The following is a 72089-nucleotide window of genomic DNA, read 5'->3' on the forward strand; positions in this document are numbered from 1 at the left end:
TATAAAATTTTAATTTTTTTTATTTTTATGACCTTTAGTGGTGTTTTTGGTGAAAGCGCCGTTAAATGTCATGTTTTTTAGCAGCGTTTGTGGGAAAAGTGTCGCTAAAGGTCATGTTCTTTAGCGGCATTGTTTATAGCAGCGCTTGTAAATGCATCGCAAATAGTGTTACCGGCGCTTATAAACGCCGCTAAAGGCCTAAAATAATGCCGCTAAAAGTCTGTTTTGCTATAGTGAGGAATAAAATGTTGGATCTGGTGCCCTAAGTGTAGTATATTTGTTTGTAAACTTTTAATTTTTTTGAATAAAATAGTTAATAAAACAGTTCATGGATTACATTATTATACTTTTTTATAATTGTCCTCATGTGGTTTTTGTATGCAAAGAAAAATAGGAGTAAACATTGACTCATTGGTTGTCTATTGATTAAACTAATACTAAGCGGTATTACATGGTCAGATCGTAATATGGAAATATAACTTATATTAGTAGACAAACCTAAACATATTCTTAGTCTAATTGGAAATGAGTAAAACGATTGAAATGTTAATATGTTGTCTATCAAGTCTAATTTCAAAAATGCATTGTCTTGGGCATCAGAGCGGATGACTCTTAAAAGATAGAGATATAGATGTGGTTAACTGGATTAACAGTAAATCAGACCGGATCCAAGAAAAATAGATCCTGATCTATTTATGGATTTATTCACTTGTAACATTCAAAGTGTGACATACATTAATCCCAAGTGGATAATGAATTATGTATGCATAACTTTTATACTTTGATATAAGTAAAAACTTAGTTCAAATAGATAAGGAATCGAGTATACGACTTCTGTAGTATGTAGCGTTATTCACAACAGTGGAATTCATAGCCCGAGATATGGGTAAATGATATCCGCTCATTGGCATTACATGGTTGATGAAAATTAAATGTGATCATGGGTCATTTGCCTTTGTGATGAATGGCTTGATTACTATTTGACGGCAATTGACTTTTCATGAAAGAAGATGTAATGGTTACCATGAGATGAAATATGATCATATTGGGAAGATTGATTTATCCTAAAGAGATTAAGGATACCCTATGAGTGTAACACACTTATGACAAGGTCATTGGACGAACACTGATCGATTTGCTTTCGTAACGGTATGTCATTAGGGAGAGGTTAGTCACGATACTATCGTGGAATGATTTTGTAACTAAATGAGTTTATAATTAATAGGCGAAAAGTTGAAATTTAATTATAAATCATTTGATCCCTTATTGATATGTCCAATTGATCCCTCCGCTAGCTCATTGAAACTAGAGATGAATTGCATGTTGAATCAAATGAACATAAATGAATAGAAATGATAGAGTTGGAGAAACGAGAAACATTTGAAAATGAATTTATGGTTTTCAAATTAAATGAAGTTTGAAAATGAAAATAAATTATTTGGTCATAGTAAATCCGTTAAATGTAGAAATATTAAATATATTTTCTCATAGATTCTTTTATGGTAAGACGTCATGATTTTAACGAAATTAGAAATGAACCGAAAAAATTATTTAATTGGAAAATTTAATTTATTTAAATTAATTTAAGATGTTTACTTTGGAAAATAGAAAAAAAATATCAAATTGGGTTGAATTATAAAATACTGGGTCAAAAGTCGAGGAAGTACTTGTAATTAGATATGATATGGGAGAGGCCCAAAAGAGGGACAAAAAACCCTAGCTTGTTTAACTAGGGTTGCCTCCCCATGAACTCCTAAGAGTTCGTTTTTTTTAAATAGATTTCTACAATTCAACAAGGGTTTTATCTCTTTTTTTTATAAATAGATGGCACTGATAGATTTAAAAATACAACTTTAGGATTTTATTATTTGACCACGAATTGACGTGCGAGCGTCGGGGCTTTATAAATATGCAAATAACTATATTAATTAAAGTGCAATATCTGTAAGTATACAAGTCAAATTGTAATATAGTTTTAGTTTTACAACGGAACATAAGGATGTATTCCGAGGATCGTACCCAAGAGAAGTTTGATTAAATTAAATTGCATTTACAAACTACTAAGTCTAAACAGTACTAACTTAATCATTATAGTACGATAGAAAAATAAATATTATATTTAAGAGCATAAAATATAAACTAAATAACAATCGAAATTCAATCAAATTATGCAAGTAGAAAATTAACTCACTTCCCTATTTGTAATTAACTTCAGATTTAGGTTTTATTGACTAAGCTAGCAATTAACTTAATTATTACCTTTCGGCATTAACTAAGTTAATTGGTCGACTTAATCTACTTATCTTTCGACCTTACAACTTAAATTGGGTGTAACGCCCCGATAGTTAAGAGTGACAGAAAGTGAGGTTCAGGACTCTATTTCCGTAAAACGAACCCGTAAATATTTTTATTAAATATTTATGAAGTTAGTTTAGTAGTGAATTAGATTTTGGTTAAATAATTTTCGTGAAATTAGGAGTTGTTTAGATACAAGGACTAAATCGCGTTAAAGTTACAAGTTGAATTATAGATTGATATAAACTAAAAAGACTAAAGTAGCAAATATGCATTTATTTATATGGTAGCATTAATGAGTGTACATTATATATATGTTATAATGATAATAATAAGATTAAATAAAATGAATCTAATATATATAAGTTATAATAATAGATAGTGCTTTGAAACAAAACCAAAACTATTTTCTTTTATTTTAACATGCAAACAAATTGAAAGAAAGAAAGAAAAGGATAGAAGAAGAGGTCGATAGAATTAAGTGCTTAAAACATTCAAACTTCAATTGGTTAGTTAATTTAATCATTTTTCTTATAATTTTTATATTTTTGGAATTTTGGTACTTATAGCTATCCGACCCATGTTATAATTTTTAGTATTGTTTAAGTTTGTAGATGTTGTCATTGTTGAATAGTTTAAGTATTAGGGATTAATTTGATAGATTCTAAAATTAAAAATGAAAAAAGGGCTAAATAGTGAAGTTAATTGTTGATTTTGAGTAATAGGGACTAAATTGTGAAAAATTTGTAATATAGGGGTAGAATTGAAAATAGGGAGCTAAATTTAGCTTAGTGTAAAATTAGTATAAAAATTTGAGGTTAAATATGGGTATTAAAATTAGTCTCAATTTAGGGACTAAATTGAAGATTAAGCAAAATATGGTGTAAAATTTAAAATTTAATGAAAATTGAGTTGTTTATTATTAATCTATCGTAGATATTTTATTTCGTAGCAAACGTCGTCCTAGAATCCTCGAGTAAGAAATGGAAGGACAAGGTTGACGTGGAGTAGCTCGGAATATACGATTTGTATTTCTATTATCCGAATTAAACTAAAAACTGTTGCATGTTGATATAATTGTCATGATAAGCATTAAGATGAGATTTGTTATTCGATTGAAATATTAGAATCGATGGTTGTTTATGAAAGCAAATGTTACATAATTGAAAAATATGTGTATTGAAAAATTATGGTTGCTATCAAATTTAATTTATGATGTATGTGTGTTAATGTACATATATGAAATCGGAACATTGGTTGCATTGAGAAGTGAAAGGAAACCTTATTAATTGTTTCGGGCTAAGTCGAATATAGATGGCATGCCATAGGATAGGAAGAGTTCAGAGAATTATTCGACCTTGAGTCGATGAGGAATTGGGTGCCAATTTACTTCTGTTTAACCAATGTGACACTGGATGTCAACTTGTATAGCGCTGGGCGCAATTATTACTTCAAATTTATTAGATGAGGCACTGGGTTCCAAACTAGTGTGTTGGTTGGATCCGTGTATCCGTCCGAGTCCGAGTCGTGTTAATAGGGGAAATTACATGATAAAATTTATGTGTTGATATTGAGATGACAAGGATGAGAAATGAAATGACTAAATAAGATATGAATATTGAAATGAATTCATGTATTGAACAAAAAGATGAACCATGCTATTGCATGAGTTGAAATTATAAAATGCTATATGAAATGCCATTGTCATGTACTTGAACATGTGAAATCTAGTGGATGTGAAAAAAGAATGAGCAAAATTATATTATTAAATTGAAACATACGTTCATAACATTACTTGTTGCATTCTTACATTTTAATTACTCATATCAAGTTTAAATTGTTCGGATTATAGAAATACCACTAAGTTATACTCATGTGCGGTTTTGTTTTCTATACGCAGGTTAATGGTTAGATACCTTCAGCTTATCGTTGACTCAACATCCAATGACGATTCCGAACTTAAGTGTAGTGATGTTTTATTTTGTAATGGCATGTACCTAGGGGGTCTTTTGTTGATGTTGTTTATGATGTGACGATATTTTTGTTTTCTAATGAAATGATGGTTAATTGTTTATATATATATGGTTATGGTTGAGGCAATATTGGTATGGTAGCTTAGCCTAATGTTTGGTACGTGTTTAGCTTAAAATTTCGTAATTTAAGTAGCTGAAAGTTAGTTCAATTATGGAAAATTTGGTATAGAAATTTTGAATGGTTGATGCTTTGTTAATATGTTTGAAGATATAAAATGTGGTAACAATGAAGGTATATTGGTTGGGCATATTAGATGATTAATTTGGCATATTTTGAGCATGTTTAATTGTGTTTTTAATAGGTTAAATGGTTGGTAATTGAGTTGTTTAGTGTCCAAGTAAGCATGAAATGATAAACTTGAGTTTTAAGGTACATTTCGTTAGAGTATGCCCAAAGATCAATCATGAGATGATTGTAATAACATACTTGATTTATCATGTTTATTAATATAAGGTGTTACCATTATTATTTCAGTTTCTTTTCTGTGTGTATAAATAAATTGTTTTATAATAATATCCTGAGAATAATATGATTATTCTTAAAAGATCCTTAGTCAAGTATTATTGTTGGCTAGGACAACAATAATGCGTTAAGACTAACATGTAGTTGATTGATGATAAAGAGTTGTTATTGATATGGAATGTCAAAATCGATGCATGAATATGTGTGTTAGAGAACAACCTATTGAACTAACCCGTTATGAGTAAGTTTCTTGGATTATTATGTAATTGCCACAACATTAATCATAGTGATTAAAATGTATATGATCCTCAGACTTGAGACTATCATAATCCCAACATCGTGAGTTGTATATTTTGATACAGTCAAACGTACACCGTAACTAGTTGTTCTATAAAGGCTGATGTTGGATATACCACGATCTGTATAGAGGGATATGGTTGATCGATATAGGATAAGTCCCTCCTACATAATGGGAGCAATATCTTAGGCCACTTGATTGAGTGAGACTAGAAATGCATGGTCATGCTCAAATAAGCTGATATAAGATGTCATACTTATTTGTATATCATAGTCTACTTAAGATATCAAGGAACATGGAATGGACTACGCAAGTGTGACTATTCCATGACTTGTGTCCAATCCAGAGGTAAAGGACTTAAGGATTATTGCATGAAAGGTTAATCATAAAAGGTTATGTCGAATCATGATTTCTCGTGACTTAGGTAGCAATGATGCATTGCTAGGTGCCATTCATTGTTTGTAACATTGAAATCGTTCTAATGTTACTGCTAACGTTACAAGAACCTACAGGGTCACACCCTATAGTTGAAATGAACGGAAGAAAACATAGTTGGTGTGTTTGGTTGTCGCTTGAATTAAATTAATTATAGAATTAATTTAATTGAGTAATCAAATATCGAATGCATTATATGTACAAGGTTGTTGTACGCATAATGAGAACATGAATTTGGTTCGTATATAAATTCAAATAAATATATAGTTTACCGAAATAATTATTATAATTAATGTAATTATAATTTTCGGTTTAAAAATATTGTTATATTTATTTAATTTCTAGAAACCCTAAAAATAGATATAAAAATCCCATTTTTCTTTGTTTGGGGTCTAACAACCATCAAAGCAAAGTCTTCTTCAAAAATAGTTTTAGGGATTCCTTCCGTTCATTGTCAACAAGGTGGACTATGTAGAGGCCGGAGTCATAATAGATTGTGGCTTGGTTCGATAGTAGATTAGATTGCTCGTTGCCGAGGCGTCGCTGTCTACTCAGAATAAAGATTCGGTAATTTCGAAACCTTTATTTCACTCTGATTCGTTCCTCACACATGGATTCATGGTTAGGATCGCCGGATGTTTTATTTTTCCGTAGTGCCGTAAGGGTGCCGGTGTTCTAACACATTTAGGTACACACGGCCTGGGATACGGTCTGTCACATGGTCGTGTGTCACACACGGGCAACACATACAGGCGTGTGTTCTGAATGTGTTGAAAAATAGTATAGGTGTAGTTTCCACACGGGCTGACACACGGTCGACGACATGGCTGTGTGAGATTAATTCGCGAGGTACACGGCCCAAGCTCCCGGACGTGTAGGATAGTCACACACCCATTTCAAAAGCCACACGGTCTGACACATGGATGTGTGACCCAAGTCAGTGAGTTATACGGGCAGAGACACGGGTTGAGACACAGCCGTGTATCTCAACTTCAAAAGTCACATGGTTTGGGGCGTTCCACACGGCCGTGTGACCTCTATTTCTAGAATTTTTGAAATTTTCTCTAAACTTTCAAAATTATTTCAAATTAGCCCCTTTCTGTTTATAGGCTATTTTAGGGTCTCGTAGACTCGTATTGAGGTCTGTAAGAGTATTTTTACTCTGATTTTGAATTAAATAGAAAACCTAAATTAGGTGTAGTAGGTCATTCTACTAATAACATCGAAGGTAGTAATAGTAGTAGTCGAAGTATGGTTCAATACTCTGATGCTAACAATTGAAATAGTCTTGTTATGTATCCAATCTCTAACTTTTAAGAGGGGATAAATAATGTTAAGAGTGTAGACAGTGGAAGACCAAGTTTAACATTGCATAGCATGATTCATTAATCGACTATATAAGACACTATTATGAAAGTATTAGGTTGGCATGATCCGCCCCTGTATAATATATTGTTGTTAATAGTTAGCTTACACCATTGCATGATGTTAATAAATGTTCTGATTGATTAATAATGCCCATGACCCTAATCCGATGATGAAGAGGGGTTAAGGGTGTTACATTGGGATAGTTAAGGGGTGTTCGGTAGACTATTCTTTTGACTTTATTTACTTAATTACTTTTTAGGGTTGTCAACCCTAGGGTTTAATCGCACTTAACCCAATTTTACTAATTCTGGGTAAACCCTAAACCTTTAGCTAATCACTCCTACTTTTGCTCGTAAATATCCCTAGGTTTTTAGTTCATGACCATTCTAGATGCACAATTCCCTAACTGTATTTCAAACATTCAATTGAAAGCGAAAATAGAAAGAGGGAAAAGAGAATATAAATCCATTGATGAATCGTTGAAGTGTGATCAGAAAACCCATGAAGAATATGTGGATGTTAAATTGATCAAAGCAAGAACAAAAATAAACGAGTAGAAATATTGAAGAACAGAAAGATAAACTAAAATTGAATTGAAATTAAAGTTGAAGAGAAAAATCCCTCAAATAAAACCCTAATTTAAGAACAAGAAAATTAACTAAAGAAGTGAAGTCCCCTAATCAGGTCCTGAGCACTAATATTTATAGTCTTCCTGTTAAAAGACCAAATTAGGTCAATTGAAGGCTACTAATCATGTTGATTTGTAGTGTACGGACGAAAAGCACTTTTAGCCGATAATTGAGTCTCGTCGGACTGGTGTCGCAATAATATTAAAATTTATAATTTGGAATTAATTAGACTTTTAATGGACTTAAAAAATTAAAATTGTTTATGAATAAAAAACTGATAAGAAAAGGAAGAAAATTTGTTATTAATGAAATAAAGAAGAGGCACTAATCCCATAATGGGGAGGAAATGAAGCATAAAACCAAAAAATGTATTAGAGCGAGCAGTAGAATACCAAATATCAACAATGAAATTCTTCCGACAATATGGACCGGTTATCTTGCGTCCCTTCATATTCTCATCAATTGGTCATTGCTTGACAATACATTTTCAAAAGAAAAGACGAAGAACTTCGGGTAAATTTTGGAAATTACCTTAAATACAATACCTAAACTAGTAAAGCAACAACACACGAGTGGCACCATAGCAAAAACCTCAAGTAAACAAATAGAAACTCCAAAAAGGAATCGAACCGCCCTTCTAAAATAATTTCACCAACTCCTCAGTTAACGAAAGGCCCCCAAGATTCATAGATTTAGGAGGCTTTTAGCCTTTGAACCTCCTCTAACTATTGGGTCTTCTGCAAACCAAACCATGTCTGACCTAGACAGGCAAATAGAGCAGCTAAAGAAGTGTGAACCCTTGAAAGAATCCGAAGTGAAAGCTCTTTGTCTCAAGGCCATGGAAATCCTTGTTGAAGAGAGTAATGTTCAAAGGGTCGATGCCCCTGTAACTGTAAGTTTTTTACATGTTCTTAAAGTTGGGTTATATATATTTATTGGTGGTTTGTTTTAGGCTATGGGTTTTTTTGGGGGGTGTTTTGGTTTAGTGAAAGTAATGGTTTCAGCTTTGTGTTAATTGGTTATAGGAGTTTATCCGATTGTTTTGGTTATTGGGATTTTTGCTTTTTCATTTTTATTCACATTTTAAGGCTTGGTGCTTATGGGTATGAATTATAATGTCTATTTGTATCCCGGTCAAGAAATGAGACGGGATTGACTAGGGTTTTGGAGGGGAGGAGAGTTGATTGAAGAAAATAGGCCTTTTTCTTTTACAGGACTAGAAGCTGGGAGGGGTTCTGTTAGAATGATTGGATTTGGTTAAAAGGAACCAAAGAAATAAAAAGTTTATCTATTAGAGAATTAAACAAGGGTGGAAGTCAAATGATGGAAGTAGGATTTAGGGTCCTTAAAGTTTGGCCAAGTTAGAAAATATATACGGTGGTGACGAGTTTTTATATCAATGGAACAGTACTTCTAGGGGCATTAGGTTGTTTTGACTCTCTTAAATGTAAATACTATCCTTTCCTTCCTCGTGAACTTTTGCAGGGTGTTTTGCTGGATTAATGTAAGTCTATGGTATACGATGTTTGTACATTTGTACAATGGAGGATTAGGTCACTGTTACTTCCGGTGAAAGCTTGGGCTGGGAATATAGCTACCTGGAAACAGTTTATAGAAATTGTGAATCTGTTTTTAATCTGGATGCTAACCTTATGCAATTCAGAAAACTTATATTACTTCTGATTTTTTGCATAGATATGTGGTGATATCCATGGGCAGTTTTATGATATGAAAGAGCTTTTTAAAGTAGGAGGTGATTGCCCTAAGACAAATTATTTGTTTCTTGGAGATTTTGTTGACAGAGGGTTTTACTCCGTGGAAACCTTTCTCCTTCTATTGGCCTTGAAGGTTAACTATAGATCACCATGTTCTTTCAGAAAGGCTTTTTGAAATTTTCTTCTTCATCTGATAATTTGAGTGTCATCAGGTCAGATATCCGGATCGCATAACACTCATTAGAGGGAACCATGAAAGCCGTCAGATCACACAGGTTAAACAATTTTATTTTGACCTCTGTGTTAGATTATTGTATTTTCAGAGTGTTCAATTACTGCTATTTCTTGACAGGTATATGGATTCTATGACGAATGCCTGCGTAAATATGGCTCGGTGAATGTTTGGAGATATTGCACTGAAATCTTTGATTACTTAAGGTTTGCCTGTTTTTCCATTATTTGAATGTATAAATTATCAAGGGCAGCTGCAGTTGCTAGGGGCAGTGATGTTTCAGTATTATCAAGTGGCAATATAGTTACTTTTTATAGGGTTGGTTTCATACTGTATCTTTGATGTTTTGTTATAAAATGATCAGTTTTGTGCCACTAAAGAATTATGGAGGGAGCTATTTAGTTGCTTATAAATAATCAGTTAAATCGAATTTGAAAAATATTACTGTTCCAGATTTGTTGTCTGGATTAAGTCCCGTTGGTTCTCAGCTTACAATGCCCTTTCTTTCGGTCCCTTTAAGTTACATGCTGCGCAACCTATATTATTTTTTGAATACGTATATTGTCTTTTTCTGATGATCTTTTATCTTGTCGATTATTGTATGCTAGTCTTTCAGCTCTTATCGAGAACAAAATCTTTAGCGTCCATGGTGGTCTCTCTCCTGCAATATCTACTTTGGATCAGGTCTAGGAAGCAATCTTGAATTATTTGGTAATTTTCTTCCAGAAGCTTTATGTTTGCAATACTAATACAATCTCTTACAGATTCGAACAATTGATCGGAAGCAAGAAGTACCACATGATGGTGCCATGTGTGACCTGTTGTGGTCTGACCCTGAGGATATTGTTGATGGATGGGGTTTGAGTCCCCGTGGTGCTGGTTTCCTGTTTGGCGGCAGTGTTGTCACTTCGTTCAACCACACAAACAGCATTGACTATATATGCCGTGCACATCAATTGGTTATGGAAGGATACAAATGGATGTTTAATAACCAGATAGTTACAGTCTGGTCAGCTCCCAATTACTGTTATAGGTAATTTATCAACTTGAGATTTCCATTTCCATTTCCATTATGCTGCAGCTTACAGGTTCTTTCATGTTGCATAGATGTGGTAATGTTGCTGCAATTCTCGAGCTGGATGAAAATCTTAACAAGCAGTTTCGCGTGTTTGATGCAGCACCTCAGGTTGGTACTAACTTGAAATTGATTCCAAATGCAAGAAAAAAGAAAAAAAGATAGCATAAAACTATTCAGAATTCTTTTTTTTTTTTTGTCATGAAAGATGTTACAATCTGTGCCATATTACCGACCGCTGTAATAAGTGGTGTCTATTCAAAGTTTTTCTTCTCACTATGCTTGCATTGTTGGATAAGTAGATTAGTAGTATGGCTTACTGAAGTTCATTATCAATGCAGGAATCAAGAGGTACTCCTGCCAAAAAGCCTGCTCCCGATTACTTTCTATGAAACAGATGTGAAGCTTTACCTTTTCTAGTTAATTACACTTAAATTGATCAACGAGAGGATTTCAGTCACTCGACGCATATGTTCCACCTATAGTAGCAGAACGATATTCAATGGATAGGCTGCTCGATGATTATCGAGAGTTGCACTTTCAGTTTGTAATTGTTGGGCTTGCCTTTGACGAATGTGCGCTTGTTGTAATTGTATTGTGTTAAGTAGCTGTTCTGTGCTACCGAGTCCACGGCATATTACGTTGTAATTTTAGTGCTGGAAGAGTAAGAGAGGGTAAGAGGGAGAAAGAGTAGAGACATTGATTCTGAAGCGAGAATTCGATTAGGAACAGTCGGAGAGTGAGCTGTTGCAACTATGATTCTTATATGAGAATTTCTCAATTTGGTTTTGTTTCATCAAATCTTTGGCCACATAAGCTTATTTGTTAAGCACTACCATGTTTCTTTGTTTCATATGTACAAGACCCTGGATGAATGTGCATCTTCTTTTTTCTCCATTTTTTGTACTTCACAGTCTGCCGATGATCAGTCGATTGGCATTTGAATTGCCATTCAGACTTGAGTGGAAGATCTAAAGAATATGTTGATGTTGTAGTTTCTGAATCTCTCCTAGAATTGGTGCAAGTTTTCAATGGACGGTCTACCAAGTAACAATGGAGTGCAGTGTCCCTTCAGAACAAGCAACAGGCAATCTATTAATTCTGCACTCATACGTAGACCTTATCACAATGGAAATATGAAATAACAAATTATCAAGAATGTTTGCTAGGAATAAATTGATAATTAGTTTAATATTGTAATTTGATTAAAAAACGTAATTGAAAAGGATTTTTTAAAAATAATTTTATGTTATTGCTTTCACTGTTTTGCGAAGAATAAAGAAGATATAAAATTTTATATTTGAACAATACCAATGGAAGGTTGGAGAGTTGATAAGAAAGTTTGGCGGCGGGATGATGATCCACTTGACGTCGGAGATGAGCCCTTTGATGCACCGGTGATCAAGATGCAAGAATATAACTTGTATTAGTAAGTAATCTAAATAGTCTGTAGTCTAAATAATTAAAATTAAGAAATTTGATTCAAGAGGTTATTATATTGTTTATCAAGTCTAATTGGGAGGATAGTTTATCTTAGGTATTGAAACGGATGACTCCTAGAAATATAGAGACTATATGTGGTTACCTAAACTGATAAAACATTATATAGGACCCAAATTGAATTTACCGTAGATCCGTTTATGAATTTATTTATTTGTGGCATTCATAGCGCGACTTACATTAATCCTAAGTAAGTAACTGACTATGTATGTGTAACTTGTATACTTTAATATATTGAAAGTCTGAGTTCAATTGGTAATAAAATCGAAAGTTGGTATGTTGAGTATACGATTTATGTATGACATAACTTTACTTACAATAGTGGAATTCATAGCTCGATGAAGGATAAATAATATACTTTCATTGGCATTGCATGATTGATGAAAAGAAACGGGGCCATGAGTCATTTGTTTAAGATGAATGATTTTATTACTATGTGTTTGTAATAGATTTTTTCACGAAAGGAAGATGTAATGGTTAACATTAGATAAAATAGGATCATATAAGATGAACTAATCTAACCCAAAGAGATAAGTATCCTATGAGGGCAACACAATTATGACGAAATCATTTGACAAACAAATCATAAATTGCTTTGTAATGGTATACAATAAAGGAGAGTTCAATTATGATGCTTTTAGTGAATTAACTTCATGATTAAATAACGTTGTAATTAAAAGACGAGGAATTGGAACTTAAATACAAATTATTTGAGTCCTAAAGCATATATGTCCAATCGGTTTTTCGACTAGCTCAACACAACCCTTTACAGATTGCATTTGAACTGATTTGTTGAATGAATGTGACGAATAAAGAATTAGGTTGCATGTATTACTATCCATAATGAATGCATGAACCAAGAGATGACTTAGTGATTGTAATTAAATAAATGAAATTCAAAGTGAAAATTAAATTAAGTAGTCATCGTAGTTTTACAGAATAAGATAATTAAATTTATTTTCCTTCGATTTTAATTATTGTTTTCTTTGCTAAGTTTTTAATTTAATTTAGTTTTTAGTTTTATGAGAACGTGGGATCAGATTTACTTTACTTATTTTTTTATTTAAGAAATGAAATTATAACCTATCCTTGTAAATATAACGCTATTGACTACAGTGATTCGCCTTCCTAAACTCAAATCATACCACATGCTAATCTTGATTAAAATGTCTAAAGAGAACAAACACCAGACAATAAGAAGACCACTTTGTTTCTTTGTGGGTTAATTATGATTCTTGGCGTCTAATTGGAGAGATCATGGTAATATGCCACAAACGTTGGAGAACTTTATAAAAGCTGCTTAGGAGAGGAACAAGGAGTTGAGTGGGAGTATTTTTGATCGGAAGAAAAAAATTATATCAAGCTAATGAGCCCTACACAATTTTAAATCTAGTAAATGAGAAGAGAAAATCAAGCTTAGAGAGGAACTCGAGGAGACTGAGTTATGAAGAATTGTGGCAATAAAAGGCTAGATGTGAATGGTTAATAAATTACAATACTAGATCTCATTATGGGTTGAGTCATTTGTTTAGATTTAACAGTTTGTTCGAAAAATGTGAAAGTTTGAGTAAAAATATAGGTTGAAAAAATAGGCTTAGACAAAAAAAAATAAGAGCTGTTTTCTTGTTGTTTTGCTACAATTTTGTTGCTATTTTGCTATTATTTTATTGTTATTGTTTGGATATTATATAACTTTTATTTTATTGTTAATTTTATTTCTATTTTAGAGGCATATGCTTGCTAAGTTGCAATTATTTTAGTGTTATTTAAGTATAAAGATTTTTTTAATGTATTTTCAATTTGTAGGGAAACATTTATTTTAATTTTTTTAGTGTATTTGATATATTATATTTTTAAATTTATTTTTATAAAAAAAATCTAAAAAGAATTAATACGGGCGGGCTGAGTTGGGCTCGAATTTAGCATTTTTAATATGAGTTGGGCTTGGATAGAATTTTAAGCCCATTTTTCGAGTCGAACATGAGAAAATGGGCCTAAAATTTCACATCGATTTGACCCTAACTCGACCCAGCTCATTATTAGGTTTGCACTAATGTTACCTTTGGTAGGAGTAATCATTTTTTACATATGCTTTAGTACATGAGTTGACAATAAACTAATTCAATTGATGATATTTAGCCACTCCCATAACTTATTTTAGTAAAGAGAAAGAAAAAAATTGGTTTATTTTTTATAAGAGTTTTTGCTTATCTTTCTAATTTCAAGTTTAAAATTGTACTAACTATTGTAACATATGTAATAAATAAACTTTTTCCTTATATTATTACACTAGTAACCAAACGAAGCATAAATATTATTGACTAGAATGAGAGATAATAGAATTGAGGTGTTGAATGAAAAATAGTGCTTTGGTAAGGAGTGACTCAAACAAGAACCTATGAACTCTTTTACCAAGCTATATATAGGTGAGGGGATAATTTATGGAAGTTTTCCTATAAAAGGTAAGTTCCCGAAACTATCCAATGAATTTGTCATTTTGCTATGTTCTAATATCATCAATGAGGAGATCTCCCTTCAAAGCTCTTAGAAAGGATAGAGTCTTTTAATAGTATTGTCACTATCTTAATCACAAAAGTTACTGATCCAAAATCTGTAGCACATGCATATATGTACATGAATAACTATTAAATTGGATCTCAAAAAAACCTATAACAAAATCCAATGAGATTTTGTTAAAAATTCTATCGAAGTGCAAGTATTTAGAAGAAAATGATTGACCTTATTATGCAATATGCATTCGACAATGCAAATTGTATGGAATGAAAGGGATGATTGGGGCCTTCAAACCGTCAAGAGCAATTTGACAAGATCCTTTTTCATTGTATTTGTTTGTTGTGGGTATGGAAAGGCTAGTTTATTGTATTAACCAAGACGTTGAGAACAAGAGATAGATCAAGCTTTCAAAGAGATCTCGCATATTTTCTTGCATAATCCTTTTCTCAAATTTTTTTAGAAAACATTAAGAATAGTGTCACATAGTTTATCAATGTAAAGTTAAGATTATAAACGCTACGATATCTTAGTTGATATATTGGAGTTCCTTTATTTTATAGAAGAGTTCAGAAGGAGATTTATCGATTTGTTATGATAAATTCACTTATATTTTAATGTGTGATTTCTTGAAAATTATCTATGATAGGAAGAGTGATAATACAAAATCATTTATAATTACTACACTCATTCTTGAATGTATATGTTTCAAAATTGAGAAGCTTGTCGGGGAGTCCTACGATTGAGAAGCAAAAGCCAGCTCTTAGCGGACGGAATCGAGGTTGCATGCTGATAGACAATGGTGGTCTCAAACTGAGACAAGTTGGGGACCAAAACTTATCATTGTTCAAACTGGGTTTCCAATTAATATCGAATCAATTTGCTTATTGGGTCAAGGTCATGAGATTGAAGTTCAAAGTTGATGATCTTAGTCGAGAAAGTATTGAACGATCAAATTGCTCCTATGGCTATAACGCTCAATCTCAAAAGTTCGGAAAGAATTAAAAACAAACATACGTTGGTCCTTAGGAGAGTGGCTCAGTTCGGTTTTGCTTGGACACATGGCTCCTTGACGTGGACTCACTATGGCAGCATCGAATTGATCATGATGGGGTACAGATGAAATGGGTAATTGGAAGTGGCTATATATTTGTTTGCTACCTACAACGATTGTATTAAAAATTGCTGGCACTTTCCCACCAATGTCTGACCGATCTATATAGCGATGGTCAAAATTTGGCCAACTTTCAGTCTCGGATGCTTATAGGCACTACACACAAGAAAAATGGAATCCAAAAGATGAAGCATGGAAAATCATTTGGAGATATAAAGGTATGCAACGAGTTCATCTATTCATTTGGCTCTTATTTAATGATTACGAATAACAAACGCTGTCGGAGGAGTGTAACAGATGAGGCAAATTGTTAGTCATGTGGGATGACCCAAGAAACAAGTCTACACTCTATTTTGGGATGACAACAAAAGGTACTTGAGTATGAGGGTAACGGGGCGGATTTTTGTCTGTCCTAATGTAAACTTGAAACTTGATCAATTCGTTTTGAACCTGACTTGACCTCAACTTTTTTTAAAAAAATTTGCCCGAATTCGAACTTGAAATTTAGTAGAAAACCCAACTCCACCTTGCTTCAGCTCGAATTTAATTTAATTGTTTTATTTTAAAGCAAATAAGTTTTTTTTTGAGTTTAGACTTAAAATTTAATATATTTATTTAAAGCAAAAACTTAATATATGTATATATATTAGGGACTTTTTATAAATATCATGAGGTGGAGCGAATTTACCTCAAACCTAACATGACTTGGACTCTATTTTCAGAAAAAAAAACCTTAATGGATTGGATCGAAACTTGTAAAATTTGGATTTTTTGTCATCACAATACTTAATCTTTACTTGATAGAGTGAAAAGAAAATTGAAGGGATAAAAAACCAGAAGATGAACAACATGAATTTTCTTTCCATAAGTGTGTTTTGTAGAATTGAAAAATAGAAAGAAAAAAATAATTTTTTTTAAAAATACATAATTTTGATCTATGATACAAATCTTTTTCATTTTCTTTCTTTTCCTTCTTTCCAATTTGGAAGGACATTCAATTTTTTTCCCATCAATTTACTTCTAAATTAACAACACTCAAAATTTAATTATTAGGTAAATTACACCAACAATCACTCAACTTTAGGGTAGTTAACAAAAGAGTCGCCTAAGTTTCATTTCAGTCACTCAACTTTAGAAAAATAACAAAACAGTCATTTTAACCATTTTCTGTTACAGACGTAATGGAAAAATAACATGGCATTTAATGGTGGGTTACCTGTCATTTTAACAGTCCCTTTTAACCATAAACCCATTTAAGAACCCTGAGCAGTAGAAGAAGAAGAGAAAAAGAAGAATAAGAGAAGAAATAGAAGAAGAGAAGAAGAAGAATAAGAGAAAAATGGAAGGAGCTTCGTATCAGCGATTCCCAATGGTCAAAATCTGAGAACTCAAAGACGACTATGCTTCCACGACATCGATACCTCCATGGCCAACGCCCTCCGCCGCACAAGTTGAGTGCATGTGCTAATGCACATACGCAGTTTGTGCATTGATTCTGAAGTTTTTTTCTTCTGATGATAGAATGGATTTGATACCAAGGTTGAAAAGTCTAGAAACAAATGAAAAAAAAGGAAAAACAGGGCTAAGAAAGTCAGAGGTGTAAAGAAGGTAATTGGGGTGTTTGTTTTTTCAACTGTTTTTTCTTAAATTTATTTTATCAATTATTTGTGACTTTGCCCACATTGCAGGCCAAGGCTGGAGAGGCTGCCAAGAAAAAGTTAGATCCCCGTAGATATGAACTAAGTTTCACGCAGCAATACGATCAAGCCCCTAATTATTTACCTCCATTTATATTGTTTGCCATTGAACTTCAAGTGTATAATATTGAGTTCATTCTTCTTTTGAATATCCATTTGGATTTTTGTATAATGGACATACTTTACCTGTTCCTATGGAAATTGAAATTTGAATCAGTACCATTTTATGTCATCTAATGCTTTGAAATTTGTATTTACCAATTATTCCATGGTGCTTGAGTGCTTGGTTTTTCAAGGATGCGGGTGGCTTGGGGTTGTTCAACAACTGTTATTGTGGCTTCTGATTTGTAGCAATTGTTCTATTGTGGGTTTGACCCTTTGGTTTTTGTCGAGCAACAACCCATTTAGATTGAAAGAAAAAGACCCAAATTCAGGAGATGGTAAAAGACGAGGTTGATGGAGAAAGAAGATGAAGAGAAATGAGACAAGAACAAGAAAAAAATAAAAGAAGCATAAAGAGAAAGAGGTTGAGGGAGAAGAAGATAAAGAGAAAGATGAGAAGAAAAAGAAGAAAGACACAAAGAATGACCAATCATCTTTTCTTTTCTTCTTTGACCCTTTGACTACTCGTCCAATGTGGCAAGTTAATTGGCCAAGTCAACTATTCCATTAAGCCTATGACGAAAAATATTAATGAGTGACTGATTTGTCACTTTTTAATAACGCTAGTGACTATTTTGTTATTTTTCAAAGTTGAGTGACTGAAATGAAACCTAAATGACTATTCTGTCAACTACGCCGGAGTTGAGTGGCTGTTGGTATAGTTTATCCTTAATTATTTTCTATATTTTCATTCCCTCCCTAGGAAAACAACCTTTTATCTCTAAAAAATAATAAGTCTTTTAACATGTAAGCAAAGTGCCGTGGGTTTGTTTCTTTAGGGAAAAAAGTGAAAATATTGTACTTGTAATTGATACGAATATTGGGGTTGGATGCTTGTATGATTATCTTAACAAGATGTAAGTGTCACGGGGCTAGACCTTTCGTCTCGCAAACCGTGCGGCCTTAGGTGATCCGTTTGCTCTAAACTCGCCTAAGTCAGCCTTTACGCCCAAAAGTGAAGATTCCTTAGAACTCCTCTAAAGCACCAATTTGTATAGCGGAAGCGATTGTGCCAAAAGAAGCTACAAAAGAACAATAGAAAGAGCGCTCGTAAAGTGTTTGAGTAAATGCTCTCAATTCTTATTCACAAAGAATAATGAAACAATTCAGGAGTGAGTACAAATGAGGGGGAGGCTCTCTATTTATAGTTAAGCTCCCCAAAAACTGACGGTCAAGATACATTTACATCGACGGATGAGATTTAACCATATCCTTTAATTTTAGGGATTTACAAGATAAGCCTTATCAAATCTAATCTAATATTTACAAGATAAGATTCCTTCTATCTTCTAAGATCAGTTACCATATTAGCCTAAGTTGCCATCTATTCATTATCAGGCCAACCAGACTTCAATTTGACAGGCTTGTCCAATATCTCTTTGAATCGGGCCAGTTCTTGTGGGCCAAATGATCCCCATCTGAGCAACAAACCTCCATTGGATGCATTTGGTGCGCTGGTCACGGGTTTTGAACTGCAGCCCGTGACATTCTCCCCCACCCATTTTCGTAACGTCCTCGTTGCGATTTCTGAATGGCACTGACTTGATTCGCCTCGGTCTCGTCTCGACGCCTTAGCCTTTCCCTTCCTTCGGGACTTTTACCTCGGCTTCCGTCACTTCTTAACTCGAACCATCCTACTCGTCGCATTTACTCTGGTTAACTGTCCCACATGCATCACTTCTTTTCCTTTGAAGTCTGATGCACCACCCACCTCTCCCATAGGTGGAAACCTTATCGATGACTCGGCCAACTCCGACGCTTCACTCAACTTGAGCCTCATTGGTCTTAGCTTCACTATTTTCATCGTAACTCTTTCCTCTAAGTCCGATGACAAACTCACCTCTTCCTTGGGTGGAAGCCCCTCCGATGACTCACCAAGCTCAGACGTTGCCTTTCTTTTGACTCCGACTTGCTTTGGACAGTTCCGCAACTCATGCGGACCACGACACAAGAAGCACTTTACTCGCTTCTTTTTGCTCCTCTTTGCCCTCTTGGCCTCGACTTTTCCCTTGCTCGAACCAAGCTTCTTGGGCTCCTTGTCTGCTCCATCGTTCCCCTCGATGACAGACTTCCTCGGACACTTCCGCAACCTATGCGGACCATGACACAAGAAGCACTCAACTGGCTTCTTCTCGCTTTCGGCCTCCTTGGCTTCGACACCCCTTGCGCTCGAACTAAGTACCAAGGCCTTATCCACCGGCTTCTCCTTAAGCGCGGATTTCTTCGGACATTTCTTCAACATATGTGGACCGTCGTAGAGAATGCATTTTAGCTTGTCCCTTTTTCTCTTGGGTTTCTTCTTCCCAACTCGTGGTTTCCCATTACCACCATTGTCGCCGTTGCCATTGCCATTAACACTATCTTCATTGTGATCCATTTCACATAAGCCCCTTCCATCGGACTTGGAAGACCCAAGCTTGTCTTTTTCTAGACCAAGCTTCACCACGGACTCAACTACCGTCATGGCTTCCGACAGCTTTTGGACAGTTCTTTGTTCCACCTCCTGTCTAACCCACGGCTTCAATCCATTCTGAAAAGCAAGCAATGCCTCTCTTTCAGTCACCTCTGAAACTTGGAGCAGGGTTCCTTGAACTCTCGAACATACTCCCCCACTGTGCCCCATTGCATTATCCCTTGCAACTTTGCCCGAGCTTCTTCCTCGGTAAACTCTGGGTAAAACTGTCCCTTCAATTCGCATTGAAGCCACGTCTCAATCTCACCATGCCTTTTATTTGTGGTCCTACCTCGCCACCATAAAAGCGCAATGTCAGTAAGAAACGTTGAAGCAGTGTTTACCTTAACCGCATCATCCACGATGCCTTTGGCACGGAAGTAGTTTTCATCCTCCACAAGAAATTGTCCACATCACATGCAGACCTTATCCCCACAAACTCTTTCGGCTTTGGGATATCCTCGTTACTGAGTGTTGCATTTGCCACTCCTTTCCCTACAGCTGCTTGATACAAGGCCAGCTCTCCCTCGAGCTATTCTATTCTTGTGCTCAAAGCCCTCGTCGTGGCCATTGTTTCCTCCTTCAAAGCCATCATCATGGCCTCGAGAGCATCGTTCCTGTCCGACAGCTTATCCCTGTGTAAATTAACCAATTCGTTTACCTTATCCATGGTGGAACCAAGAGACATCTTTACATAGTCCCTAGATTACTCCTTCCAGTTTGCTATGCGATCCTCGACCTCATCGAGTGCCTCCTTTACATCCTCCATGGATCCCTCGAGTTTTCTACACGTTCCTCTACTGCCGTTAATATCTCCCTCAAAGACTTCCTCGCCCACCTTTGTTCAAACTCTTCTCTTGACATCCCAACGGTGCCTTCGAACCAACTCGAATATCACTTGGTTCAAAACTTTGGCTCTGATACCACTTGTCACGGGGCTAGACCTTTATGTCATCTAATGCTTTGAAATTTGTATTTACCAATTATTCCATGGTGCTTGAGTGCTTGGTTTTTCAAGGATGCGGGTGGCTTGGGGTTGTTCAACAACTGTTATTGTGGCTTCTGATTTGTAGCAATTATTCTATTGTGGGTTTGACCCTTTGGTTTTTGTCTAGCAACAACCCGTTTGGATTGAAAGAAAAAGACCCAAATTCAGAAGATGGTAAAAGACGAGGTTGATGGAGAAAGAAGATGAAGAGAAATGAGACAAGAACAAGAAAAAAAATAAAAGAAGCATAAAGAGAAAGAGGTTGAGGGAGAAGAAGATGAAGAGAAAGATGAGAAGAAAAAGAAGAAAGACACAAAGAATGACCAATCATCTTTTCTTTTCTTCTTTGACCCTTTGACTACTCGTCCAATGTGGCAAGTTAATTGGCCAAGTCAACTATTCCATTAAGCCTATGACGAAAAATATTAATGAGTGACTGATTTGTCATTTTTTAATAACGCTAGTGACTATTTTGTTATTTTTCAAAGTTGAGTGACTGAAATGAAACCTAAATGACTATTCTATCAACTACCCCGGAGTTGAGTGGCTGTTGGTATAGTTTATCCTTAATTATTTTTTATATTTTCATTCCCTCCCTAGGAAAACAACCTTTTATCTCTAAAAAATAATAAGTCTTTTAACATGTAAGCAAAGTGCCGTGGGTTTGTTTCTTTAGGGAAAAAAGTGAAAATATTGTACTTGTAATTGATACGAATATTGGGGTTGGATGCTTGTATGATTATCTTAACAAGATGTAAGTGTCACGGGGCTAGACCTTTCGTCTCGCAAACCGTGCGGCCTTAGGTGATCCGTTTGCTCCAAACTCGCCTAAGTCAGCTTTTACGCCCAAAAGTGAGGATTCCTTAGAACTCCTCCAAGGCACCAATTTGTATAGCGGAAGCGATTGTGCCAAAAGAAGCTACAAAAGAACAATAGAAAGAGCGCTCGTAAAGTGTTTGAGTAAATGCTCTCAATTCTTATTCACAAAGAATAATGAAACAATTCATGAGTGAGTACAAATGAGGGGGAGGCTCTCTATTTATAGTTAAGCTCCCCAAAAACCGACGGTCAAGATACATTTACATCGACGGATGAGATTTAACCATATCCCTTAATTTTAGGGATTTACAAGATAAGCCTTATCAAATCTAATCTAATATTTACAAGATAAGATTCCCTCTATCTTCTAAGATCAGTTACCATATCAACCTAAGTTGTTATCTATTCATTATCAGGCCAACCAGACTTCAATTTGACAGGCTTGTCCAATATCTCTTTGAATCGGGCCAGTTCTTGTGGGCCAAATGATCCCCATCTGAGCAACAAACCTCCATTGGATGCATTTGGTGCGCTGGTCACGGGTTTTGAACTGCAGCCCGTGACATTCTCCCCCACCCATTCTCGTAATGTCCTCGTTGCGATTTCTGAATGGCACTGACTTGATTCGCCTCGGTCTCGTCTCGACGCCTTAGCCTTTCCCTTCCTTCGGGACTTTTACCTCGGCTTCCATCGCTTCTTAACTCGAACCATCCTACTCGTCGCATTTACTCTGGTTAACTGTCCCACATGCATCACTTCTTTTCCTTTGAAGTCTGATGCACCACCCACCTCTCCCATAGGTGGAAGCCTTATCGATGACTCGGCCAACTCCGACGCTTCACTCAACTTGAGCCTCATTGGTCTTAGCTTCACTGTTTTCATCGTAACTCTTTCCTCTAAGTCCGATGACAAACTCACCTCTTCCTTGGGTGGAAGCCCCTTCGATGACTCATTAAGCTCAGACGTTACCTTTCTTTTGACTCCGACTTGCTTTGGACAGTTCTGCAACTCATGCGGACCACGGCACAAGAAGCACTTTACTCGCTTCTTTTTGCTCCTCTTTGCCCTCTTGGCCTCGACTTTTCCCTTGCTCGAACCAAGCTTCTTGGGCTCCTTGTCTGCTCCATCGTTCCCCTCGATGACAGACTTCCTCGGACACTTCCGCAACCTATGCGGACCATGACACAAGAAGCACTCCACTGGCTTCTTCTCGCTTTCGGCCTCCTTGGCTTCGACACCCCTTGCGCTCGAACCAAGTACCAAGGCCTTACCCACTGGCTTCTCCTTAAGCGCGGATTTCTTCGGACATTTCTTCAACATATGTGAACCGTCCTAGAGAAAGCATTTTAGCTTGTCCCTTTTCCTCTTGGGTTTCTTCTTCCCAACTCGTGGTTTCCCATTACCACCATTGTCGCCGTTGCCATTGCCATTAACACTATCTTCCTTGTGATCCATTTCACATACGCCTCTTCCATCAGACTTGGAAGACCCAAGCTTGTCTTTTTCTAGACCAAGCTTCACCACGGACTCAACTACCGTCATGGCTTCCGACAGCTTTTGGACACCTCTTTGTTCCACCTCCTGTCTAACCCACGACTTCAATCATTCTGAAAAGCAAGCAATGCCTCTCTTTCGGTCACCTCTGAAACTTAGAGCATGAGTTCCTTGAACTCTCGAACATACTCCCCTATTGTGCCCCGTTGCATTATCCCTTACAACTTTGCCCGAGCTTCTTCCTCGGTAAACTCTGGGTAAAACTGTCCCTTCAATTCGCATTGAAGCCACGTTCCAATCTCACCATGCCTTTTATTTGTGGTCCTACCTTGCCACCATAAAAGCGCAATGTCAGTAAGAAACGTTGAAGCAGTGTTTATCTTAACCGCATCATCCACGATGCCTTTGGCACGGAAATAGTTTTCATCCTCCACAAGAAATTGTCCACATCACATGCAGACCTTGTCCCCACAAACTCTTTCGACTTTGGGATATCCTCGTTACTGAGTGTTGCATTTGCCACTCCTTTCCCTACGGCTGCTTGACACAAGGCCAGCTCTCCCTCGAGCTATTCTATTCTTGTGCTCAAAGCCCTCGTCGTGGCTATTGTTTCCTCCTTCAAAGCCATCATCATGGCCTCGAGAGCATCGTTCCTGTCCGACAGCTTATCCCTGTGTAAATTAACCAACTCGTTTACCTTATCCATGGTGGAACCAAGAGACATCTTTACATAGTCCCTGGATTACTCCTTCCAGTTTGCTATGCGATCCTCGACCTCATCGAGTGCCTCCTTTACATCCTTCATGGATCCCTCGAGTTTTCCCAGACATTCCTCTACTGCCGTTAATGTCTCCCTCAAAGACTTCCTCGCCCACCTTTGTTCAAACTCTTCTCTTGACATCCCAACGGTGCCTTCGAACCAACTCGAATATCACTTGGTTCAAAACCTTGGCTCTGATACCACTTGTCACGGGGCTAGACCTTTAGTCTCGCAAATCGTGCGGCCTTAGGCGATCCGTTTGCTCCAAACTCGCCTAAGTCAGCCTTTACGCCAAAAGTGAGGATTCTTTAGAACTCCTCCAAGGCACCAATTTGTATAGCGGAAACGATTGTGCCAAAAGAAGCTACAAAAGAACAATAGAAAGAGAGCTCGCAAAGTGTTTGAATAAATGCTCTCAATTCTTATTCACAAAGAATAATGAAACAATTCAGGAGTGAGTACAAATGAGGGGAGGCTCTCTATTTATAGTTGAGCTCCCCAAAAACCGACGGTCAAGATAAATTTACATCGACGGATGAGGTTTAACCATATCCCTTAATTTTAAGGATTTACAAGATAAGTCTTATCAAATCTAATCTAATCTTTATAAGATAAGATTCCCTCTATCTTCTAAGATCAGTTACCATATTAGCCTAAGTTGCCATCTATTCATTATCAGGCCAACCAGACTTCAATTTGACAGGCTTGTCCAATATCTCTTTGAATTGGGCCAGTTCTTGTGGACCAAATGATCCCAATCTGAGCAACAAACCTCTATTAAATGCATTTGGTGTGCTGATCACGAGTTTTGAACTGCTGCCTGTTACATAAGCTAACAGGAATTTTTGGTCAAATCTTCTTACGCCTCAAAATAATGAACAAAATTCCAAACCGATTTAATCAACCGGCTTCATATACATCACTGCTCATTATTCCACCTGTTTCTTTCATAGCTTCATCTTTTGGAAGTAATCCCCAGTTCTCTGTCACTAGGAGAAAAATCCCAATCATATAAGCAATTCTAAGTTTATTAAAATCCTTTGAGCAAGCTTTAGGTTTCTTATCCTCTTAAACCCATTTCTCCCCATTTGGAGATCTCTTCCAAATCCATGGAAGATGCTATACGCTTCATATTTTTCTCATTTCTGCTCATTCCTGCAAATACCCAACTTGAATCCAACCAAAAAGGATACATATCTGCTGTTATATCCACTAAAGGTCTTGATTTTGCTAAAGATTTGCTGATTGAGAAAGCTGTTTCTTCTATAATTCCACTTCAACTGTCTGATATCGAAAAGTCTGCAAAAATCCCGGTTGTTGGGAAAGTTCGTATGGGTCTTTCTGGTATCGTAATTTACAGTGTCGATTTTCCTTTTTCATCTGTTGCAACTGGAGACTCCGGTATTGTTTTAGTTGCTTCTGGTGCTACTGCTAATTTGAATATGAAGTGGAAGTATTCTTACAAAACATGGATAGTCACTATTTCTGATCAAGGAACTGCCACTGTTGAGGTATGGGATAACAGTTGGGAACTTTGAAAGAACAAAGTAATTGATACTGTTGATTTGGTTCTGTCTTGGCTTCGACTTTTCATTTTTGTTTAAATATTCATGAGTACAGAGATATAATCTTTCAAAGGTGAAAAAACTATTCAAAAATTTAACATATTCCCATAGTTGTTTCAGTTTAGTTAAGCTCGGAAAGAAGGTTCTGCTTGAATAATTTGTAATTTGTATGTTTTAACCTGTCCATGTTATAGTGTTTTGAAGTTTTATAGTTGGGAAATTTACATAGTTTTTTCATGGTTATTTGAGATGCATATGCCCATTATTAAGCCCCTCTTTATATGGTACTGGTTTTGGTTCATATTATCTTGCATCAAAGAGCCTTGTGCTTATCCATTATGTTAACCTTTGCCTTGTCATAGTTTGGTATTTTCAAATAATAAGTATATTAAAAGAACCAGTAACAAACTAACGTCTATTTAAAATTTTGATTGTTAGGATGGTTTGTAGACTTGATGTTTATATTTGCTGGTTCATAGGTTCTAGGCATGGTGGTGTGGCTTAAAGCGGCTGTTATAAACGAAGAAGGAACTCTCAAGCTATTTTTATTGGACTATGAATGTCATGTGAAAGATATCTCCATAAATGTAGATGGTGGAGCTTCTTGGCTTTATCAAGGGTATGCTATCGTTGCCTATTCGGACAACTATGCTAATCCAACTCTTCATTTTTATTGAAGCATCCACATCCCACATATGTTCAGACGTAAGAATGGGGATATGATCCTTCAAGGACCCTCCAAATACATAGAATCAGTCATTATTCTGTCATTAAACCATAGGATTTTTTTTATAACTTTTTAATAGTATTCTACAAAACTAAATTATGCATCAGTTAAAAATCACATACATGGATCTTTTAGGTTTACCATTTTGTTCTTTAGGTTCTGCTTGAGATCCGTATCTTTCCTGTTATGATACTTATTGTATTTATACAACTTATCATCCAGGATCATTGATGCTTTCCGAGGGAAAATCATGTCTGAAGTTGAAGATGCGATTATCAAGAAGATCAAAGAAGGAATGATAAAGCTTGACTCATTGTTGCAGTCGCTTCCAAAACAACTGCAAGTTAATAGTGTTGTTGCATTGAATGTGACTTTCATGGATGATCCTTTGTTAACTAATTCTTCCGTAGAGCTTGAAATTAATGGTTTATTCAACGGAGCAGATGAAATTTCAGTTTCAAACTATTACAGTAAAAGAGCACGGAATTTCCTTTCCTGCAATGGTTTAGCAAAGATGGTTGAAATCTCATTGCATGAAAAGGTTTTTCAATCTGCTGGATCAGTATACTTCCATGTAAGTTTCCACAGTATGAAACCTGCAATCATCCTCAAATTTCCTAGAGCTAACTTCGGTTTGATTGAAGCTTATATTGAGATTGCAGAAAATTGCATCTAAAATGTAATTTAGGCTTTCCGAAGGGGTGGAAAACTAGAAGGATGAAAATATAAATTTTCTTTCCATAGTGTACTTGGTTGGTAGGAAAGACAAAGAACAAGCAATTTTCTTTCCCTTCATTGCTTGGTAGAGTTGAATGATAAAAGGAAAGAAAATAAAACAATTGGAAAATGTATAATTTGAACTAACATACACTTCTCTCCTATTTTCTCTCCTCTCCTGATTCCAATTTGGAAGGATTGGTTTTTATGCATTAGGATGTGAAATTATCAACCCTCCTATTTTCTTTCCTCTCACTTTACTTTTCACTTTTTCACTCCCTCCTCCCATCCTTCACTTTTCCACTCAATCAAGCACACCCTTAATGTCAATTTGATAGTTATACTAATGCATATATGTTCTTTTGGTGGTCAGGCAGATCATATGCATTGGACTCTCAACAAAATACCTGAGTCACTGACGAACACTGCTGGATGGAGATATATTATACCTCAATTGTATGAGCAATATCCAAATGATGATATGAAGCTTCATGTAACAGTGACTTCTCCACCAGTCATACGAATTGCAGATCATGACGTGGACACCACTATTTATGCAGATTTGACTTTCGAGGTCTTAGATTCCAGTGAAGTCGTCCCCATCGCATGCATCTCATTGGTATGCTTAGTTGATATGATTATCGTCTTTTAATTCATTTATTCATATCCTCTGTTAACTCAGGAAGCCAGTTTCTGTTTTGATCTTTTTACAAGCTTTTGGACAGTAACGATTGTAATAAATATATGCAGGTGATAAGTACATCATGTTCTGCAGAAATTCATAGGAACAATCTTACTGGTAGCATTAAGCTAACCAACTTCACATCATCTTTGGCATGGAGCAATATTGGTAATCTTAACATGCATCTCCTTCAGGTATTATCCATTTCAAGCCTCTTTTCAATCCATTAGTGTTTGCATCAGCTTATTGCTATAACAGTAACCAAATTGGAGTTCAATCCATTTGTGTTTCTGGTACAACTTAGACATCAAAATAGTTTCCAAATTATATGCATTCAATACTTTGTTAAGTATAAACATGCATGGAAGCACTATTAATGAATCATATTCGAAACATTCCGAACAAGATCATTTTTATGCATCTAATGAAAAGTGCGGTGAATATTGTTTTAGGCTGCAATGTCAACTGTCCTCGAAAACTTCTTCATGCCAGATCTGAACTTACATCTTAGAAATGGGTTCCCTTTGCCTCTTCCCCATGGTTTTACACTTCAGAATGCTGAAATTGTCCAACTCGATTCGAAGGTTATGGTTCGTAGTGATTTGAGCTACACAGAGGATATGATCTCTCGACCGGGTATAAATTTATTAGCAACAGCTTGAATGCTTGATGTTCATGCTAAAATTAACTATTGTTGTATACCTAAAATCATGTACAAGTGAAAGCCCCAAAAGTATATTACATAGTACATAGTTTATACTCAAGTTGAAGCTTTTTAGCTTTTTCGGTTTGTGAATTTCAAAGAGATTGGGAGAAGTAAAAATGATTTGTTTCTTATTAAAATACAGTGTCAAGAGTCTTAAGGCAATAAAAGATGGGGGGTTTGTCTCACCTACTGCCATCGATCAAATTTGGATTCTGGGTTGGGAGTGTTTATATCTAATAGACTAATCCCTACCTTCTACCTTCTGCCAGAAACATTGTTTTTATCCCTTTTTTCCTGGACTCTTTACAAATCTGGCTAAAGCGATGATGATGAAGCATGAGTCAAGAATCAGCTTGAAAATGCAAAATACGTTCTCATTGAAGTGGTTGTTAGAGATCTATAATAGTATTTGTGATTCAAATTATAACACATTAATGATATTAGTTAGTGAGATTTGTATTGTATTGGGACAAGGAGTTGATATAAGAATTAATTTAGTAAAGAATTGTTGCTATTATAGATGAAAAGGGAATGTTATTATTATAAATAGGGTTTACTGTATCAGCTCATGGGACAACATGAATAGAAAACCAGCGTTAAAATGTCAAATATCACAATGTTACACGCTAATAACAGTATACTCTCCTACTCACTCACTATATTGCTACAACAGCTCTTCGATATGGTAAACAATATCAGGTAATAACACTAGTAACAAGACAAAGGGTGTAAACCACTAAATTTATTTATTATTAGGGTGATGCTGGTGATCTATCAGTTCCAGAAACATGGGAGGCGGCATCCTCCTTTGATATGGCAACAAAGTTGGTAGGAGCTGCCACCCTCATGCTGTCCCGCTTCCCTTCTTTAGCTGCAGATCTGCTTCCATTTTGACTGGCACTTAAAGACAAGCGTCTGCCGGGGGTTCCATTGGTACGAGGTCCCACCACCTTCTTTGTACTAGCTGGTCGAGCTGGGGTTGACCTTGAACTGAATATGGGTTCTTGTTCTGTGTTTTGCTGCTCACCGAACTTCTTCTGATCCTGTAGGTTTTATAGGTTACCAGTTACCGCATTTAGTACAACGAGAGACCATTTAAGTTCACCTTCTTCATGTCTAAATCTAGGTTCATGCTTGAAGTTTAAAAATAGTTGGAACTGATAATGACTAGAAAATTTACCCTAAGCCTCCTTTTCTCTTCTTCCCTTTCTTGCCTGAGCATAGCATATTCATCTAGCATGGCAAGGAGCGGAATGCCATCGTACTTAAATGATATGCCACGATCTTCCTCCCAAGCTCGAGTTTTGGCAACCAAAGTGTCAACCATACCTAAACAGGCCAATAAAGGCAATTAATACAGAAAATGTCAGGCTATACATGCATGCTAAGCAGATCTAGAGTTGTAGCATCATTAAAGTTCTCCTCTACCATGTAGATGTTAAAGACAAATATGCCATGGATGGCTGGAAACTAGAACTTATTAGTTTCAGGAGATCATTTCATTTAATCTCTTGAAATAGGTGCATTAGCGATGGTGACCAACCTTATCGTACATACACAATAAATTTCTTCCAAATCAAATGAGATTTAAAATTTTAATTTGATTACTAATTCTAAATCAGTAGAGCTTAAGATAACAAAATTTATCAACTCAGCAGCGGATAAAGTAGATCGAAAGGAACTTCATGACCAGAAATTGAATTCCTAATGATGGTTCAGGGAGATTAATATGGACATAGGACTCTATATGGTCCTACCTGGAATTTTGTTTACCAGAATACGAGCCTTCTCAGCACGCTTGAGGTTTAAGTGTGCCCCCCTGCTTGCATTGTACCTGTTATCATCCTGTTCCAGCAGGAAAATATTAGTGGAACCAAATACTCAGCGTCAGTTACAGGTAATAAGCTAGAGCATTAGCAGGGAAGATCACCATCAAATCTGCATCTTTAGTACTATGATAGTACTTTTCCCTACATAGAGGTACAGGGGTATACATCTTAAACATGCTGAGGAGCTAGCAGTCACTCATAAATGTCAAATCCAAAACTTTTATCAGGCAATATCGGAATAAATAAGTTGATGGATTCAAGGATCACCATTAAGGTTATATATCAACCTACAGCACTCCAGGTCATGTTCTCAATTAGATCATGTTAGGATAAAAAGGTTGTGCAAAAATATCATGGCCACATTATCAGAGTAGTTCCTGGTATCTTCAATGCAATATTGCAAATCAATACACTCACCAGTCCCACCAAAAAGGGAGAGAGAAATCAGAGCAAGTAGCCAAAGAGAAAACGAGGTTGAAGAAGAGATAAGTACCCGATTGTAGTCATCAAGCCAACTTTCTTCTTCACAAGCTGACATCCATTTTTCAACCCTATCCAATATTTCTTTCCTGCTAAGGGCTTCTTCTTTCGCTTTTGTGATCTGATTATCCATGTCAGCTAGTAACTCAGCAGGCTCAACATTCCCGGTATCAATCAGAGCCATAATTTTCTCCCTAGCAGCCTCTGGATCTATCTCTATATGAGCATGGGCAAATATCTCCTCAAGCTCCACTTGCCTTTTGAAAGCAAGTTCCTTCATTCTGCTTGACTTTAGCTGATCAAGCCTTTCAACTTCTACCTCTGCCTTCAGGACAATAGAAAATAAATACAAGTTAGCAACTCTTCTCACTCATACCTAAACAACCAACTAAGAAACTTGATTACTTGTTCAATCAGATCCAGAGCAAGAGCACCGGGAACATCCACTTCATCAACTGATGCAGAGATGTTGCAGGTAACATGGTCGAATAATCTCCTTTCTTCTTCAGGAGTGTCCATCAAATTCCACAGATCAGTTAGCTTAGTTGCTAACTCTTGAAGCTGTCAAAGAGGAACATGTTGATTTCATATTTTAAACTATTGGAATAGAAGTATAAAAGTTGAATATACTACAAAGCTCATATTTATGTCCGTAATAAAGATGTGCCAATCTGGTCATATACCTGTGTCTGATGCTAACGTATCAAGAAGAAAAATGGGGAGTACATTTTCACCAGAAAAGAAGAAGAAGAAAAAAAAAAACAGAACTACTACATTCAATAGTAATACCTTATGAATCCTCTGCTTCTTATCTTCATGTAAAGCTGAGACTGTCTCAGCCAACCTTAATAGTGTATCATTGCTGATGCTTTTTGACTGCACACATGTTTTATCATCTAAGCTTGGATGAACTTCAGTTACAGTACTAAAGAAGTCCATTCCAAGTACAGCACAAAGATCATGCACAGTGCTAACAAATTCAAGGACTTTATGCAGCCGATCACTCTGCAATGCAATGAGAACTTAGTGGCATTGATGCATGTACAGACTTGATGCCAGAATATGTAAGACAATGAATTTACCTTCTCTTTTTGAAGTTCTTGGAGCTTTACTTGATATTCATTCAACTTCTTTAGGGACAAGTCAGACTCATCCACTGCAGGAGCACCAGCCTGCTCATTGGCACTCCCAGTAATTTCCCCACATATCTTCTGAATCTGTGATTGTACATCAGAAAACTCCTTAACTCTCTCCTCTTTCTGTTTCCACAGCTGTTCAAGGGCTGGCGCTATAGCAGCAAGTTGCTCCTTGATTGTCCCTGATGCCTTCACAGTATCCTACAGCAAACTTATAAACAACATTGATTTGCATACCAAGAGTAATAACTTCCTATTATCTAGAGCAAATATGATTAGAACAAGATATTAAGTGATTACTCACAACACCAAGAAAACTTTTGTCTCCAAGAGCTGATACAAGTGTGGAAAGCTCTAGTTTGGCATCTGACAAGGTCACAAGAAGTTCTGCTCTTGATTTTGCAGCCTGCTCAACCTTCCTTTTGTACACATCCAAGCACTCTTGCTCTATCTGAAGAAGCATCTTGTCTCTCTCTTCATCACTTTCACCAACTTCATCCCATATTTCCTTCAATCAATTGCAGAACATTTTACCTCCTATATTTCTACATTCAGATATGCACCAGAAACAAAGATTTTATGGGAGAGAACAAGTTAGAAGCCACATTACTTGCAGTTTCTGCAGTAAAGTGCCACAAGTGGTTTCTCCTAGAAGAGGGTTTTGTGCATCCATTACTGCCATTTACTCTACCACTTCAACCTAGCCTACACCAGAGCATTTAATAGACTTTAAGACACATTTATTTTAAATCTTGCAATTTAAAAGGAAAGAACAACCCAGAACTAGACAATTATGAGTATATACCTTCTTGACCAGCTAGAAACAGCACTTTACCAGACTAAATGACATACACCTAGCAGCAGAAGTCGCAACCAATGGAATATCATTAAGTTTGGACAAGTATCAAGAATTAGATTAACTGAAGAATCTCATGGCAATAAACAAGATAAACTTAAAGTGTAAAAAGATATGAATTGGTAAGGGATCCGAATATTGAAATCATATAAAAGAATATCTTAGGCAGTAAAAAGAATGAAGATGCAACCACGGTATTTAGTAAGCACACTAGATAATGTTTCTGAAGTTTGTCTTCGGAAATTGCAATAAGCAGGCTAGTAGGAAGTATCACTGAGTTCAGATCATAGTACAAAAGAAGTAAAAAGAAAAGACTCATCATACATATTGGACCAAAGTGCAATTGATCAATCAAGTAAACTTGCAGAAAATTTGGTTGCTCTTGCTCAAACATTGAAATTTACGAGGAGGACAAAGGAATGCTCAACGACTTCTTGCAAGAAGCAAGGGAAAGTTCTCTTGAATATCTTAATCCAAAACCAATAAAAAATGAATCTGATGGGAGTTTACAAGGAAAAAGAACATGAATATTTTTGTATCTCAGATCAAGAACCAATGTAAACAAAGCCTTAAGTATGATAGAGATATCAGTTTTGATCTATTGAGCTTCCAATATGTTAGCCAAATGTAACACAAAACAAATTTATTAGAAATTTGAAACACTCTGGCCAAACCATCAACATTTTTAAAACAAGTTTTTAGGTTATTTACCTCACATTCCTCAACAAACAATGAAACCCGTACCTTGATTGACCGAAGCCAGGCAACCAGCCTTGAACAAAAACGACCCAGCTTCACAATTTCATTTCTTTCTCAAAATTCACTAAACATTAATCACTTAAAATAGCAAAGAAAACTCAAAGCTCAATTATCCACTAAAAACACACTTTCATGAAACCAACTACAAGGATAACCTCAGATCTTTCTTAAACCCATTACAAAAAAGAAAAGCATACTTTGGTCACATAAAGATCAAAACAAGAGTAAACAAAGCTGAAAATGCAGGAGAGAGAACAATGAAACTGAGGAGAAGAATAAATAAGCCATACCAGATCTTATTTTAAGCAAAGATTTCTGGGTTTTTATTTTACTTCAGATCTAAGGCTTTGATCTTTGCAGAGAGTGGAGTTTGTGAGAGTGAGAGAAGCTTTGAATTTTGATGCAGAGAACAAAAACGATAAATGCGGGCTGTGGGACCCTATAACATATCTAGTTGTCTTGATAAATTATTCTGATCGTTAAGTACCCGTCTTTCTTGTGTTATTTACGAAGATGACACTGTCAGCTTCTAATCCTTTAAATATTTTACTTGTTTGTCTTTGTCTCTTTCTGACTTTTGGGACTAAAAATTATAGTGACTAAACAATGTGAAAATAAATCTCAAACACTTAAAAAGGGTATGTTCACGGTAATGGAATAGAGCTGTAATTGAATAGAGTTGTAATTAATAATTCAATTGTTTAGTTGAATGTAATAGAATAAAACTGAACTGTAATAGTATTCTTGTGTTTGGTTGAATGAAATATGTTGTAATAGCATAAGAAAAAAACTAAAATGACTAGAATATCTTTAGCAGAATTTTTTTAGATAGATGATTATTGTTATTAAATTTTAATAGGATTAAAAAATAATAACTAATTTAATCATTTTTTAAATATAATTATTATTAAAATATGAATTAATACATATTATAACCCTTAAACTAGATAAATATTATTTATTTTATTAATACATATGATTAAATTTAATAATAAAGAATAATTTAATCATATTTTAATATAATTATTATCAAATATAATTTGATAAAATTAAAAATAAATAATTTAATAACATTCTTAATATAATTATTATTAAAATATGAATTAATAAAAATCATAACATAATCTCATGGGATCACAGTTGCCAAATTATAAATATTGATCCAAAAATAATAATTATTCTCTTTTTTATATATATGAAAAATATCAAACATCTATACACCAAACAAGCAAGCAGACTCCTATTTTAACTTCTCTATATTTTTCCCCAAATTAACATCAATTCCAAAAATATTCCCCCAAAAATATCAAAAAAGAAAAAGGGTCCTGCTCTGCCATTCATGTATCTTCAACCTGAATCACTTTCCATACCCCTCATGTTCTTCAATCCTCTTAGTCTCTGTATCATGCCAAAACTCAACAACAAAAACATGAATAATAGCATAAAAAATTATTGCATTGTAGGAAATGTAAAAGAAGAGAAACCAAATCATATATTACCTTCTTAGAACTCTTCTTCTCCTTAACTGCAATCTTCCCATTCTACAGAATTTTTTTTTTGACAAATCTAGCAGGAATTGTTGTGATCAAAGATGCAATATCTTTGACATCAGCTGCTTTCAAAGAAGTCAATGATAGTCTCATCACGGCCTTGAGTAGTGCAATATAGTGATAACTTTTCTGCATAAAAGGATGAATTTAGGCAACGTGAGAACTTCCTCAATACAGTGACAATGCAAGGAAAGAAAGATTGTTAAACTCACCTCATATGGGCAAAGCTTGTGAGAAATAAGCTCAGCATACTGCACAAAGTCACTTTCAGATTTGGGAATAAAATTATCAAGAGTCTTATCATCACCTTTCTTGGAAAATAGTTCAGTCATTGATTTATAATCGGTTTATTCCACAAGCCTATAATAGAAAGCAAAATGTCAGATCATGACACCTTATTGACAAAAAAGCAATGAAGAAAAAAAAATCACCTTTAGATATATACACATATATATACACACACAAAAATAAAAAATGGGTGGAGGATAACAATAAGACTTCAGCTAATTTAGAAACAAACTACAACGAAATAGTTCTAAATAGAAGTCAGCAAATTTAAGTTCTAGCAGTATTAAGATATTCATGCCAATGTTTATAACAAAAAATCTAGGAAAACACTATGATTCTGTCAATATCCACAAAATTGTTATAAGTGACACTGTAATTAGCCTTAAAGCAAATCTTATGCCACCATAAAAAAGGATACAGGGAGAGGCTTTATCTACATGGTTCTAGATCCAAATGGTAAGAATAGAATACATGAATAACTATTAATGATCAATCAAATTTCTTAATTGATGCAGTAGGATGGTAATGGATCACATGGAGATTTTCTTATCACATCAAGAATGAGGCGCATCTTAATAGAGTTTGAATTACCAAACTTAAGTTATATTCTTATCCATCTGACAATGCCAGGAGATACATGTATCAAAAATCAAATCAGGACCAATCCAGAAATAACTAATAACTTTCAGAATAACACAAGCAAATCCATACACCATGCTCAACACTTGTAACTAAGTTTTTCTTGCCTATGTTTAGTTGGTTTAAAAGGTTGCAATTTTGAACATGTTTTCCAGTATAGAATTTTAATAAGTAATAAAAAGATCTATAGGACCAAAGAGCCCCGACAAGAAAATACACTAGTAAACGTAATTAATACAAGTTACAATGAAGAGGTGGAGCAAGTTCATCTTTATCTTCCCATGATTCCTTGATATCAGAGTTATCAATATCTTCATCATCCCATTTGCTTTTAAGTTGTTCCTTTGTAGGGAGAGGTGGAATCTCATCCTCTGCAACAATAACATACAACTTCCTGAGCAAAAAAGAAGAAGGGGATTTCAAGAAAAGGAAACCAAAAATAAAAAGAATGACATAATGCAATAAGTTCTCCAACTAAGATTGGAAACATACCATAATCTTTAGCACTTATTAACAACTCAAAAATATATGAAATGCAGAATAGAAATGAATCTAGTTTAAGGTCTCTTTACACTTTAAAATTCCTATACAAAACTACGAGGCGACCATCAGGTAATGTTTCAAGAAAAGAACTGATACGAGACGTAAATTCGAATAGAGAAAAGAGAAAGAATTTAGAAGAAGAAGAGAGAAGATTGGAATACTTCTGAGATAAGAAATTTTCTCTGTATTTTCTGCATAACTGTTTTGCATGCAATGCATACAATATAAAGAAAAACGAACAAACCAAATGACGTGGAGTATTCTGTTATAACAAAACGCAAAAATGCCCCGTATGACTAATTCCCAAAACTCCCCGTTTCAATTAAAAATCACACGTGTCTCCTACTAACTTTCTTGGCTCATAACAATACTCCCTTCCCAAAGAACAGCCTTGTCCTCAAGGCTGAAAATGAGGAAATTTGGTTTGGATTGCAGTCAACACTTCGGTCACAGCTTGACTTCCTTTCTTAACCATCCTTCTGTCGATAATGCGAACAGGCTCTTTTGGTAAAGCACCATGAACATCTACCAAAGGCAACTGGGTTTGAGTTGGGGCAGACCCCACATGTTTTTTCAATTGTGAAACATGGAATGTAGGATGGATACGGGAGTGTTGTGAAAGTTGCAAGGTCTTTGAGTCCTTCACCTTAAGTTCATGGTGCTTCCATTGACCGTGAACACTGTCGTACTTAAACATGTAGGTCATATAATCAGTGGTGATGAAAGGATCATTAACAGCAATGAGCTCAATATCATTGCTTTGGAGAGCAACTCTCACAACCAAACATCCAATCCTTCCGAATCCCTGTTGTTGGTCTGCCAAAGGCTCTAGGTGGTTTTTAACGATCTTCATAAGTTCAGATGAACGAAATCCTCCCAACCACAAAAAGCACCTCTCTGCAGGTGTTTTCCACATACCATATAGCATGTGAAATACATCTGCCTTGGAACGAAATCCTCCCAACCACATAAAGCACATCTCTGTAGGTGTTTTCCACATACCAGATAGCATGTGAAATACATCTGCCTTGGCACCAGTGTTTTTTAGCCTGAAAACCTCATAATAATGTGCCATAACACCCCCAACAAGAATGCACAATTCATTATCCCCCATATGAGAATTTACAGCTGATCTTAAGTTATTTATCAGTCGTTGATGTTCATCAAGCCAGTGACCATATTTCATGTCAAATGCCAGAGCAGCATTTCCTGCAACTGTATGGCCATGGTCCCCAGAAAGTCCAGATGCGATAAAAATACCCTGCTGCCGTGCCCTTTGAAGCTCTTGCTCTAGTTCTGTAAACCTGAGTCGACTACTCTCAAGCTGCTGAACATAGGCTTTTTTTCCTCAATCTACTCTTCCTTGCAGCTTCTCGATTCTGAGCAAGCCTGCGAAGTGTCTTTTGATCACCACTTTTTGACTTGGGTTGATCCATCGTATTCACCATTACAGCTCCATGTTAAACTCCATGAAGCTATTTTTTTATAGTCAGTGTCAACATCAGTAGAAGTGTCAGTCTGTTGGCTATTATCGGCAATGCCAGAGTCAGGCCAGTTCTCCATTTGGCCATTTCCCAACGGGGCACCAAATGTTACGCCCTTCTAGTACATGAACTGCCCTGTATCCAAACACCCCGTTCCACTTGAAACTATTGTTGTTGCACCAATGCTCATGTTCAAGGCGCCATAGTGCAAGGTATTAGCAACAACACCAACATTGTTGGATTTTAAACAAAAAATGGAGCCTTGCTGTTTCAAGTTGACCAGCTCCCTCATCGGATCCCCGAACGGCCCATATCCAAAACGATTTTGGAGGCTCTTTATGTACGCCAGCCACGACAACATTTGTAGGCCACCATTTCTCTGAGAATAGAAATGATGCAATTCCAATGCTCTGCCTTCTAAGTTCAACATCACTATACGAACCTTATTCACTTCAGGTATGCCTTCCACTTCAAAATACTGTTCCAATTTGGTCCACCATTCCCGGAAATCATTTCCATCAAACTTAGGACACTCCAATCGACTGGTTTTTAGTAGAAACTCCTGCCTCATAAGAAGGATTCCGCACCTACACACTACCTCCATCCGTGACAAAAGGTTTCGTCTGTCCTTGAGGTAAGTCGGTGGTTTTGGGTAAGAACCCATGAGGAGCTTCCAAAACCCCATTTCCCTTAACAACTGCAGCATTTACCGATGAACCAGTTGGTGGTGGTCCGAAATACTGAACCAACAACGACTGTAAGTCACCTCGAAACTCTATTTTGAACTCCTGTAGTCAAGATTCCATCTTGGCCTCCAAATGCGCGATTTCCTCTTGGATTTTTGAGATTTCCTGCTGCATATTGCCCACCTCTTTCTGCAACCTCGTCGAAACACCATCGCCAAAGAGATTGTGAAAGCTCTGATAACTTTGATACGAGACGTAAATTCGAGTAGAGAAAATAGAAAGAATTTAGAAGAAGAAAAGAGAAGATTGGAAGAATTCTGATATAAGAAATTTTCTCTGTATTTTCTGTATAACTGTTTTGCATGCAATGCATACAATATAAAGAAAAACGAACAAACCAAATAACGTGGAGTATTCTGTTATAACAAAACGCAAAAATGCCCCGTATGACTAATTCCCAATACTCCCCATTTCAATTAAAAATTACACGTGTCTCCTACTAACTTTCTTGGCTTATAACAAGAACTAGTGAATCCCAGCAATTGAAGCCGAGACTAGATTCCCAAGATGTTGCCACAATTACTGATCTTTCACTACATGCAGTTTTTATTTTTAATAAAAAGAAAAAAAAACCTCTAAATTTCTCTTTTTGGTCTGGTAACACCATAGCCAATTTTCCAAGAAACTCAAAGCAAACACCTTTGAAACATCTCAACTCAACCTCATAAAGTCCAAAACCAAAAACAAGAAAAAGCCCTAAATTTCAATAAACCCAACAAGCATTTAGATCTAAAAAAAGAAATTTCCCATAGTCAAGTTCATACATAAATTTCCCACAGTCAAGTTCATACATAATAAAACATACAAAAGAAAATAGAATCACTTTTCAGTCAAAGAATTAACAACAAATTCGGGCCAAAATTAAAACTTACCCCAGTCTTCCATCTTCACTTAACAACAACTCGCCTTGTTATCTTTCCAGCATTTGTTAAATCAAAGCAATGAAATCAAAAATGCAGTGAAAAAGTAAAAAAAAAAGGAAAAAGAAAGGGTTGCAACTCTGTAACCAAAGGAAAAAAAAGGAAACGTAAAGATGGGAAGAAAAGAATGTTAGAGATTAAACGAAAACCTAATGAAACAAGAAAGATATAACATTACATGCCTCTGGATCATAAATTATCTCGATCACATTGCAAAACTCTTCAATAGGCCACTCCTTCCGCCTCACCACAATAGCAGCTGCTATTGCCGCTGATATCACCGAAGAAACGATCGAAAGGCCTCTCTATTTTCTCTCTATTTTGTCAAAGGGAGATCGGGTTGGTGAGGATAAAAGCATGAAAAAGAGGGAGATAAGGTTGGGAAGAAATGGGAAGAAAAATGAGAAAGAGGAAAATACTTCAGAGGTGAGAAAGAAATGAGGGTAAAATTGAAAGTCAGAGGAAAATTTTCACCCACCCATTCGTTGAATAGTTATTCCCAACCCAAACCACCGAATTGAAAACATAACTTTTGCCTTGAATAATCCTATTTGGAATGGGGCTGTAATAACTCATTACAACCAACCAAACAATGGCTTAGTGATGGGCCCACTGAATTCAGTTGTAATGCATTAGTATTATAGCCAACCAAAGTAAGTGTTTGGGTTTAAGATTATTTGAAAGCAAATTTTATTGAATTGTCTTTCATATAGGTTGTTCTATAAGTTCAATATTTTTAGTGTTAAAATTTTCATAAAATAATAACTTATTTTTATTATACATTGATTTTATCATATGAATTCAATTTTAATCTAATTATAATAATTTATTTATATGATTTATAATTATTTATAATAATTTATTTATATTGATTTTATCATATGATTCCACCCAAAATCTTAGATAAACTAAGAAAGTAGTGGTAATGAAATTACACCCTATATTACAACATCTTGACACTGTTCAGGAATGTGAGATTATGGGACATTCCAGAATGTAACTTTACAAGCCATAATGGAAGATTTAGCAAACCAAATGCCCCTTTAGAAGAGTAAGTGGTTAAAAGATTTGTGCTAGCATTTTAAGGTACATGATTTAAGTTTTGGTGTTAACATTTATCTTCTTTTAGATTGTAATGTAAGTTTTGATTGTAAAAGAAAATGAAAAATGAATAAATGAATAAATGTTGCTTTGTTCATGGAGTCTTAACATTTTATTTAGGTCAAAATAACTTTGGGCAATCTATGATGGATTACGTATGGCGTGGGAGAATAATTGGGTGAATATTATGGTCAAAATTGATTGTGCACAAGCCGTGGAAGCCATTTTCGATAGATTGTGTAGGCAACTGTATATGGACCTCCCTTCGAGACCCTTCGAGAATTCTTGAGCTTTGTAGAAGGCAATGGAGGGTGATCATCAAAAAGATTCCAAGAGAAGTCAATGTAGTTACACATATGTTGGCAAGGAGGATGAAAGCATACCCTTACATCCCAAGAGTTTTCCAATAACCCCCGGAAGATATTCTTGATCAATTAAGGATAGATAGTTGTTTTATGCATGATGATTTTGAAATAATACTGTAATTATTTTGGGTGTTATCTATATAAAAAAAATTCTATTTAGGTCAAAATCTGAAATTTTAAACAATGGAGGATGAAAGCATACCCTGACATCCCAATAGTTTTCCAAGAACCCCCGGAAGATATTCTTGATCAATTAAGGATAGATAGTCGTTTTATGCATGATGATTTTGAAATAATACTGTAATTATTTTGGGTGTTATCTATATAAAAAAAATTCTATTTAGGTCAAAATCTGAAATTTTAAACAATTTTATCCTTTTAATCAATTTTAAAAATATAAATCTAATTAAAAATAAAAGTATTGCAATTTTAACATGTGATTTCTACACGAGTCTCTTGCCTTTTTATTTTTTTAAGTAAAACTAAACTTTAGTTTCCATTTAATGATAGTATATTTAAAATTCATTAGTATCTATTAAAAAGGCCTTGCAAGTTTTAATATAGATATTTACATTAAAACATTATCTTTGTGAAAATTTTGATTTCAAATAAAAAAGAGAGTATATTTGCGTACATTACTATTGAAGCAATCAGACAATAAGTAGAAAATTCTTAGCAACTGACTTTATCAAGAAGTTACCTATCTAGATTGGATCTTTAACAAAATTGTGGTAAAAAAAAAGGTCCAACCATAAACGGAGAATGTATGTAGGTTTCACCAACCTAAAAAAGTCTACCCCAAAACAATTTCCATCTCCCTCATATAAATAGGTTAGTAGATGCATCAACAAGACACAAGCATATGAATTCATTGATGCATTTTGGACTAAATTTTCAGTTATAATCAAATAATGACGATAAAATATTATTAGGAGAAATTTTCATCATAGAGGATGATTTTTTTTTGTTACAAAGTTATGTCTTTTGGACTAAAGAACGCTAACACTACTTTCAACGCATAGCCAATAAGTTCTTTAAATCCTAGATCGGATACAGTGTCAAGTTTATGTTGATGACATGTTGATTAAGAGCGTATTCATGGATCAACATATACAAGACTTGCATAAGGTATTCACCATATTGAAGGCACATAATATAAGATTGAATCTTGCCAAGTGTGATTTTGGCATAGGAGATGGAAAGTTCTTAGGATTTATGATATCCAACAAAGACATACAAGCAAACATTGAGAAAATTCAAGCCACTCTATATCTTACTCCCCTAAAGAATACAAAAGAAATATAAAGATTAAAAAACAAGATAATAACACTTAAAAAATTTGTATTGAAGATGGGAGATTAATGCTTACCTTTCTTCAAAGCCCTCAATGTCACACCTGAATTTCTGACCATAACTTAGTCACAATTGAATCAAGGACCCTGTTTTACTTAAAATTTCCAATTTGATCCTACGACATTCTATCTAGACTAAATTGTAAATTTTTAGGTTAAAGTGGGCATTAGACTTAATTATTGAATCTTGGTGTGGTCGGTTGGGAATTTAATGGGAAGGAACTAGCTTAGTCAAATTTTGACTATATTTCATTGCACTAGAGCAAGATGGTTAATGAGTGGAAGATATTATGATTATGATTTTAAATTTTTGTGTGTGTGTTATGTGAAGAGGTAGTGGACAGTGAAAATTTAGGAGTATGAAAAGGAATCGAGGGACATTCTTTGTATTCTTTCATTTTCTCATTCTTCTTTTCCTCCATTCTCTTCTCTGGTTGTTTCGGGCAATAGATAGAGAAGTGTGGAGAAATCGTCTTGCATATGGATAGAGATTTATGATCTAGCTAGATAAATTATCAAATTTGTGAATTGGTAATATTTCTTTATCTTCTGTATAGTCGTTTGTGGATAAATGAAAGAAAGATTTTATATTTTTGGTAGAAACTACGACTGTGGATTTTGAAGAATGAAGCCTTATTTAACTTTGGAAATGGATCTGCATGTTATTGTACTACAATTATGTTATTCGTGCATGCTTCCGTTTTTTATTATAACTAGCTAATTATGTTTAGTTATTAAAGCTGAAAGAGGAGGTCCAAGCATCAAAGGAAAATTTAATTGAATAGGGAATGATTCAACTTCCTAGTTTTCTATTGGTGAGTTCCTGAACTCAAACCTTCAGTTTTTGTCTTGCATGTTTCAGTGTGGTGATTTGGATTGTGGTTCTTGCAATATTATGTTACATGCTCTACTGACGTGGCTCTGTTGTGAGATCATTGTAAGATGATGTATTTTAAGTGTTGTTATACATATGCATGTCTGGTTGTGAGCATAAGCTTATGATATTGATGAGATGTTTATTAAGTGATTGTGGTGTAATGATTAGTATGTTATGTTTATGCTAGTAAACAATATGACTAGTTAAATGTGTGAACTTGTTGAATGTTAGATAAGTGAAATCTTGATGTAAATTATTTACATGCGGAGCATGGGAGGTGTGTGATGACTGGAGATGAAAGAATGAAGGATGTCATGTTGTGTGCTTTGTGCCACATGTTATTTGGCCTTGCGAAGGTTCGAGTGGATGGTACGAAGAATGGCTAAGCATGCTCAAGTTACAAGTATGAGACTTTATGGAGTCTATGACTTTAAGCCTCATGTATGTATACAAGTCCTATGGCCATGGGCACACGCAATTTATGACAGCCCGTATGGACTATCTTTCAAGCAAAAATTTGTAGGGACTATCTTTCATACAAGAGTCGGTAGGGACTATCTTTCATGCAAGATTTTGCAGGGACTATCTTTCAAGCAAGAGTCCATAGAGACTATCTTTAATGCAAAAGTCCACATGGATTATCTTTCAAGCAAGAGTCCGTAAGGATTATCTTTCATGCAAGAGCCCGCAGGGACTATCTTTATCTTTTAAGCAAGAGTTCACAGAGACTATTTTTCATGCAAAAGTTCACAGGGACTCTGTTTCATGCAAGAGCCCGTAGGGATTATCTTTCAAGCAAGAGTCTGCAATAACTATCTTTCATGCAAGAGTCTGCAAGGACTATCTTTCAAGCAAGAGTTCGTAGGGACTATCTTTCACACAAGAGTCCGTAGGGACTATCTTTCAAGTAAGAGTCCGCAGAAACTAATTGTAAGTATGAATCCTTATGTATGAGTATGAATCCTCATGTATGAGTCCACTAATTATGAATCTACATGTATTAGTCCACCAAGTATGAATCCACATGTATGAGTCCACCAGGTATGAATCCACATGTATGAGTCCACCAAGTATGAATCCACATGTATAAGTTCACCCGGTATGAATCCACATGTATGAGTCCACCAAGTCTTTGTGATATAACAGTCCGCGGGACTATCCACCAAGTCTTTATGCTACGACAGTATACAAGATTGTCCACCAAGTCAGATTGCTATAAGTCTATCTGTAGGTTATCCAAGACTATCCAAAACATGTTTATACGCAAGGCTATTCGCAGTAAGTATGTTCGCGAACTTAACTGTTATGAGTGAGATGTTTATATGCGTAAGTTGTCTACATGTGTGAGCCGATTATCATGCGAGTATATGCCATGCGAACTTATTGTATAGTGTAAAATGTTAGTTGTGCGAACTGCTTATGTGTACAAGTTAAATCCCATGCGAGCTATGCCAACATATGAGTTATACCAATGTGCGAACAATGACAATGAGTGTGCAATATCAATGTGCAGACTTGTCCATTTGCCAGCTGTGGCAAATACCTAGACTGGCCAGTGTAGTGGAGTAATCATACTATAATATTATGTTAGGCAAGTTATGTTAATGAAGTCACTATTGGACCCGGTGCCCTGAGTCTAGTATATTCGTTTGTAAACTTGTAATTTTTTCAAATAGATTGGTTAATAAAATAAAAATTAAATTTAATATTCTTTGTATTATTGTCAAATGGTTTCGTATGCAAAGCAAAATAGAAGCAAATGTTGTTCATTGTTGTTTAATGTTTAACTAATACTAAGTAGTATTACGTGGTCGGATCGTAATACGAAAAGACAACTTGTATTAGTAGATGAACCTAAACATTTCCTTAGTCTAATTAAAAATGAGCAAATCGATTGAAAGACTAATACGTCGTCTATCAAGTCTAATTTGGGAGATGCATTGTCTTAGGCATTGGGGCGGATGGCTCCTAGAAGATAGAAACATTGATGTGACTAACTGTACTAACATTATATCGGACATGACCCAAGCAGGATAGATCTTAAATCCATTTATAGACTTATTCACTTGTGACGTTCATAGTGTGACATACCTAAATCCAGAGTGGATAGCAAACTATGTATGCATGACTCGTACATTTTGATGTAAGTAAAAGCCTGAGTTCGAATAGATAAGAAACCAAAAGCTGGTGTGTTGGGTGTACAACTTCTGCAGTACGTAGCGTCATTCACAACAATGGAATTTATAGTTCGAGACATGGGTAAATGATATCCTCTCATTGGTATTACATGGTTGATGAAAAGTAAACATGGCTACAGATCGTTCTTCTTCGTGATGAATGACTTGATCTCTATTTGATAGTGATTGAATTTTCATGAAAAAAGATGTAATGGTTACCATAAGATAAAATAAGATCATATTGGGAGAGCGAATATTATCCCAAAGAGATTAAGGATATCCTATGAAGGTAACACACTTATGACAAGAACATTGAACGAGTATTGAATAGATGATTTCGTAATGATATGTCATTAGAGAGAACTCAGTCACAATACTATAGTGGAATGACATCATGACTAAATAAATTTATAATTAATAGAAAAAATTTTGGAAATTAATTATAAATCATTTGAGCCCTAATTATATATGTCAAATCGGTCCCTCTGCTAGCTCATTGAAACTAGAAATGAATTGCGTGTTGAATCGAAAATAAACAGAATGAATGAAAATAGAGAAATGGAAAATATTCAGAAATTATTATGGTTTTCTTCGAAATGGAATCATTTGGAAATGAATGTAGTTTTCTAAAAATGGAAATGAAAATGAAAATGAGAAATGATTCATTTGCAAATGTACATGGATTACTAAAAAATGATCAGAAAAATGAGTTTATATTTTTGAGCAGTTTTAAAGCCCAAAAATGAAAATAAACTATTCGGTTATAATAAACAAGTTGAGTTCTGAAATATTAAATATATTTTCTTGGAAATTTTACCATGGGTAAAATCGTCATAATTTTACCGACGATAAAATTGAGATGAGAAAATTATTTAATTGGAAAATTAATGCTTATTTTGAAAAATAGAAAAAATATGTATTGTGTTGGATTAAATTATAAAGTGTTAGGTTAAAAGTCTAGAAAACACATATAATTGGGCCCAATACAATGAGAAGCCCGGATCCCCATCATAATACATATGAGTGGAAACACACCATATTAGCCTCTCCCCCTCTTTTAGTTGGACTGGGAAGCTATTTTTCTATTTGAAAATAATTCTCTACAATTAAACAAGGATTTTACCTTCTCTCTCTTTAAATAGATGACACCGGTAGAGCTATTTACGCAACTTTAAGATATTATTACTCTGTTGAATAATAGAGAGAATTTATTCTTAACTATTAAATATATTTTTCTAGAATAGCAATTCTACTAGTTTCTATTAAAGAAGAGAGAATTTTCGTTTTCACCCCAAAAGAAAAAGAAAACTTTTTCTAGTTTTGTATTTTGATTCAATTTGTTCGAGCCCACACTCGAAGTTGTTCGTTCTACGAAAATAGTGGAGAAGATCGTTTGCTTGAAAGCCAAAAAAATAAGGATCCACTTATCCGAAAACACATGTACGATTTCGTTCTAAGGTTTATTACTATAAATTTCACAAATCGGGTCATTTTTTAAAATTTTAATTTTCTGCTGTGAGAGAAAACTGTTTTCAAACCATATTTTTTCCAACACTCATTGAGTTTGTATTGAACTTACTTCATTTCTTTGTTTTTGTCTTTTAGGTATATAAGCTATTTTGAGACGTGGAAGGGGGACTGATCCAGAAATCCTTAGAACTGTTGTAAGCCTGTTTTCTTTCACTTGTAGCATGTACATATTGGGGCAACCTGTAGACTCAAGTTCTTATGCTCATACTTGTTATGTTTTTTAATTATGAAAATGATGTATTATTTTTAAATGTCATGGATGATATAAGAGATGGATTTCTTCTTTTTTTCTTGGAGTATATCTCACTCTAGTATGTGAAGTTTTTTTTTTGGCTAGATTTTATTGAATTTCGAATATTGTATAATATTCTACAAACGGTTTGTATGCACATGATAACACTTCAAGTCAGAATTTAGTTTTGTGTAACATCCCCATTGGTCAATCGTCTAGTCAAGTGTTGGGGGTGTTACAGTCAAAGCATTGTTCAAATGGACTAAGGCTTATCAAAGATCATTTGAATAATTGAAGGACTATCTAAGTTCAACCTCTTATTACCTTGCCATTTCACAAAGATGATTGATGGAAATAGGAGTAAAACTCGATTTAGGACTAAATCACGATTTAATTTTCTTATTTGTGTTCATACGTTAATTCTAAAGTACATAAAATGACATGTGACTCGAAGAATCCACATCACAACCTTCTTAGCCAGATTGTGATTTCTTCATTTTCCTCACTTCACCTCTTCCGAATATATTTTTCCTTTATGAAACTTGATATAATTCTTATAAGAAGACCTTGAAAAATATTATTTATTCTAAATAATTAAAAAAATTAAAAATAACATAATAAAAGTAATCTAAAACTTATTTATAATAACTAATTGAAAATAGACATATTTACTTAAAACTAACTTAAAATCACTTAAGAACAATGTAAATGTGAGTGAATTAAGGCCTAAAATATGTAAAAAAAATATTTGCTCATCAGGAGACTACATGTAACACCCTATACTCAACCCGACCGCGAGGTCCGGGTACTGGATGATACAATAACCCAATAACTTAATGATAATTCTGATTCTACTTTAATTACATGCTTAGACAACTTCAAATTTCAAAATCTAATTGTTAACAAAACTCATACAGACCCAGTGATAAATTATTACAACTTTGCTTCCAACAATTAATTACAAATTTAAAGTTAAGATTCGAATACAAATATAATCAACTTAAACCCTGAGGCGTGGCCTTTAGGGATGCCCCTCTGTACACATGAACGACTTTCACACCTATCCCTCGAATTTGGAAGATTCTAGCTTAGGCCCTTCGCTCGGTTTCCGAGTCAAAACATTTATCTTGCAAACAAGTAGTAAATTCGTAAGTTCAAATTAACTTAGTGAGGTTTTGTGGAACAGTATGATGAAAATATTTTCATGTTTGACAGGAAATAAAATAATGAGGTAGAAATTTTAAACCCCTTGTCTATCCTCGGGCATTCCGCAGATTTACCGGTATGGTCGAAGCCTTGCCCTTTCATGATGCTCACCATTGGTGGGGTTATCAATTACTTTAGACGTAAATGCATCTTTTTATGAAAATGGTTACCCATGGTCTTGGCCTAATTTCACCTCATTCCAAATTCCTTTTCTACTTAGCAAGCTTAACTCTCACAGTTTAACTAAACACTTGGTTACAAAGTTCGTTAACCACCACTAGCTGTTGTTCATTTATGTTCACCTTGATTTTGGATCCTTACATTGATCTGTTCATCCAATTCTAGACTAAACTTAGAATCTACCATCTTACTCAAACGAACATCTCCTTTTCCTTAGCCCTAATGTGATTCATCCTTAAGGGAGGATATTTTCTCTAGTCCAAATTCATAGTTCTAACTTGATAATAAGCTAACTGAATAGACGTATCATTTTCCTGACAGATTTGTATCTCGTAATGTAGCCCTAAGGTATTATTCCCTCCTAGTCCAATCTTCTGAGAAGTTGAATTTAATGGATAGCTCTCAACAACTGTCTCTTTCGTTACTTCTCGACAAACTGTTCATCCAACATAGCCCTTGGCGAACTTCCTCGACTGGTAGCCCTTGTGGATTATCCCGCACTACGTAGTTCTAGTCATAAATCCTTTCTTGTTGTAGACCTCTGGTGGACTCTACCAGTCCAACTTTTTGGGCAATCATCACCTCCAAGTGGACCTTGGTAAACTTAGCTGTCTCTGCCTACCTTTTTACTCGCAGACTCTTAGGCTTAGGTTCCTCTGATCTTCTCATTATCACCCCTAAATACCAGTTTTCTCACTAGGCACAGACAAAATCATACTAGCAAATGCTTCTTACCTCAAATAAGTTATCCATTTTATTTCCTCAACCTTGTTAGGAATCACATATACCAATTCCTTTTTCTAAAACAATTTGGTGGGTTCTTTAACTATTTCCTTTACCTGTGTTCTTAAACATGTCGTATTCATTCGATCATGCTACTCTCCGCGCGATGTTATACATTAATCTCCCTCTTCTTATCTCATCAACTTCTTGGATTAACATTTTGGCAGACTTTATCTGACTCCATAGCCCAACTAAGGTCATACATTTTATGAACCCATGTTTAATGTCCTGGAAAACTCCATATGTTTCCATAGTCTAACTATGGTCTTACACATTATGAACCCATGTTTAATGTCCTGGTGGACTCCATATGTTGTCACAGCCTAACTATGGTCTTACACATTATGAACCCATGTTTAATGTCCTGACGGGCTCCATGGTATTGCCCCGAAGGACTTGTAGAATATTGTCGTCATGGCATCACTCCTTAGAGTCGATAAACCATAATCACAGTGTCACTTTAACAAGCCAATCAATAACATTCCATGTCCTTACCAAACTCCCTTGTATTCCTTTAACAATCCACCCATTCCTCTATCCCGCCAATTATTCCTAACTTCATCTACCCCGTTAAGGTAATTTTCCTCTGTACTCTACATATAATATAAACATGCATTACATACACAAGCAAGGTACTTTTTACAGATACACAGTACGCCAATTACTCGATCACCGTGTGATTACCAGTTATCATTCAACAATCATACTTGTACAAAGTTATGCATCCACAACATACTCACTCACAACAACAGATTCAAATAACTCAGAATAATCACAACACACATTTATCGACGACCTAAGGGTAGAGTACAAAAACTCACCAGAATTCCTTTGTCCTCGTCAGCTTAGCTTGTCCAAACGCTAGATCCTCCGTCGTCTTGACAGCTAAGCATGACAACCATTTTTCGGTTAATTCAAAAGTATTCAACCTTAAAACCCAGAATCCATAATTATATAGAAACTTTTTGAGAATTCTCACTTCCCTTTCCTCTAATCCACTAGTATAAGGAGGCTTAAATGCTTATCAGCCTATCAAGGTCCCTTCTTCTCAGACTCGAACCTCACGTTTATTGCCTCATGCAAGGCCTTATTAAATTTCTTTTTCATTCTTTTCAGAGTAACCGAAGAAGATAGTGTAGATGAGAGGGCGATTACCAGTTAATTCAGGAGAATACTTTCCTCTCCACGCACATATATATATCCAAATGTTGCACAGTCTCATTGGTTCGATTTAGCCATTCATTGCTAATTATATTGTCTCCTACTAAGGAGATAGCCAATTCCAAACTAACTAAACCAGAATTGAGATCCAATATTCACAATTCAACCATTAAAATCTTTGAATTTCCCAATGAAGCCTGCCAATTCGCCAATCCTTTCAATTAAGTCCTATCTTTTCTTAAATTTTGGGACATAAGAGATAATCGAGTGTGACACTACATCATTATATTGTTGCCTCAGATGAGACAAAAGCATCAATTTTAGTCAAGAAAGAGGTAGCCCACCAAAACCTTGTCTACTATATTAGTAAGACCTTGCAAGGTGACGAACTAAACTACATAAGAATAGAGAAAATAGCCCTTACTTTGGTAGTCACATCGATAAAGCTTTATAGAAATTTCTAGGCCTACCCTATATATAATCATATCAACCCTTCAGAGATATATTGAATAAGGCTGATCGTCTAGAAGAATAGCAAAATGGAGTATGGAATTAAGTAAATTGGGCTTAGAATTGTTGTCGTAGAGGGTGATTAAGCCTCAAGCCCTAGCAAACTTCATAATAGAATGTTTTTTTTCTTAAGAAACAACCGAAGAAACCCATCAATAGACCCAACCAATGAAGAGCACAAGTCAAGTTCATACCCAAGAGAATAAATAACAAATTATCGTAGCTAATGAAATGCCTCTACTAGAGGAACTGTTATGTTGATAGATCATTCGAGACGAATGGGTTCAGTGCAAGTATTTTTTTTAATTGAACTAGAGAAGAATGAATGACAATTTGGCTTGACATTCACTTTCAATGCTTCCAATAATGAAACAAAGTATGAAGATTTATGGTAAGGTTAGAACTAGCCCGAAAACTAAGAGTAAGGAACTTATAGATATATATCGACTCTCTGCTTGTGGCTAAGAAAATTTAGGTACAATATAAGGTTAGAGAGCCTACCTTAACCAAGGATCACAAACTTGTTGCAGGTTTGCTAGTCAAGTTAAAAAAGGTCAATCTCTAGTAAATTTCTAGAGCAAAAGTTTCAAAAGCAAACTCGATTTTCAAGCTCACTTCCTTTAATGAAATATAACAATGAGAAAATATATTGTTGGAGTACAAAAAACAACCCAATTATGCAACAACTTAACAATTCGGATAACTCCTAAACCTGTTCATGGGTTGGGCTACCTATACAAGCTCTAAATGAGAATTTTTTAAAAAAAAAACTCAATATAACCCCTTTATAATATCTAACCTTCCCTACAATTTCAAACCACAACCAATTTGCAACCAATATAACAACCTATATATCTCCACAATCAAACATGCCTAATTATGCCTACAACATTAATTTAACAATTTATCTACTTGATCATTCATAATTAATTTTTAATTGAACTAATAATTTCATTTATTTCCGTTTTATTTTCATGCCATATTTACCAAATATGTCATATTATTTCATTTCATACTTATAATCCATATTAGACATCATTTTACAACCAAAGTTACAAGACTTAAGTACACAATTTATATAATACCTAAGTACATGCCACTTTTACCAAAAGAAATATTACATCACCAAATTGTCTCTGAAGTCGGGATTGATCTGGATGCTGAACCGGGACCTTTGATTTCTACTGACCTACACACGGAAACAACTGTACGCTGAGTATTTCATACTCAGTGGTATTACCATAATTCAAACTATATAACTTTAATGAATTATAAATATTAATCATATAACACTAAACATGTAAAATTTATAACTCATAAGAACTAATTTACATTCAGTTTCATATTTCATATATAATAATTCATCAACAATATCATATATTAATGACTTGAATTTGATCAATTCATGAACCTTGGGTTTATGCCTTCAAATCTCACAATTCGACTAACAGTTTCTTTCTTATACTTTCAGTCGTACGATCAATCAAATTTATTCAATTCTCATATTTCGATTATTTACCCTATTAACAAACCCGGACCTTGGCGGATACACAAATTCTAACCAAACATACCAATACGACACATTGTGCCTAAAACGGTACTCAGTACCTGATCAACATATCAAAAGCAGTATACAACACATAAAGTGCCTAAAACGACACATGTGGTGCCTAATATGACACATATAGTGCCTGATCAGCAAAGCCGATAAATTCCCATACTCTTCCAATCCTATGGCATGCCAACTATATCCGACAAAGCCTGATTAGTTAATAGGGTATTCAAATCACTTTCTCAACTTCAATTTCACTTTCAATGTACAATTTAATTTGATACAATTTTCCACTTTCCAACAATATACTATTAATATTAATACATAATCATACTTCATTTTAATTCCATTCATTTCAATATTGATACTTACCTTAAAATTTTACTTACCATATACATAAATTTAAATATAACATTTAATAAATAATAGTTTGAATTATAGTAATACAAATCGTGAATTTCTCATTTTGGTCCTCGATAGCTTTATCCTTTGCTTTCGATGCCGATGCCTCGGGTTCTTTGTTAGCTACGAAAATAATAATTTACATTATTAATTACAGCACTAATTTACAATAATTAACTGAATCTTTTTTTTATCAATTTATACCTTAATTCCAATTTAATCCTAATTAACTTATTTACTTTTCTAACTCAATTCACACTTCATTTCTACTTAATATCTTGCCATATTCAACTAACTATTCAATGTTCATATTAAAACCCTAATTTTAAACTTCTTTTAATTTAATCTCTACCATGTAAAACTTATAACTTACTTTACAATTCAATCCCCTTTTTTTCAATTCTATCTTGAAATTCATTCAATTAAACCCCTAATTCATTATTTTGTTCAACATGAACTATGTTCAAAAACTTAAAAATTCCAAAACCTCAACTTAATTTCAACAAAACTTTATTCTCAAGCTTCTAAAACATCAAAATTAAGTAAAATTGATGCCCGTGTAAACTTAGTAAAAAGTTAGGATACAATTAATATATCAATAGGGTTTTATGCATGCTTGTATGGGGTATGTGATTATACGGAGATCATTAAAGATTATATCAGGATTCAATATTTGTTACGAATCATCAAGTATTATATGTCTCTACGAAGACCCTGGTGTGGTGGAGGGATGTATATGTATATGAGAACGTATTTGATGCCTACGGGCTTTGCAGTTCGATACTCTGGTGTGGTGTAGTAAAAACTCTTATGAGCTATCTGGTGTAGTATAGTTTACTTGTGTATCCGAGTTCGTTTTACTAGGGTTTCAACAGGCGTAACATTATATTTGAAATTGGAAAACTTAAAAAGGTAATGAAATTGATTAATAATATAATATAGTACCGACGTTTTCGACTTAGCAAAGTTTGTATAGTTCATTTGTTTTGGTTTTATGGTATGTACCTAGGGACTTTTAGTTAAATGTTTCAAATGGTTAAGTTGTATATGAAATGATCGTATGAAAATGTTTAAAAATTATGTTTGAATATGTTCATATAGTTGGTTTGGAGCCTTAAGGTTTAAGATTATGCATTTTAATGAGTTTTTGGTTGGTTTTTGGAGTATAAATGATTGAAGTTAGTTTTGATAGGTAATATTTTTGGAGTATACTATTTTGTCACATTTTCACTTGGTATCATTTCGTAAGTTGTTGTTTTGGTTGCATGAGACTAAATATATGTGTTTTCAAGTCACCCAAACTTGTAATAAGCTGATTTTCGAATGAACAGGTTGTCATGTCCTGACGACAAGCCCCTGACATCGCGACGAGAAACATAGCAGGGTTCACTTTGCAATGACATAGCCTAAAGTCATGACGAACCCTAGTTAGAGAGTCACATCGAGATGAGAAAATCCTTGAAGTTGCAATGTCAATCCAAAGTTTTGTAATCTTTTCAATTCGATCCATTTCGACCCTGGATTAACAAAAGAGCTTTTGTAAGCTTGTATAAGACTTGAAAATGATAACACAATGTTTAAAGTACATGATTTACTTGTATATTATTCATTGTAGTTGTTCCAATAACGAATGTTGCACCTTATAACTCGGTCCTGACGATTGGATCAGATATCAGGGTGTTACAAAGCAATTGCAAGTTGACGACTTAGTAATGAAAAATATGAAATTTAGTCTTCATGCCAGACAACAAGGTAAAATAGCACCTAATTAGGAGGGACCGTTCAAGGTAATTAGAAAATAGGCTATGGGACATATCAATTGCCCAATAGTATATGTGGCTTTGTCGAAAATGGGTAGAAGTTGTTCACATTTTTATTTGAGTCTATCTTAACCAATTTGAATTATAATTTTATTATTTAAAAAAGATAATTTTTTTATATTAATATTTATAATTAAATTTAAATAAAAATAATTTTTATTACATAAAGCGAATCTAAGCAATAGATGTAATGAATTATTATAAAAAAAAAATCCTAAAGAAAAGGAAATAAAGATGGGCATATTTGGTAGTTAAGTTGAAGAAAGAGGGCAAATGAAAAATGGTGAGAAAACAATAAAGCAAAGGCAAAGGTAATGGGTTGTTGTTAGATGGGCATCAAGAATCAAACAAGTCTCAATCTTAAACAAATATTAAAGCATCATCACCATGCAAAAAGGTGTTGCTATTTATTAATAACTTCAGTTCTTAGATATTGCTATTCTTTAATTGCCTTTTTATTTTCCGTTGTTACATACTTTGATTTGTCCCCTCATATGGCTATATTTTCCTAAAAAATCCCAATATATTTTTTTCCCTTTTAGCCTCACTCACTGCCTTCCCATGTGACCATATTAAATCTTCTCTTTTTTAGCTTAAAATAAAGCTGTAAAGATGATGGAATTAAATTTTCAAGATCACTAAGTAAGGTATAGAATATTTCAAACAAATAATATATTATTAAAACACTTTTAGGTGGCATAAAATTTTCATTGTGTATGTTTTAGGTAGGATAATTATATCATTATTTGACTAATCCCAATTTCATACGCACACACACAAAAAAAATGATGGAGAACTGGGAGTTGTAAAGATTGTTCTAAATGAAACCTGTATTAAACATTTTTTTGAAGAACAAAACATTTTTTAGGTAAGGTTTTGACTAGTTTAATTTAATGTGTGTTCATGTAGCTTGTGTAGTAGATTAGGTATCTTTTTAGCCCATGGTTTTAAGTGGGTATAAAGACAATAATCATTATATTATAACTTTTTCAAACTTTGCAAGCAAAATTAAGATATAGGGAAAACACACAGTTGAAAGTGGGAAGATATTTATAGTTTCAATTAAAACTGGCCTATTCTGAAACTTTGCTTCTTATTTCTGAAATATTTTTTTTTATTTTATTTTGAGAAAATGATTTTTTATTATTTTAGAAAATTGAAAAACGACTTTGTTTTAAATAACGAAAATATGTTTAGTATCTATTTTCTTATAATTTCTTTTAAAAAAAATATTACATTTATATAGATCTAAATTAACTACATAAAAGATTTTATATTTAAAAATTATTTAAAATATTTCTATATTTATATGGGTCATTTTATTATTTGAATTTAAAGTTAAAAGCTCATGTTAGTTCAAACTCGCATAAAGTAAAAATATTATTTAATAATTTTTAAATGTAAAATCTTTTATCCTGATTCAAGTCCATATAATGTAAGAATAGTTTTTCTTTTATGTTTCTATTATAAGAAAAATAAGGGAAAAATGTGTTCTATGAATTTTCAAAAAATAGAAAATAAAAATTAATTTTTTAAAATAAAAAGTAATATATTTTTCAAAATTTTAACAAAATATGTGTTCTTTAATTTCTTCCATTTTCTGAAAAAAAAAACAAAGATGGCTTTTTTTTTTCTTCAGAAGTAAATATTAACCAATTATATTATTCAAACGAATATAAAAATAAAATATATCTATATAGTTTTTATTTTAGTGGTAAGAGTATTATGTTCTAGACATAAGAGTTTGGGTTCTGACTCCAAACAATCATATTCCCCCAATTATCTAAAAAAACCTATCATATCTTTTACTTTTAAATATCATCTTTTACTTACAAAGAAAATTTATTTATCTTTTTAACTTTTTTTTTAAAAAAATCTAACTTTATCCAAATGTTATTTTTATGAAAAAAAATTTAAACATATTTAGTTAAAATTTTATAACTAATTTAAGGATTTGGGGTTTTTATATAAATAACATAAAAATAATAAAAATTATGAAAATAGCATGACTTACAATTTAATTATCAAAATGACATGTTTTGTATAATATTTTGCAATATTGTTGTATATGGAGTATACGAAACCAATAAAAATATCTTAATTATTATATGATTATTAAATATATAATAAATTAAATACAGGAGTCTGTCTTTCATGTATTTTTGGAAACAAAATCTATGAGCAACACGAACCGGGTCAAGTATATTTTATTATAAATTTTAATAATTATGTAATGGTTGAGGTAATTTTTTATTGGTATCGGACACTAATAATTTATATCTCATGCTATTTTCGTGAACTTTTTATTGTTTTTGAGTTATTTATATTAAAAAAAGTCGGATTTGAAAAAACCCATAAATAAATTAAAGTTTGACTATAAATTAGGATATTGGACCAATGATTGACAGCAACATGTGAGGGAACAGGAGGCATTTTCATCGTAATGATAATGAAGACTATGGGTGAATTTGGATAGGCGGTGCGTTTACCTACGGTTAGTGTAAAAATAATGGTGGCGGTGAGATTAGACATTATAACGATACTGTAGCGTGAGACAAAAAGTAAACTAAACGCACCGCACCGCACCCAATCGCCCATCCAAACCTACCTTATATGTTATGGGGATATTTTTGGTTGCATTGGACCAGCCAAACCCATCACATGTTTCTTCTCCTTATTTTATGTCATTCAAAATTTACAATAACATCTCCTCATAAATGGTTGAATATATGATTTACTTGTTTGAGGATTGTACAAGCCCAAATTTGCCCCGGGCCCAAAAAATCCAATACCCAAAACAAAACCCAAACCCAAATACAATCCAAACCTAGCCCAATACAAAACCCTAGCAGCCCAACTAAACTTTTCAACAAAAAAACAAAAACCCTAGCTGCGGCCTAACGCCGCACCCACCCTCTGCCACCACCTGCTCCGCCGCTCACTGCCAAGCCCTCCACTTGCACCTACAAGAAGAAAAGACAGCAACAAATAATAATAATAAATCTTGTAAAATGGCTATAAAAGCCAAGCAAAAACCGATTGTAGGGGTTCCCCCCTTTTTTTTACGGACCAGTGAATCAAAATAGACGAAAGAGTTTTAAAAGGTGTTGATTTGGAGCTTTTTTTTTCTTTTTCTTACTATTCTCTCTTCGGGTTCTCTTTTATTTTCTACTTATTCATTTTATTATTTGTTTTCTTATTTGTTTTCTGTTACAAATCGATTTCAGCAAAAATAAATAAATAAAAAAGGAAGAAAACTTACCCTAGTCGCTCCGCAAGAGCCGCTACCGGAATCCTTCGGGGCATTAAAATCGGACGGTGGGGGTGGCGTTCGGGGTTTCTTCCCACGGCCCTAGGGCCATGAAGGTTCGGCCTTTAGTCGGCCCATGAAGCAGGGTTAAAAAACCAGATTTTTGGTGCTCCGGCTACCGCCTACGATGGGGACGTGGCGGAGCAACGGTGGCCGACGCGGCGACACCTGATCGAGGCTACGGGCCTGAAATGAGGGGGGCTTGAGAGGTTTTTTGGCTGTTCTTTTTAGAGGAAAAGGGAAAATTGAAAATTTTAAGAAAAAAAATTGACTCCCAAAGTTCCGTTTTCAGTTTAAATTAGTCCCTCTTTGTTATATTTTTGCTATTAAATTAATTAATTTCAAGAATATTATCATTATTTTTATTATTATTTTTTAATATTGTTATTACTATTGTCCTGCTTATTATTATTTATACCTCTGTAATTTTAGATTTAATTATATACATACATATCTTGGATCTATATACTTATACATACTTTCATACTTCGTATACTTTATAATTTATATATACATACACTTTTATAATATATATACATATATATATATATATGTACGTGTACATATTTTTATAACTTATCTATACATGTGTATATATACATACTTATATTTTTATATTTTATAATTTATATACACATCTATATATCTATATACATATTTTGTTTTCATAAATATATATATACACACTTATATATATTCTTTAGATTTTAAAATATAGCCTCTTTTACACATATATTTTATATTTTATAATTCACATATACATATATATATTATCCTACATTTTACAACTTACATATACATCTATATATATCTACATATACATATTTTTTATACTTTATAATTTTAATATATGTACATATATACATATATATATTTTTTATAATTTTATTTATTTTCTTTATCATTACTATTGCTTCATTTGGTGTTCATTTATTTATTTATTTATTTATTTACATGCCCATTATTATTATTATTTAAGTGCTTTAGTTTTTATTTGTTTTTTTACTTGTTATTGTGTATATATGATTGATTTTTTTATTATATATTTGTCATCTTATTTATTTATCTTTTTATCTGCTCGTATTATTTTTACTTGCATTATCATAATAGTTATTCCGTTATATATAACTTTTATCCAAATTCAAAAGTAAAATTTTTCTAAATAAAGGCAATACTCGATATTTGGGATCTTCGAGAGGATTGAGCCCTAACGTATTGGGTTCCAATTTTCTTCATTTAATCTAAATAATCGAGAATGCTCTTTAATCAAAAAACATAAATAAAAAGCTCATTATCGGGAATTCAATACATTGTGTCCTAATGCATTGGATATGACACGTTGCTTTCTCGAGATGAGAATTTTTCTAAAAAATAATAAAGACAATATTTAATGTTTAGAATTTTGAAAAATTGTGCCCTAACGTATTGGCTATGATTTCTTCATCTGTCTTAAATAATTGAACGTCCTTTTAAATTTTATTACATGAGTTTTTTGGATAATCTTATTTTTGAGGAGGTAAAATATCATGCCCTAACTCATTGGGTGAGACATTTTCTCTCTCCAAAATGAGAGGGTCTTAATAGGTAATTTGTTTTATATAAGTTTTTTTGTTTACAAAAGATCGCATTTTAAATCTTTTCGAAGTTTTCAATTTTTGACACTAAGACACTAATTAATCAAATAGGTACCAATTTTGGGAATTACGGGGTACTAATCCTTCATCGTACGTAACAGACTCTCTAATTTGTTTTTCTTAATTTCGTGGACCAAAATCATTGTTTTAATAAAATCAAATCGTTTATTAAAGACAATTACTTTTCGAGGTGATTCGATCACACCTCATCAAAAAGGATTGGTGGCGACTCCCATTTTCGTTTTCATTTTTAAATCCAAGTCGATCCCGTTTTATCCAAAAAATGTTGTCAACAAGGATGTCATCTGCAAAACAAATATGTTTTTTAAACGGTTCATTTAGATTCAACATAGTCTTTACTTTTCAATTTAGATAGGGTATTATGTTTATATTATATATTGAAAATTATTTGGTATGGTGTTTGTAAATTTTACAAATAAGATTTGGGTGATTAGTATGGTAAAAATTATAAATATATATATATAAGGGATATGTGATTAGGGGCGAAGCCAGAACAATCTTTTGGGGGCCGAATGAAATTTTAATTTCTAAAGATTAAATCGAATTTTTATAATTTTAAGAGAGCCAAGATATAATTTTACTTTTACTAATTTAAATTTTTAAAAAAAATTTAAGAGTTTAAATAATAATTTTACATTTTAAAGAGAGCCGAGGTCCATGCCAGCCCCCTCTAGATTCACTACTGTATGTGACTAATGTATAACTTTAGTTGTGAAATTAAAAAAAATGCACTGTTAGTATACTGAATACTCACAGTATCATATATAATGTTAGTTTCTTTATCATATGCAATGCACAAGTTTCTATGTATGAAGTAGGATATATTATTATTACTTTTTAAAAGTTTATTACAAAATCTGTATCATTTTAAAAATACAATAATTAAAAAAGTAAAAACAAAATTATATAAAAAATTAAAATTTGTAAAATTTATATTTTTTATTATAATCAATGAAAATATTTACTAAATTTTTTATAAATTTAAACATTTTAAAAATAAACAAAACAATATAAGGATTTGTATTTGATTTATTATAAATAGACGATGTCTCACCTCTTGAAAAGTTGGTATCGACGCGGGGGAGAAGAGCACCTTGAAAAGTTGAAGTTGTAGGTCACAAGGGCCGAAGATTTAGCTTGACCAATGTGCATCTGATCCCCCTTCATGAAGCGATGGACCATCTCATATTACTAACACAGTTTATACAAGGGGTTGTTGATAATGTGGAATCAGAGGTGTTGACACCACTTTTTTGTGGAAACGGGGTCGACTTGGATTTTGAAAATGAAAATGATCCTTCCCATGTCTTAACTCCCGATGACATCGATTTTCAGCCTAATTTGACATATGGCGAAGAACTTGTTTAGATATTAGATCGAGAAGTGAAATAAATGAGAAACAAGCACGAGGCATTGGTGAAAGTATTATGGCATCATCACGTCACAGAAGAGGCTACTTAGGAACCGGAAGAGACTATAATTCCAGTATCCCCATCTTTTCTCAAATAAATTTTGAGGACAAAATTTCTTAAAAGGGAGAATTAGAACGGTTGGATATTTAGTGGTATCGAAAAATGTGGTTTCGAAACTCTATTTTCATAAACTAAGTCCATAAATCTAAAATATGAATATTTAAAAAGTTAATATATATATTGAAGAGTGGTAGAATAATTTCTTCAATTAAATAGTTAATAAAGGTTTAGGGATTAAATTGTAAAAATCTAATCACTGTAGAATTTTAATTGGCAAAACGCTTGAGGACCTAAATAGAAATTAACCAAAGGTCCAAAATGGTAATTAAATAATTTTCTAGTAGTAATTAGTGGAGGATGATGACATCTTCCATTATATATATGATTAAGAGATAATTATGTTAATTAAGACATGATTAACTTAATTAAGCTAGATTAGTTAGTGAATAATCAATGCATAAAAGCAAAAGTTAGTGAAGAGATGCATCATATTTCTCCACTTTCACCATCCACCATAAAAAAACCTTGAAGAAGCTTAAAATTTTCTTCCTACCATTCAGCCAACACTTAGGTAATGAAATCAAGCCTTTTTCTTTTAATTTTTATAGATTTGTGATCATAAGAGCTTGATTTATCTAGCCTATATATTAATTTGATCAATTGTTAAAATTTTAGTAAGTTAAAATTGTTTTTAATTGATTAATTAGGCTTGGAATTGATAGATATTGAGCTTAGATTGTAAAAAGAAAACTAAATTGTAAAGTTAGTTAAGCTTGTTTGTTAACTTTGTTACATTAGGGACCAAATTAAATAAATGTAAAACTTGTCATGAAATTATGTTAGAAATAGAAATTATAAGGTCCCTGATGAAAGTATGTGAAATCTAATTTTAATTTGAAGCTAGGAATCGAAAGATATACTTATTCCGAGTACAGGGACTAAATTGAATAAAATGAAAAATATGTGAGAAATAAAAAATGAGTTTATTTAGGATCATTCATCTCATGAAATTGTGTGATAATGTATGGTATTGATTTGGTATATAAAATATTTGTATAGATCAAGAATTAGACCAAAGTGGAGTAAATAAAGGAAAAGCATAATGTAACACCCCTGACCCATATCCGTCACCGGATTAGGGTTACGAGGTATTATCGGTCATATTACAGTTCATACAGATAATCATTACATTTCACAACTCGAAATTCAATCACATCAATGCTCGTAACTTAATCAAATATCGAGTCTTGAAATCAGAACAATCATAACATTGCATAATTAAAACATATTCATATCATCTATATAACCACATATTCGAATTATCTAATGTGCAACAAAGCCAAGTTAATTGTACTTAATACATATAAATGTTCGAACCACACGACTCTAATATTAATGGCATTTGTATACTTAAAACATATCCTAGCATATATCATTACATTTCATACATTGAATATATGTCACTATATCTATTTCATTAGTTGAATATCAAACATATAATTTCATAACTTCTGCACAAGCACATAATAAAACCATTCGAACCATATTACATTAATTATTATGCAATCACATATGTGACTTTAGTAACATTACAATAGGGCCGAACATACTATTGATGCATATATATAGTGCGCATTTCACCCTAAAAACAAAAGCCACATTTAACATTTGAACACAAATAACATTCCAATGTACACCTAATTCGCATATATATATTAGTATACCTAACTTCATATTTCATCCTATTAACTAATCACTGATTCAGTCACACCATTATCAAGATCATATGCTTATCAAAATGAACCAAAAATCGTTACCGAATTTACAACCACACATGTACGCATACCTATATTAATATTAACATCAACTTGACACTTTTAACTATCCATTAAAAGCTAACCAAAACATACCTAAATCATAACCATCATTTACCATTTGGATCTGTACCAAAACAATCAACCAAAACAATCATGAAACATATTCATTACTTGCCATTTAGCAACCAAACCTATCTAGCCAATATACATTCAAATACATATTCATCATATTACCTCATTACTAAGCCAAATTATACAATCATCCACCACCCAAATTATTCCAGATTTCATAATTCCAAAATAAGCTAATTATTAAGCTGATTATACATCATACTTACCATTTCTCATTGCCAAATCATATAACCAACATCACAAACTTATATACCAAGAAACATACTTCCAAAATAAGTTTAAGTCATAGCCACATACACACAAGCTTTAACATTATAATCAAGCCATGTTCGCATAGCTATCTATATACAAATTTCAAAGCCAAACATATAAAAACCAGCCTATACATGCCATATGTTCATAGTTTCAAACTTCAGAAGTACCGAGTAATATTCGATAGTGTGACGATGATCCTAGACGATCCCCAAGCTCGTAGCTAGCTTTCAAAATCTATAAAACAACAGACAAACACACAAAGTAAGCTTGGAAAGCATAGTAAGTCATAAGCAAATAAATTATCAAATGAACATTAGCATGATTATTTCAACATGGCCGAATATGAACAATCTCATGTACATAATGGTCAGACCTTTGACATGTATAATTCATATCATCATCTCAAGTACTATACTTACCCTATTTTCATGGACATATAACTTCGAACATACCTGAACCATTTAGTTCGATTTCACATTTGATCTTAACTCAACATTGCCCATTAAATCATTCGGAATCAATAAGGATACTCGGATACCTCGAAAAGCTCGTACAATACCAACGTCCCAGACGAGGTCTTACATGTAATCAAATGTCGATGCCACTGTTGCAGACAGGGTCTTACACAAAATCATATACGATGCCAATGTCCCAGACATGTTCTTACACGTAAATCTCAAATTGATGCCAACGTCCCAAACATGGTCTTACAAGAAATCACATATCGGAATCCTATGTCATGACATATGTATCCTAACTATTCCTATGGTTCGTACTGGGCTTTCAGACGTCGTAATTCGATCGATTCAAACTCGTAACTAGTTTTCCAATGCTTAATTCAATTTGGCATATACACATATATTTATTATAATTCAATTTTGGCACATATAATACATATAAATTCGAATTTAACAACATTTATTTACTTATGAACTTACCTCGTACGGAGACGAATGGACCAGAACGACTATTCGACAACTTTTGATTTTCCCCGATCCAATTCCATTTTCCTCTTTTCTTGATCTAAATTAATACAAATGTAACTCTTTTATTCACCAAAACATTCAATTTAATCCACATAATCATATTTAAGGCATTTTACAAATTATCCCTTACATTTTCACATTTTGACATTTAAGTCCCTAATTCACAAAATTACAAAAAACACATAATTTCATTTTACACATGCTAGGTCGAATGTTTATACACTTCATATATGCCCATATATTTCCTTTATTTTACATTTTAACCCCTCTATTTCTCATTTTCACATTTTAGCCCAAAATACTCAAATTCATCAAAAATCCAAACAGAAAACATATTAATCTCATACCAAGCTTTCATAATTCATCAATTAACATCATTAAACTCACAAAATCATCAATGGCACAACTCAAAATCATTATCAAATTCTGAAATTGAGGCATGGGCTTAAGAAAACACATTGCAACGATCACAAAAATGTTTTAATTGTCAAAAACCGAAACAAAAACATACCTTGATTAAGCTTGGATAAGGCCGAATAGAAGAAAGATTTAAAACCCTTATTTTATTTCTAATTTTGGTGGAAGAACACTTGAAATGATCAACATTTTGGCCTTATTCACTTTATTCATTTTGATTTAAAGAATTACTAATTTAACGTTAATGAAATATTAATATAAAACACTTGAATCATGGACATAAATGTCCACTAGCCTTATAATGACATATTAACCTTTTAAGGACTTCCCATAAATCAAATCATAACAAATTAACATATTTACAATGAGAATGTCACTTCTACTTTTTATGGGATTTAGCCCTTTTTTGCAAATTAAGCACACAAACAGATAAATTAAATCACGAAAATTTTACACATGTCAATTCACATACAATAAGCATAGAAAATAATATTAAAATATTTTTTGACTTAGATTTGTGGTCTCGAAATCACTGTTCCGATTTGGCTAAAACCGAGTTGTTACACATAAATTGTGGATTAGTCCCTGACGAATCCACCTGTATTGTGTTTTGAATAGGTAAGTTCATATCGAACTTACTACTCTTCTTTAGGTTATATGTATGCTTGTGTTTATTCCATTATAACTATGTTTGAACATAACTTTAAATGTAGATTAAGTTGGCATACATGGCTAGAAAATGAAATGGAAATGAATTGAATAAAAATGAATTAAGATTGATAATTGATATGACATGGTACATGGTATGATATGTAAATATGGAAAATTATAGGGTATGAACATGTGAACATGAATGATTACAGGGTATGATAATGCAAATGTGTATAATTGATGCCCATGTGAACTTAGTAAAAGGTTAGGATATGATTGACATGTCAATAAGGTCATTTGCACGCTTGTACGGGATATGTGATGATACGGAGATTATGACAGGATATATCGAGACTTGCATTTGTTATGGATCATCGAGCATTATTTGTCCCTATAGAGACTTTGATGTGGTAGAGGGAATTAATTGAAAATGTTTATACACTTGATTCCTACGGGCTTTGGATTTTGGTGCCTTGGTGTGGTATAGTTAAGCTCTTACAAGCTATCTGATGTGGTGTAGTTCACTCGTATATCCGAGTCTATTTTTCTAGGGTTCCATTGGGAAAAATGTTGAAAATGGATCTTGAAATATAAAAAAATGAACTAATTTAATGTGTTATTATGATTCGTGATTCAAATTGAAATGGCTTGGTCTTGTAAATTGATAATGTAATATGAAATGGTAATGATCTTAATGAAAGTAGAGAAATTAGTGATAAACCTATGTGAAATGGTGCAAATTGGTACTGTTTGTGTTACTTTTATCATGTTTAATGCATATTAATGCTCATGATTTTGTGTATACCTTGTTGTGGCCTAGAGTGTCATGTGCTAGCTAAATGTATGTAATGGCCCAAATTCAAGGTTATCGGAATAGTGGTTTCGTAACCACAAATTCAATTTAAAGAGAAATTTATTTTAATATTTTTGTATGAATATTGATATGATAGAAAAATCGTATGAAAATATAGATAGAAGAATTTTACAGATTTAGTGGTTAGTTAGAAAAAGAAATTATTAAAGAAATTGGGTAAAAACAAGGTATCGAGACCTCGATCTCGTAAAATCGAGTCAAAAATATTTTTATAAATATTTATGAAGTGTTAGTAATATGGTATTAAAATTTCGTTAGAAAATTTTAATGTTTGGGTAGTCAATTAAGTGAAAAGGACTAAATTGAAAAAGGTGTAAAAGTTACTAGAAGGATTAAATAGCTCAATTGTTAAATGAGGAGGGAAATAAATTGCAAATAAGCCCAAAAGAAGATATTTTGGGCGGCATACGCTGAGAAAAATCAGGAGAATTGAAGAATTAAGGGTAAAATTGGAATATTGCAAAATTTACTGTAAAAGTTAGGACTAAAGTGGAATATCTAGAATTCTCTTTATTTTTCTGCATTCTCATCAGCCAAAAAACATCCTAAGGGTTTCTTCAAGCTGGTTTTTCATAATTTTTGCACCAAGTGAGTTAATCCTTGCCTTTTTCTTGTAATTTTTGTGTTTCTAAGACTTTTACAACTAGGTCCTATTACTAAATTCATTAGTTTTTGATTTTATGAATGAATTTAAAAGTTTCTATGAACATTGGAATTTTATGATGAAATAGGATGAAATTGAAGCTTTAATTTGTTTATGAGATGATTTTATTAGGTAATTTCAATAGAAATTGATTTGTAGGACTTAATTGTGAAAAAGTTTGGAATTAAAGTCTAGTGCTAAAATTCTGATTTCCAAAGGTTATAAAGTAGTTTAAAGTGATATAATAAAGTGTTGGTTGAGAAAAATCAGCTCAATTGAGAGGTTAATTGAGCAGGGATGGAATTATCATTTATTGAAAGCTTAGGGAAAGAATGGTAATTAACATTATGCACTAAAACAGTTTTGGACAGCAACAGTAGTCTAACTTTGAAAAATCACCAAAAATTGTATAGATCGAATTAAAGGATGAATAAAATATGAAATTAAATATTATTGAGTCTAGTTTCTTATAAAAGAAACGGTATAAGCAATGAAATTGTAAATCATGAGATATAATAGATTTTGTGAGACAAGGTCAGAATGAATTCGGGTTCCCCTGTTCTGACTTTGGAAAATCATTAAAAATTGTACAAAAATTATTATGAGTTATAATTTATATGGTTAGAATCCTTAATGAGTCTATTTTCAGAAGAAACAAATGGAAACATCATCCGAATTCTTTACAATGAGATAATTAATTTTTAGTGAAGAGAGATCGGAACTGTCAAACAGTGAAACAGGGGAAACTTTAAAGAATAAAATGTACTTATTGGCTAAACCAAAAATTCTTAAAATTTTACGGTAAGAAGATATGTGAGTCTAGTTTCAGTTAAAATTATCGGATATTAATTTGGAGTTCCGTAGCTCAAGATATAAATAATTTAGTGACTGTGACTCAGTGAGACAGCTTTGAATGCACTATAAATAATAATGGAATTATAGAGAATGTTACATATGAACATGAAAAGTATTAGATTAATGATTAAATTTATTTATTTAGATCCGAAAAATTCAAATACAAAGCAAGATCAAGGAAAAGAAAAAGTTCGGGATTAGTAGATTTTTTGTTACGAACAAGTGTCGAGGTAAGTTTGTGTAACTTGAATTATATTCTTAAATGCTTGAAATATATTTTTCTTGATGTGAATATGATTTAGATGTTTATTGTATGATAATTGATGAAGTATTGATATTCTTGATGAAAAGAGAAAATAAATCTCAGTTGAATGAAGGAAAATTCGATGGATCTCTGAAAAGGAATTGACGGTAAAAAGGATCTAGCCCGAACAGGTGATCCTATCCTGATATAACCCTCCCGAAGAATATGTGGAAAATGGATTTAGCCCGGACGGGTAATCCAAATTAGGGTCTGAATTTAGCCTGGACTGGTAATTTAGATCCAAACTCATTAGAGTAATTGTCGTTGCAGGGGATCTAGCCTGAACTGGTAATCCCGATAATACTCTATGAGTTTATATTACAGGGGATTTAGCCTGGACTGGTAATCCCGCTGTAAGGATGAGGTTCGCGGGAGTGTGCTCTCTGAAATGGAAATGTGCGCACATGAATATGAATTGACGGACCCGGATTTGTACACTAAAGTGTACCTCTGAAAATCCATCGAAATTCCGAGAAATTCAATGGGATAAATATGGAAAAATAACAAGGGAATGGAAAATATGGAATTGATGAGCTCATCAATCATTTGTCTTTGTAATGAATTTATATGATGTTTACTTAACTAATGCAAAAGTTGAGTTTGTATGTGATAGGTATATGTTTATGTGAATTGGATGTGTGCTTGTGTTATTAAATGATAGGTGTATAATATGGTAAGTATAATTCTTGTTGCATGAACTTACTAAGCACAATGTGCTTACCCCGTTCTCTTTTTTCCCTATTTTGTAGTGCTCGGGAGCTCGAAGGTTGGAGATTAGTCAGAGCTTTATCACACTATCAACCCATATCTTTTGGTATTAGAAAATGACTTATTTTGAAAGAATGACATGTATAGACTAAATACCAATATTACATAGAAATGAATGTTTGTAACTTAACTGTTGGTATGGCGAGAGTAAGTATAACTTTGAAATTTTGCGAAAAATTTCTTATGGTTTCGATTTAATATCAGTTTAGTCCTGATGTATGTTTTGGGCTTCGGAGGCCCATCCAAGGGACGTCATGACATGATTCGATAAATGAATAGTAATTAAACTTGTAATAACAGAAAAATTAATTTAGTAAAATCTGGTAATGCCTCGTATCCTATTCCGGCGACTGAAACGGGTAGGGGGTATTACAATGTATGCCTAACTTTTGGTTATATCATGCTCACCTATGAGCAAGGTAAGTGTTTTAATTCCATTTGAACTTATTAAGCATTTAAATGCTCACTCTAGTTGTTTCTCCTACTTGTAGATCATCACAACTTGCGAAACTCTCAAACCGAATCTTTACGAATCTCACACTATCATTGAAACGATAGAAATATATTTATTTTGGTTCCTAAAGTTGTGTTATGTATATAGGATCATTGTGTTTTGTAATGGTCATCCTTAATTATGATTGCTTATGTTATGTTAATGGCCAAGACTATGTTGTTTGCTAAGTTTATATATGGTCTAATATAAGTCTAATGTGATCATATCAATGCCTTTTGAATCCTCAATTTTTAAAGCTTACATGGACCTTATATGTTTGAACTTGGAAATATGGCAATTTGATAGATTAAGATTGGTGAATGGCTTGAATGAGTTAGGTTTTGATCATGTGTTTGGTGCCAATTGAGTAGGGATTCTAAATGTGTTATAAACTCAACTTGGTATGGTTTGAGATAATTTGATGCATAGATGAAATTGGTATAGGCATGTGTTTGTAAGAAAAAAAATGTGTTTGATTGAAAGTATTAAATGTGTACCAAAGTGAATCTCGCCAAAACAGTGGTGACGTTGCAACTACAAGTCCCCAACGTCGTGACATGGATCGACAGTGAGTGACGTTGCGACGTTGAGATGTTTGAAGTCATAACATAACTCATTGACTAATGATGTCGCAATGTCAACTTGCAAATTTTGAAAACTTTAAAATTTAGTCATTAATCGACCTTGAATTAGTAAAAGACCTTTCATAAGCTCGTATAAGAACATAAAATGTTTTTGTATCATATTGAAAATGTGTTTTATACTAATGAGCATGCTAAAATGATTGAATTGTATTGAAGCTTGTTGTAGTTGCTTTGGTTACAAATGTAGCATCTCGTAACTCGGACTCGACGATCGGGTCAGGGAAGGGGTGTTACAAGGAGTCTACTGATGGAGGAAAAACTTCTACTTTTTACCAACCTCCTCATAGCACCATTCACCTGCTAAAGGCGAATATGAAAAGGGTTGATTTTCTGAGAACTATTACTTTAGTTTGATCAAGACTTTAGCCCTCTTTTGTAACAAAAAAAATGAAAAAGAAAAAAAAATCATTGGAGATGGTTGGTTTTAAGACCCTTAATAAGGCAATTAAATAATTAGGTTTGTTTGGATAATTAAATGAAAAGAAAAATAAATGTGAAATTAAAAAAAGATATCAAGAGGAAATGTCTTCTTTATCGTCATGAAAAAAAACAAAGAAATATCAAGAGGAGACATGGGTTTGAACCTTGGAAATGATATTGTTGAGAGAGGTAATCACGAACTTGAATCATAAAAACATAGACATACTTAAAAAAAAATCCATTTTTTTAGTACTATTTTAATTTGAAAAGGGTATTTTTTTTAAAAAAATTAATTTTTCAATAATATTTTTTTGTAATTTTGAACAATTTTTGCAACATTTTACATTTTTATATTATTATCAATCGTGTTCAAAATGAAATTGGACAAATGATTGTCCTGAAATTAATGAACCACCACTTGTGTAAGTTCATTATTTATTTTATTAATTTTTTAAGATTTCTTTAAAAAATTAAATTTTATAATTTTTTTTGTTTGGTCAACAACCACATTATCAATCAATGCTTAACACATGGCATGTTCTCATTAGTTGAGTGGACCACCTTTCACACCATTAACTTTTGGGGCCAAAAACTATAATAAAGCAATAGTTTAAGTAATGAGATAGAATAAAGTTCAAATACTTAAGTAAGAAAAAGTGTATAGTAAACTTGAATAAAGCATAAATATTATGAAATTTAAAATTGATTCGTCTAAATGAATAGGACTTTTTTTAAAAAAAAAGTTAGGATTAATCTTCCGTGTAAATTTAGATTAAGTTAAAATATGTTATAGATTCTTGTACTCTTTACAAATTTGGAAGAAATTTAGGTTTTTTAAATTTTAAATTTTAAAATCTAGATTCAATTTGTTAAATTTATCAATGCGACATTTTAAAATAATAATAAAAACACTTAATAGTAATATAATTAATATTTAATATTTAATAAACTTGAATTTAATAAAATAATTTTAATAGTATTAATAGGTGGATCTAAATTTTGAAAATAAATAAATAAATAAAATTTTAAAAATAAAAATAAAAAAATTACAAAAAGATACAGACCTTAGGTTGGTGTTACCCCAGGAACTGGTTTGGGATGCAAGTAAGGTTGTCTCTAGAACTTCCCACAAAGAAACAGCTCGTTTCAATGGGACAGCCACCGCCAGGAACCTGCATTTATTAAACCCCATTATTATGGGAAACGAGACACTAATTTCTTTATGGACCAATGAATGCAGTTGTTGTTTTCAGAATTTATTAAGCACGTCCCTCCACACACACACACACACACACACACAAAAATCTCCATTTTCCTTTTCAAAGAGGAAAAAGTAGAGATATAGCAGTGGTGCGTGTCACAAATGACTCGTGATTCTCAATCCAATGTCCCAAGGCGAAATGGTCTTCAATGCTGTGTTGTTTATATTAGAGAAAGACTACAAGCAACTTAATTAGTCTCAAACTCCAACCTAACTA

The 72089-nt window shown here is 33.6% G+C and overlaps 3 protein-coding genes and 1 pseudogene across 6 annotated transcripts; 2 read left to right on the plus strand and 2 right to left on the minus strand.

The window, feature by feature from the left end:
- Positions 1–8087: 8087 nt before the first annotated feature.
- LOC107919537 (serine/threonine-protein phosphatase PP-X isozyme 2) lies at positions 8088–11344 on the plus strand. Its single transcript, XM_016848981.2, has 8 exons — positions 8088–8413; positions 9217–9369; positions 9449–9511; positions 9589–9674; positions 10077–10152; positions 10233–10501; positions 10576–10654; positions 10885–11344. The coding sequence occupies exons 1-8, from the start codon at positions 8273–8275 to the stop codon at positions 10933–10935; spliced, it is 918 nt and encodes a 305-aa protein (XP_016704470.1). The 5' UTR covers positions 8088–8272; the 3' UTR covers positions 10936–11344.
- Positions 11345–24923: 13579 nt separating this feature from the next.
- On the plus strand, positions 24924–28939 carry LOC107919535 (putative BPI/LBP family protein At1g04970). The gene is made up of 6 exons (XM_016848980.2): positions 24924–25551; positions 26085–26224; positions 26555–26906; positions 27423–27668; positions 27800–27925; positions 28184–28939. The coding sequence occupies exons 1-6, from the start codon at positions 25150–25152 to the stop codon at positions 28391–28393; spliced, it is 1476 nt and encodes a 491-aa protein (XP_016704469.1). The 5' UTR covers positions 24924–25149; the 3' UTR covers positions 28394–28939.
- Positions 28940–28951: 12 nt separating this feature from the next.
- On the minus strand, positions 28952–33948 carry LOC107919533 (65-kDa microtubule-associated protein 1). 4 transcript variants are annotated; one of them, XM_016848977.2, is made up of 11 exons: positions 33788–33948; positions 32688–32736; positions 32493–32587; positions 32187–32390; positions 31829–32083; positions 31536–31751; positions 31152–31307; positions 30760–31071; positions 30195–30282; positions 29618–29766; positions 28952–29480 (listed from the first exon to the last, which is right to left on the minus strand). In XM_016848977.2, exons 3-11 carry the CDS (start codon positions 32562–32564, stop codon positions 29190–29192), a joined length of 1743 nt encoding a protein of 580 aa, XP_016704466.1. In that variant the 5' UTR covers positions 32565–32587; positions 32688–32736; positions 33788–33948; the 3' UTR covers positions 28952–29189. The 4 variants fall into 4 exon arrangements, with proteins under 4 accessions (XP_016704466.1, XP_016704467.1, XP_016704468.1 ...); XM_016848978.2 differs by having other exon boundaries at positions 33483–33788; XM_016848979.2 differs by lacking the exon at positions 32688–32736 and having other exon boundaries at positions 33788–33925.
- A 706-nt stretch (positions 33949–34654) lies between these two features.
- LOC107919532 (uncharacterized) lies at positions 34655–40201 on the minus strand (annotated as a pseudogene).
- Positions 40202–72089: the final 31888 nt, after the last annotated feature.

Source organism: Gossypium hirsutum, chromosome D13 (assembly GCF_007990345.1).
Source record: "Gossypium hirsutum isolate 1008001.06 chromosome D13, Gossypium_hirsutum_v2.1, whole genome shotgun sequence".
In the NCBI taxonomy this organism is placed as follows: Eukaryota; Viridiplantae; Streptophyta; class Magnoliopsida; order Malvales; family Malvaceae; genus Gossypium; species Gossypium hirsutum.

Bases quoted from the DNA above. Each gene is read 5' to 3' on its own strand.
- LOC107919533 (XM_016848977.2), bottom strand. From the start codon at position 32,564: ATGGCAGTAATGGATGCACAAAACCCTCTTCTAGGAGAAACCACTTGT. The intron at 32,391-32,492 runs GTAATGTGGCTT...AATTGATTGAAG, and splicing joins CTTTACTGCAGAAACTGCAA to GAAATATGGGATGAAGTTGG. The intron at 30,283-30,759 runs GTACTTATCTCT...CTGCTGGAACAG, and splicing joins GGCTTGATGACTACAATCGG to GATGATAACAGGTACAATGC.
- LOC107919537 (XM_016848981.2), top strand. From the start codon at position 8,273: ATGTCTGACCTAGACAGGCAAATAGAGCAGCTAAAGAAGTGTGAACCC. The intron at 9,370-9,448 runs GTTAACTATAGA...GAGTGTCATCAG, and splicing joins TCCTTCTATTGGCCTTGAAG to GTCAGATATCCGGATCGCAT. The intron at 9,512-9,588 runs GTTAAACAATTT...ATTTCTTGACAG, and splicing joins AAAGCCGTCAGATCACACAG to GTATATGGATTCTATGACGA.
- LOC107919535 (XM_016848980.2), top strand. From the start codon at position 25,150: ATGGAAGATGCTATACGCTTCATATTTTTCTCATTTCTGCTCATTCCT. The intron at 25,552-26,084 runs GTATGGGATAAC...GCTGGTTCATAG, and splicing joins AAGGAACTGCCACTGTTGAG to GTTCTAGGCATGGTGGTGTG. The intron at 27,926-28,183 runs GTATTATCCATT...ATATTGTTTTAG, and splicing joins TTAACATGCATCTCCTTCAG to GCTGCAATGTCAACTGTCCT.